Source organism: Arachis hypogaea, chromosome 5, assembly GCF_003086295.3.
Source record: "Arachis hypogaea cultivar Tifrunner chromosome 5, arahy.Tifrunner.gnm2.J5K5, whole genome shotgun sequence".
In the NCBI taxonomy this organism is placed as follows: domain Eukaryota; kingdom Viridiplantae; phylum Streptophyta; class Magnoliopsida; order Fabales; family Fabaceae; genus Arachis; species Arachis hypogaea.
Genome location: NC_092040.1, coordinates 64,403,746 through 64,475,834, shown reverse-complemented (window position 1 = coordinate 64,475,834; position 72,089 = coordinate 64,403,746). Strand labels below are relative to the sequence as shown.

General features: G+C 38.4%; 3 non-coding genes across 3 annotated transcripts; 1 reads left to right on the top strand and 2 right to left on the bottom strand.

The window, feature by feature from the left end:
• Positions 1-24,688: 24,688 nt before the first annotated feature.
• Positions 24,689-24,796, bottom strand: LOC112805016 (small nucleolar RNA R71). Its single transcript, XR_003203630.1, has one exon. It is a non-coding gene; the product is annotated as a small nucleolar RNA R71 (small nucleolar RNA).
• A 21,669-nt stretch (positions 24,797-46,465) lies between these two features.
• On the top strand, positions 46,466-46,569 carry LOC112804930 (small nucleolar RNA R71). The gene has a single exon (XR_003203545.1). It is a non-coding gene; the product is annotated as a small nucleolar RNA R71 (small nucleolar RNA).
• Positions 46,570-62,872: 16,303 nt separating this feature from the next.
• Positions 62,873-62,976, bottom strand: LOC112804378 (small nucleolar RNA R71). Its single transcript, XR_003202985.1, has one exon. It is a non-coding gene; the product is annotated as a small nucleolar RNA R71 (small nucleolar RNA).
• Positions 62,977-72,089: the final 9,113 nt, after the last annotated feature.

Sequence of the window (72,089 nt, the reverse complement as noted above, 5' to 3'; positions counted from 1 at the left end):
AATTTAAAGATTAGAGTAAGAAATCATCAATAACATCTTGAAGACCACTAAGACACATGAATGAATGCATGCAATCGACACCAAACTTAAAATGAGACACTAGACTCAAACAAGAAATTTTTGGATTTTATGATTTTTTTGATTTTTTTGTGTTTTTCGAAAATTAAGTGGAAAAAGATATCAAAATTCTTAATGAGAATTCCAGGAATCAGTGCAATGCTAGTCTAAAGCTTCAGTCTAAAGGAATTAGACATGGTCAGCCAAGCTTCAGCAGAACATTGCATTCAAGAGCTAAATTGATGAAGATCAATCAGCTTTGGTGATGATAAGAACATCACCTTGAAACACTAGAATTCATTTTTAAGAACTCTGAAGAAAAAAATACCTAATCTAAGCAACAAAATGAACCGTCAGTTGTCCAAACTCAACAATCCCCGGCAACGGTGCCAAAAACTTGGTGCGCGAAATTGTGAACAATACTTTTCACAACTCTCATAATCCCCGGACATGAACCCCAAAAACTTGGTGTTCAATACCATGGCATTACACAACTTCGCACAACTAACCAGCAAGTGCACTGGGTCCTCCAAGTAATAAACCTTACGCGAGTAAGGGTCGATCCCACGGAGATTGTTAGTATGAAGCAAGCTATGGTCATCTTGTAAATCTTAGTCAGGCAAACTCAAATGGATATGGTGATGAACGCATAAGAACATAAAGATAAAGATAGAGATACTTATGTAATTCATTGGTAGGAACTTCAGATAAGCGCATGAAGATGCCTTCCCTTCCGTCTCTCAGCTTTCCTACTGTCTTCATCCAATCCTTCTTACTCCTTTCCATGGCAAGCTTATGTAGGGTTTCACCGTTGTCAATGGCTACCTGCCATCCTCTCAGTGAAAATGTTCCTATGCTCTGTCACAGCATGGCTAATCATCTGCCAGTTCTCAGTCAGGCCGGAATAGAATCCAGCGATTCTTTTGCGTCTGTCACTAACACCCCGCCTGCTAGGAGTTTGAAGCACGTCACAGTCATTCAATCATTGAATCCTACTCAGAATAACATAGACAAGGTTAGACCTTCCGGATTCTCTTGAATGCCGCCATCAGTTCTAGCCTATACCACGAAGACTCTGATCTCACGGAATGGTTGGCTCGGTTGTCAGGCGAGCACTCGGTTGTCAAGCGATCAACCATGCATCGTGCAATCAGGAATCCAAGAGATATTCACCCAATCGAAGGTAGAACGGAGGTGGTTGTCAGTCACACGTTCATAGGTGAGAATGATGATGAGTGTCACGGATCATCACATTCATCAAGTTGAAGAACAAGTGATATCTTAGAACAAGAACAAGCGGAATTGAATGGAAGAACAATAGTAATTGCATTAATACTCGAGGTACAGCAGAGCTCCACACCTTAATCTATGGTGTGTAGAAGCTCCACCGTTGAAAATACATAAGAAGAAGGTCTAGGCATGGCCGAATGGCCAGCCTCCCAATGATCTAAGAACTAGATGTCCAAAGATGATCTAGAGATCTAAAGTGATCAAAAGATTAAAATACAATAGTAAAAGGTCCTACTTATAGAAAACTAGTAGCCTAAGGTTTACAGAAATGAGTAAATGACATAAAAATCCACTTCCAGGCCCACTTGGTGTGTGCTTGGGCTGAGCAATGAAGCATTTTCGTGCAGAGACTTCTCTTGGAGTTAAACGCCAGCTTTTATGCCAGTTTGGGCGTTTAACTCCCATTTTGGTGCCAGTTCCAGCGTTTAACGCTGGGATTTGTGAGGGTGACTTTGAACGCCGGTTTGGGCCATCAAATCTTGGGCAAAGTATGGACTATCATATATTGATGGAAAGCCCAGGATGTTTACTTTCCAACGCCGTTAAGAGCGCGCCAATTGGGCTTCTGTAGCTCCAGAAAATCCACTTCGAGTGCAGGGAGGTCAGAATCCAACAGCATCTGCAGTCCTTTTTAGTCTCTGAATCAGATTTTTGCTCAGGTCCCTCAATTTCAGCCAGAAAATACCTGAAATCACAGAAAAACACACAATCTCATAGTAAAGTCCAGAAAAGTGAATTTTAACTAAAAACTAATAAAAATATACTAAAAACTAACTAGATCATACTAAAAATAATGCCAAAAAGCGTACAAATTATCCGCTCATCAATTACTGTCAGCACTTTCAGGTGTCTGATCATCCCTTAGCGTATGAATGCCAGGATTGGGTGGAAAATGGGCGTTTAATGCCAACTTTTCCCCCTTTTCTAGCGTTTGAACGCCAGAACTGGGCAAGGAATGGGCGTTTAACGCCAGCTTTCCTTCCCTTTCTGGCGTTTGAATGCCAATAGCATTCCTCTCTGGGCTCTTACTGTCCTCAGAGGGATTTTTCACAGTGGTTTGGTTGTCCTCTGTCAATTGTTCCTTGTTTGGCTTTTTGCTCTTCTGAGCAGTGTTATTCAGTGTCTTCCCACTCCTCAGTTGAACTGCTTGACATTCCTCTGTTATCTATTTGGATATTTGCTGTTTTGCTTGCTTCAACTGCAGTTCTATGCTCTTGTTAGCAACTTTAGTTTCATGGAGCATCTCTTTAAAGTCTGCTAACTATTCTGTCATCAGGAGCAATTGTTGATTAAGCTCAATTATCTGTTCTTGAGGACTAGGGTCAGTGACTACTGCCATGACTTCCTCTTTTGGAGAGAACTCATTGCTAGAGTACAAATATTGGTTTCTAGCAACAGTGTCTATAAGTTCCTGAGCTTCTTCAATTGTCTTCCTCATGTGTATAGATCCACCAGCTGAGTGGTCTAAAGACATTTGAGCTTTTTCTGTAAGCCCATAGTAGAAGATGTCTAACTGTACCCATTCTGAGAACATTTCAGAGGGGCATTTTCTTAGCATACCTCTATACCTCTCCCAGGCATTATAAAGGGATTCATTATCCTCTTGTTTAAAGCCTTGGATGTCCAGCCTTAGCTGTGTCATCCTCTTTGGAGGGTAAAAGTGATTCAGGAATTTGTCTGATAACTGTTTCTATGTTTTTATGCTTGCTGTAGGTTGGTTATTCAACCACCTCTTAGCTTGATCTTTTACAGCAAATGAAAACAGTAATAGTCTGTAGACATCCTAATCTACCTCTTTATCATGTACTGTGTCAGCAATTTGTAAGAACTGTGCCAGAAACTCAGTAGGCTCTTCCTGTGGAAGACCGGAATACTGGCAATTTTGCTGCACTATGATAATGAGTTGAGGATTTAGCTCAAAGCCGCTTGCTTTGATGGGAGGTGTACATATGCTACTCCCATATGCAGCTGTAATGGGGTTAGCATATGACCCCAGAGTCCTTTTGGACTGATCAATCCCACTTAGATCCATAATGGATTGCAAATAGATATATATATATTTTTTTGAATTAAACGAAAAAAATAAAATAAAACAAAATAAAAGAAAATTAAGATAAAAATTCGAAAATCAAAAAGAAAATAAGATCAAAGCAAATTGAGAACTGAATCAATTAGTTAATTAAAAAGATTTTGAAAAGAGCAATCAAAAAGATATGATTGAAAAATTTTTATGAAAAAGATTTGATTTTTGAAAAGAGGAAAGAGAAAAACACAAAATGACACCAAACTTAAAACTTTTAGAAAATCAAACACTAATTTTCGAAAATTTTTAAGGGAAAAACACAAAGAGGACACCAAACTTAGAATTTTTATGAATCAAAAAGGGACTATGAACATGCAAATTCGAAAATTAAAAGAAAAACAAAAGCATGCAATTGACACCAAACTTAAAATATGAACTAGACTCAACTAAAAGACTCTAAACCAACAAAAATAAAACAGTCCTAATCTAAGCAACAAGATAAGCCGTCAGTTGTCCAAAATCGAACAATCCCCGGCAACGGCGCCAAAAACTTGGTGCACGAAATTGCAATCACACTTTTGCAACTCCGCACAACTAACCAGCAAGTGCACTGGGTCGTCCAAGTAATACCTTGCGTGAGCAAGGGTCGATCCCACGGAGATTGTCGGCTTGAAGCAAGCTATGGTTATCTTGTAAATCTTAGTCAGGATATCAGAAATTATCAGGATTGATTGTGAAAAACAAAAGAACATGAAATGATTACTTGTTTTGCAGTAATAGAGAATAGGTTGAGGTTTTGGAGATGCTCTATCTTCGGGATCTCTGCTTTCCTACTGTCTTCTTCATCAAACACGCAAGGCTCCTTCCATGGCAAGCTGTATGTAGGGTTTCACCGTTGTCAATGGCTACCTCCCATCCTCTCAGTGAAAATGTTCCTATGCTCTGTCACAGCATGGCTAATCATCTGTCGGTTCTCGGTCAGGTCGGAATAGAATCCAGTGATTCTTTTGCGTCTGTCACTAACGCCCCGCCTGCTAGGAGTTTGAAGCACGTCACAGTCATTCAATCATTGAATCCTACTCAGAATACCACAGACAAGGTTTAGACCTTCCGGATTCTCTTGAATGCCGCCATCAATTCTAGCTTATACCACGAAGATTCCGATTAAAGAATCCAAGAGATAACTACTTAATCTAAGGTAGAACGGAGGTGGTTGTCAGGCACGCGTTCATAGTTGAGAATGATGATGATTGTCACGGATCATCACATTCATCCGGGTTAAGAACAAGTATTATCTTAGAATGGAAGCAAGCATGATTGAATAAGAAACAGTAGTAATTGCATTAATCCATCAAGACACAGCAGAGCTCCTCACCCCCAACCATGGGGTTTAGAGACTCATGCCGTGGAAAGTACACAAAGAAAACGTGTAAAGTGTCATGAGGTACAGATACAATGTCAAAAGATCCTATTAATAGTAAACTAGTAACCTAAGGTATACAGAAATGAGTAAATGACGTAAAAATCCACTTCTGGGTGCAGGGAGGTCAGAATCCAACAGCATCTGCAGTCCTTTTCAGTCTCTGAATTAGATTTTTGCTCAGGACCCTCAATTTCAGTCAGAAAATACCTGAAATCACAGAAAAACACACAAACTCATAGTAAAGTCCAGAAAAGTGAATTTTAACTAAAAACTAATAAAAAATATACTAAAAACTAACTAAAATATACTAAAAACATACTAAAAATAATGCCAAAAAGCGTACAAATTATCCGCTCATCAGATGCCCTAAAAACGTAGTTTCTTGGAAACGAAGTTGTTTCGATGGTTACCTGAAACTATAGGTCGATCTCGGTCGAGATCTTCTGTGTTGGTCGGAGCCGACGTGTCCGGCCAGTGTATAGCGGCCGGAGCTGGTGTGTCCGACTTGTGGAACTGAGAATACTGTTGATCCTTTGTCACTGAAGGGTGGGGGTACCTGCAAGGGACTCCGATGCTTAAGTTAGCAAGGGTATTAAGCAGGTATTGAGTAGAATCAGAGTATGAGTTATACCTGGGTGCTCCAGTGTATTTATAATGGTGAGATGTGACCTTCTTTGGATAAGATAAGTTAGTTATCTTATCTTATCTTATCTTTTGTCGAGGTCAGCTTATCTTCCATGGAACCGTCCTTATCTCTATAGGCTTGGGCTGCCTTTGGATCGGGGTCGTATTCCTTGAGTTAGGCCCTTCTTTGGGCTTTCTTGTCGATTTGGCCGAGTTCTTTACGAAGAAGTCAGTCCGCTTGACCTAAAGAGGTCGGTCGCTTTGCTACTGAACATCCCGGCTCGGAAGCTCGACCCAGGGTATGAACAGCCACCAAGAGGAAAAAGGAAAAGTTTCTAACTGGAGCAACAAACAAGTCTGCCACACAATCTTTGGAGAAAAAGTATCAGTTGGAACCACCCATTCACTTGCACATCTCTGCATGCACCGAGGACGTTGCAATCTTTAAGTGTGGGGAGGTCGATACCGATCTCCGTGGGTTAGTCACTTTCTTCTCAACACCAATCTTTGTTTTTCTTTGTTAGTTCATTGTTACATTTGCATGTTTGATTGCATGTTTGTTTGCATGTTTGTTTGATTTTGTACATTTTACCATTACTTGGTTGAAATGATGAATTATTCTTTCAAGAAACTTCTTATAGCATTTCACTAATTTGAATAAAATTTTTACTTGTTTGAAGAAATTTTATATTGGAACATGGTTTAGAGCTCGAACATACAAAACCAATGAGATTTTGAGCCTAATTGATTGGTTGCATCTTATCAACCAATGTTTTAATTTTGGTGTGTGTTGTTCTCTCTAAAATTGTGATCTTTGTCTTGTTTAATTCTATATTTCCATTGTTTGATGTATACATGCACTTATATGATTGAGGCCTTTGTTCGCTATAGCTTACATACCCATATGGCCTTACCCTTTCATTATCCTTTGCAAACCAAAGTTGGGCCTATTTTACCCCTTTGTTCTTTACTTTAGCTCATCATTAACTCTAAGCAGAAAATAATAATGTCCCTAATTTGAATCCTTAGTTAGCTTAGACTAGTGAGAGTGCTCATGAATTAAGTGTGGGAAAATTGGGTTTAGAAATATTTGGTTTGGGAGTTGGTTATGTTGTTTTGTGAAAATGTGAAAAAATGTTGAACATATATATTCTTGCACTCAATACTTTAATCATATGCATTGAGAAAGAAAAAAAAAAGAAAAGAAAAGTAGAAAGAAAAAAAATAGAGAAAAAGAAAAGAAAGAGAGCAAATAAATAAAAAGGGGACAAAATGCCCCAAAGTAAATAGTGAAAGCAATGCATATGAGTTGTACTTAAATTTGGGATGCATGAATGTGTGGTAAACATAGTTAATAGGCAGTTAAATCCTGCATTGTAATTACATGGATTGTCTTAAGTTAGGTGGGAAGTTTAGGTTAATTAAGAATTCATATTTTAGTCCACTTGATCAAATACAATCCTACCTTGACCCTAACCCCATTACAACCCTTAAAAGACCTCTTTATACGTGTATCTATGCATTAATTCTTTGTTGATTGGTAGAAGAAGAGTAAGCCTTGGATAACAAGATTAGTAGAGAATTGAGAGAATCGAACCTTAAACACTTGAGCGACTAGAGTGTATACACTTCTAGTGAGGGTTCGATGCTCGATTCTTTGTTCCCGGCTTTCATGAGCGATCTTCTTCTTGCAAGTTATTTGTACTTCATTTTTAAGATTTGAATTAGTGGAATCTAGTTCATTTTAGTTCTTGAAGATTTATTTACTTTTAACCAAGTAGGTAGAAGCATTTCACATTTAGTTGCATTCATATAGATAGGTTGCATTTCATACATTCTACCATTCCTCTTCACTCTCTTATAGTCTCTCTTGAGCTTAGCATGAGGACATGCTAATGTTTAAGTGTGGGGAGATTTGATGCACCACTATTTCGTGGCATATCTTGTGCTTAATTAAGTGAATTTTATTCATTAATCTCACACTTATTCATTGAATTCGCATATTTTACATTTTCCTTCCCGATTTTGTGCTATGATTGAAAACATGTTTCTCTGGTCTTAATTTAGCTAATTTTAACCCTGTCTCATTACCATTCGATTTTTTGATATGTGTGTTAAGTGTTTTCAGAGAATACAAGGCAGGATGGCATAGAGGATGGAAAGGAAGCATGCAAAAGTGGAAGAAATACAAGAAGCTGAAGGAACTGCAAAGTTGTCAGCCCTGACCTCTTCACACTCAATCGATCATAACTTGAGCTACAGAAGTCCAAATGAGGCGGTTCAAGTTGCGTTAGAAAGCTAACGTTCGGCGCTTCGCAACGATATATAATTTCTCATAGTTGATCTGGCGTTGAGGGACGCGCACGCGCAAAGCACATGTACGCATGGATAGTGCGGAGACAAGCGACGCGTTCGCGCGCATGAGCCACGTGATGTACGTATTAGAAATCTCCCTCAGCAAATTTTTGTGCTGTTTTTGACCCAGTTCTTATCCCAGAAAACATGGATTAGAGGATGCAGAGTGGAGAAATCAGAGAGACACTTCTCATTCACATAATTTTAGGTTTTAGATGTAGTTTTCTAGAGAGAGGCTCTCTCCTCTCTCTAAGTTTTAGGATTCCTAGTTTTTTGCTTTTGAGTTGGATATTACAAAGAGTTACTACCTCCGTGAAGTTTTTATCAATCTAGTTTGTTTTCTATTTCCTTACTCTTTTATTTCCTATTTGATTCCATTATTTCTTGATTATTTTCAATTGAGTTTAATTGCCATGTCTTCTTTCTACTCCCTTCACATGAATGTGAATTTGGCATCCATGTCAATGGAGTAGGCTTTAACTTGACTTTGGAGTTGATTAATATTTGAGACCCTTGAGTTTGAATACTCAAGAGTTACTTGGTAATTGGAGGTTGTTGGACAGCTCTCTAGTTACTAACCCTAATCCTTCCCAAGGGAGAGGATTAGGACTTGTGAATAGAAATTGGCTTCCAACTTACTTGACCTTCTTTTATTTAGTAAAGGATAACTAAGTAGAACAAAAACCTATTACTAATTAATCTTGGGAAATCCAACAAGGATAGAACTTCAGATTAATCTTTTCCTAGTCAAGGCTTCCTATTTCAATTACATAAAACCTCTTGTTAATTTTTATTGCCTTAATTTATAATCTTTTATTTTTCTACTCTCCAACTCTAAAATCGCTCAGAAAACTCATAACCAATAATAAGAACACTTCCTTAAAATTCCTTGAGAGACGACCCGAGGTTTAAATACTTCGGTTATCAATTTTACTAGAGGTTTGTTACTTGTGACAACCAAACTTTTGTACGAAAGGGTTCTTTGTCGGTCTAGAAGCTATACTTTCAACGAGAACTTACTTGTGAATTTCTTTATCAGCAAAAATTTGTTCGTCAAAATGGCGCCGTTGCCGGGGAGTTGCAACAGTGTGCTAATTTATTGGTTGGAATTTATTTATTTGCATTTTACTTTATTTAATTACCATGAGCTATTTGTTTTTTTCATTGAATGACGCGTTCACTGCCTGATCCAAGCTTAGCCATATTTGATCCTAAAATCGAAAGAACTCTTTCGTGTATTAGGCAAGCTCGGCGTCGGTTAGCCTCTGAAGGTGGTGAAGTGGTCACTACCAATTCACTAGTCCTATCCGAGGACAAATCTGAAGCGTCATTTAAGGAGGAAACAAGCTCCTCTTCTACTGACTCTGTTGATTTACGCACAGATAACATGGCAGCACTCCACAGGGTCACTCTCCAGGAAGCAGGAGCTCCGAACTTTACACTGCCCCCTTTTCAAGCGCGTCATCCAAATCTGGGTGCAGATATTGAACTAAAGACTACACTAATCAATCTACTACAAAGTTCCATGGCTTACCTGCTCAAGAGCCCCTCAAGCACCTCAGAGATTGATGAGGGAAAAATGATTCCACACAAACTCACCGGCAAGTGTACCGGGTCGCATCAAGTAGTAATTACTCACAAGAGTGAGGTCGATCCCACAGGGATTGATGGATTGAGCAATTTTAGTTAGGTGATGAATTTAGTTAAGCGAATATTTGATGATTTGAGTGAATTTTGATTTACAGAAGCTAAATTGCAAGTAAAAGAAAAGGAGAAGGGAAATTGATAGAATCTTAATGTGCAAAAAAGGAAAATTGCAGAAACTTAGAGTGCAAGAAAGTAAAAGATCTGAAACTTAAATTGCAAGAAAAATAAATTGTAAAAACTTAAAGTGCAAGGAATGTAAATTGCTGAATCTAAATTGCTGAGAAATGTAAATTGCTTGAAGAATAAAGGGATTTGGGTACTGAGATTTAAATTCAACTAGAAAATGTAAACTAAAGCAACTCAGAGAGCTATGAGATGAAGAGATTCAACTCAGTAGCCAAACAGAAATGGAAAATTTACTTGAAGAAACGAATAAAAAGAGAAACTTAGCTCAATTATGAAATTCTAAAAGAGAAATTGAAGATCGAAGGAGAGCAATGAGATCAGAAAGTAGATCTAGATCTCAATTACTCCCTTGACCAATCAGAAAGAAAGTGCAGAAGAAATGAAAATGAAAACAGCAAAGGAAATTTAGATCCAACTCCTCAATTCTTAGAACTATATAAATGAAAAACGAAGATGACCCTCAGATAAAAAAATTAAATGGAGTTGCAGAAGAAAGAAAATGAAAAGAGAATGCAAACTAGATCCAATCCCAATTCCCAAATTCCAAATGAAAACTAAAAGTGAAAAACTAAAATGAGCTAAAGGTTCTTTACAAATCAAATTGACTCCTATTTATACACTTTCTATTTTGGTCTTCAAAGCTTGGAGTGGGCTTTTCCAATTTGGCCTTGAATGAATGGATCAGGGGTGGCATGGTTCAACTGAGTCAAGGTGTGTTGGAACCTTCCAGGGGAGCGTTCAGTTGGCTTAAGTGAACGCTACGTTTAATTTGCTATGCATGTGCTTCCCTCGTGCCAATTTTGGCTCCTTGGTGCATGCGTCTTCGAATACGTTCACTAAAGTGAACGTGGAGTTCACTAGTTCAAACGCTACCCTTGTTTCCTTGCTTCCTAGCCTTCACTTTGTGGATACTCAGTTCCCTATCCCAACGCTGGCTCTTGGTCCTTTGGTGCGCGCCTTGCTTCCCTTGGTGAAAGGCACAAAGAAGTTCACAAAAGAGAATGCTAAGTTCACTTCTTTGAACGCCAGCCTTGTGTTGCCTTTGATGCGCATTGCTTCTTTGCTTCCATAAGCCAAAAACGTTCATTGTTTTGAACGCTACGTTCAATTTAGTGAGCTGGGCTTCTTGTTGTGCTTTCTTGATGCACGCCCAGTGCTTCCGCATTTACTCCTTTGCACACCACGCTCACTTGGTTGAGCGCTCCCTTGGTTGAGCGCTGGCCTTGTGCTCCCTTGCTCCCAAGCCTGAGTGTCACGAAAAAGGTGGAGATAGTGAACGTAGCGTTCACTTTAATGAATGCTAGCTTTGTGTTGCGCCTTGGCTCATTCTCTTCATAGGCGTTCACTTGATGAATGCTACGCTCATTAATTGAACACTACCCTTTGTGTCTCCAAGCTTAGCGTTGCCTTAATGAATCGCCATGCTTTGGTAATGCAACGCTTTCCTGGTTCTTTCTTTTCTTCATCATTTCTTCACCTACAAGCAACCAAACCAACATGTCAAAGTATCACCAAATTCACAAGGTTTCTGCATCATTCATAAAATCAATTAATTCTAGCCTAAACCCTATGATTTTGTGTAAAATAAATGATGGTTGATTGATTTATCATAATCATGAAAATCCACTCCAATCACTTATTTATTGAGTAAGAAAGTGCATAGAACCTAATAAAACAAGTGACAAAATGCTTGTAAAACTAGCATAAAATGACTTGTCATCACAACACCAAACTTAAATCTTGCTTGTCCCCAAGCAAGAACTAAACATGAGAATAATTGAAATCAAACAGAGAAGCATACATGTCCTTATTTAGCAGATAATAAAACTTGGTTCATGGGGTTTTATGCAGACAGATGCAGCTCACTTATTCTTTGCTGATAGATAAGAAATGTCCCTTGAGGGTTCACTAGAGTTGCTGCTATATTACCTTATTCTTCTATCAATCCCTGTTAGCTTTTTCTTTCTTTCTTTTGATTAGGAAGCTTATTTCTCTATGATAGCTTGGTGTCAAGTGTTGCATCAGCTTTTGACTTAATTTTTCTCAACACTTCTTCACTACAGACACTTGGGTCACAAATCTTCTTATGAACATTGATGTCCAGCAACTCTTTGGGTTACTAAATGTCTTGTAGCTAGGTTGCTCTTGATAATGGACTTTCGGTTGGTAATTCTGGATTAGTTAATCCAAGTTACCAAGTTTTAAAAGACTCGTCAGAACCTAATTGTCCAAGCAGATCCTAGTACAATAAGCACCACAGGCATATGTCCTAAGGTTCAAGCTATTGGTGTCTAGCCTTATTGTTTGTTTCTTTGCCACTTCTTGATTTTGCTTTTCTTTTCTTTCTCACTTTTCTTCATTTTGCAGGGATGTTCATTAATGCAAGGTTTTATAACAGTAACTTAGTTCACACTACAAGAGATATTCTATTATGCAGCTTTTATTGTTGAGCTTGTCATCAAATCAAGCAATTACCACCACTAAACTTCATTCTAATTCCTACCACATTAGACAATCACTTTCTATTTCAAACATTTTCTCTTATTAATGCAAAAGGGAAACAAGTCATGATTTTAAAGCAGGTGAATGATAACAAGCACTATGCAGATGAACATTTCAACCAATGCATTTAACAAACATCAAAACTTGCACTATTTAAACAAAGTATCAAGGTAAACAACAGCTTCTCATTCAGAATATTTCAAAGCAGAGTGAATTTTGTGACAATACAACCTATCGAGAGTGTCTTGCAGCTTTCTTGTTGTCTTCACCATCTTTTACTCTTGCATTTCTCTTGGTGATGATTCTTTTAAAAGGCCGGGTGTCTTTTCTGCATAATTATTGGAAGTTGCTTGTTTTCCAAGCACTTAGGCAGATGGTTATCATGCATGCATTATGGTAGGTCCTTGGACTTACTTTGGTGAGGGGACATAAAACTTAGTCCCTTGCTACTGTCTGTGATACATCAGTTACGTGAAACCTTGTGCTTTTGCTAAAAGTAATAAACTAAAAACTAGAAAACAGACAATGGTTTAGTGATTCCATGATTGCTTGGAGCTAGTAGCCATTTATGCATATGGTTGAAATATGTTTTTAAATGAGTTTTTTGGTGGAACACCAAATTTAGAATCCTCCATTCACCCTTAACTTGTTTTGGTGTGCAACACCAAACTTAGCTCCTTGCAATGCAGATAAATATACTTAATTGATAGCACGAAATTGTGATCAATACGTTTCACAAATCAAATAATCCCCGGTAATGAATCCAAAAACTTGGTGTTCAATACCATGGCATAAACACAACTTCGCACAACTAACCAGCAAGTGTACTGGGTCGTCCAAGTAATAAACCTTACGTGAGTAAGGGTCGATCCCACAGAGATTGTTGGTATGAAGCAAGCTATGGTCACCTTGTAAATCTTAGTCAGGCAAACTCTAATGGATATGGGTGATATACGAATAAAACATAAAGATAAAGATAGAGATACTTATGTAATTCATTGGTGGGAATTTCAGATAAGCGTATGAAGATGCTTGGTCCCTTCCGTCTCGCTGCTTTCCTACTATCTTCATCCAATCCTTCTTACTCCTTTCCATGGCAAGCTTATGCAAGGGTTTCACCGTTGTCAGTGGCTACCTCCCATCCTCTCAGTGGAAATGTTCAACGCACCCTGTCACGGCACGGCTATCCATCTGTCGGTTCTCAATCAGGCCGGAATAGAATCTAGTGATTCTTTTGCGTCTGTCACTAACGCCCCACCCTCAGGAGTTTGAAGCTCGTCACAGTCATTCAATCATTGAATCCTACTCAGAATACCACAGACAAGGTTAGACCTTCCGGATTCTCTTGAATGCCGCCATCAGTTCTAGCCTATACCACGAAGACTCTGATCTCACGGAATGGCTGGCTCGTTTGTCAGGCGAGCGCTCGGTTGTCAGGCGATCAACCATGCATCGTGTATCAGGAATCCAAGAGATATCCACCAAATCTAAGGTAGAACGGAGGTGGTTGTCAGGCACACGTTCATAGGTGAGAATGATGATGAGTGTCACGGATCATCACATTCATCAAGTTGAAGAACAAGTGGTATCTTAGAACAAGAACAAGCGGAATTGAATAGAAGAACAATAATAATTGCATTAATACTCGAGGTACAGCAGAGCTCCACACCTTAATCTATGGTGTGTAGAAACTCCACCGTTGAAAATACATAAGAACAAGGTCTAGGCATGGCCGAATGGCCAGCCTCCCAAAGAGGGTTCAATCATAAAAACATGATCAAAAGATGTAAATACAATAGTAAAAGGTCCTACTTATAGAAAACTAGTAGCCTAGGGTTTATAGAGATGAGTAAATGACATAAAAATCCACTTCCGAGCCCACTTGGTGTGTGCTTGGGCTGAGCATTGAAGCATTTTCGTGTAGAGACTCTTCTTGGAGTTAAACGCCAGCTTTTGTGCCAGTTTGGGCGTTTAACTCCCACTTTGGTGCCAGTTCCGGCGTTTAACGCTGGAAATCTTGAGGGTGACTTTGAACGCCGGTTTGGGCCATCAAATCTTGGGCAAAGTATGGACTATCATATATTTCTGGAAAGCTCAGGATGTCTACTTTCCAACGCTGTTGAGAGCGCGCCAATTGGGCTTCTGTAGCTCCAGAAAATCCACTTCGAGTGCAGGGAGGTCAGAATCCAACAGCATCTGCAGTCCTTTTCAGTCTCTGAATCAGATTTTTGCTCAGGTCCCTCAATTTCAGCCAGAAAATACCTGAAATCACAGAAAAACACACAAACTCATAGTAAAGTCCAGAAAAGTGAATTTTAACTAAAAACTAATAAAAATATACTAAAAACTAACTAAATCATACTAAAAACAATGCCAAAAAGCGTACAAATTATCCGCTCATCATTAACCTTTTTATTAAAATAGTTAGGAAAGGAAAACTACCTCTAGTTGGGTTGCCTCCCAACAAGCACTCTTTTAGTGTCATTAGCTTGACATCCTTTATTCTTGCTCAACTTAATTCCTGAACCTCCTTTTCTTTGTTCCAATGGCCTCCCAAGTAATGCTTTGTCCTGTGACCGTTTGCTATGAAGGTGTTCTTTGTTGCTTCATCCATAAGTTTAAGGCTTCCATAAGGAAGAAGCTTTGTCAACAAGTAGGGAGCAGTCCATTTGGACTTGAGTTTGCCAGGGAAAACTTTGAGCCTGAAGTTATACAAGAGTACTTGCTGTCCTAGTTTGAACTCCTTCTTTGAGATCCTTTTGTCATGCCATCACTTAGCCTTTTCCTTATAAATCTTGGTACTTTCATAGGCTTCCAATCTAAACTCATCCAGCTCATTTAGTTGTAGTAGCCTCTTCTCTTCTGCTTCTTGAGAATCAAGGTTGAGGAGTTTAGTAGCCCAAAAGGCTTTACGCTCAAGCTCTACTGGGAGGTAACATGACTTGCCATATAATAACTAAAAAGGGGATTTTCCAATGGGAGTTTTGAATGCTATTTTGTGTACCCACAGAGTGTCATCCAATTTTTTTGCCTAGTCTTTCCTTGTGATCCCACTGTTTTCTCTAAAATTTTCTTCGGATCCCTGTTTGCCAATTCAGCCTGGCCATTAGTCTGAGGGTAATATGGTGTGGTCACTTTATGAATCACTCCATATCTATGGAGCAGCTTCTCCATCTGTTTGTTACAAAAATGGCTACCACCATCACTGATAAGACCTTTAGGCACTCCAAATCTAGTAAAAATGTGCTTCTTAAGGAATTGCAGGACAATTTGTGCATCACATGTGATAGTGGCTATGGCTTCCACCCATTTTGAAACATACTCTACTGCCACAAGTATGAACTTGAAGGAGTATGAAGGTGGAAAGAGCCCCATAAAGTCTATGCCCCAAAGATCAAAGAGTTCTACTTCCAGGATGTAATTCTCAGGCATCTCATTCCTTCTTGTCAATCCTCCAGCTCTCTGGATCCTTGAAGATGGTTGGCCAATAAAATCCACTTTGGAGTACTTTGGCAGCCGTTCTTTCTGGTCCGAAATGACCACCATAGGCTGAGCCATGACAATGCCACAATATGTCTCACATCTCATTTTTAGGAACACATTTTCTATTCATCCCATCTGGACACCTCTTGATAAGAATGGTTCATCCCACAAGAACTTCTTGGCTTCATTGAGTTGCACCAATTACAAGGCCACTTGCATCACATATGAGTTCAAAAGGTAATCCCCAATCCGGGGGTGTGATGATTGGTGTTGTTGTGAGTTTGGTCTTCAAAGTTTCAAAGGCATGCTTACAGTTTTCTTAAAAAACAAAAGGGTTGTCAACCACCAGAAAATTGCTCAATGGTTTAGCTATTTTAGAAAAATCCTTGATGAATCTTCTATAGAATCCAGCATGACCTAGGAAACTTCTAACAGCTTTCACATTAGCAGGCAAAGGAAGTTTCTCTATGACTTCTACTTTTGCCTTGTCAACTTCTATTCCTTTCCTTGAAACTTTGTGACCAAGAACATTTCCTTTAGGTACCATAAAATAGCATTTTCCCAATTTAGAACCAAATTAGTTTCTTGGCACCGTTTCAAGACTAAGGTTAGATGATGCAAGCAAGCATTAAAAGTGTCACCAAAAATAGAAAAATCATCCATGAAGACCTCTAAGAATTTTTCAACCATATCTGAGAAGATGGAGAGCATACACCTTTGAAAGGTGGCTGGAGCATTGCATAGCCCAAATGGCATCCTTCTATAGGCAAAAACTCCAAATGGACATGTGAAGGATGTCTTTTCTTGCTCCTTGGGGTCTACCACTATCTGATTATACCTAGAATATCCATCCAGGAAGCAGTAGTAGAAATGGCCGGCCAACCTTTCAAGCATTTGGTCAATGAAAGGAAGGGGGAAGTGGTCTTTTCTTGTGGCATCATTCAACCTTCTATAATCGATACACATCTTCAATCCCGTCATTATTCTTGTGGGAATGAGCTCATTCTTCTCATTGGTAATGACAGTCATCCCACCTTTCTTTGGCACCACGTGAACTGGGCTCACCCATGAGCTATCAGAAATAGGATAGATAATCCCAACATTCCAAAGCTTCATCACTTCCTTCTGGACAACCTCTTTCATTGTGGGGTTTAGTCTTCTCTGAGGTTGCACCACAGATTTAGAGTCTTCCTCTAAAAGTATCTTGTGCATACATATGGCAGGACTTATGCCCTTCAGATCATTAATGGTCCACCCTAGTGCATCTTTGTGAGTTCTCAATACAGCAAGGAGCCGTCCTTCTTCTTCTTCACTCAAGGTAGAGTTGATGATCGCAGAGAAATTATCCGTTGTACCAAGGAATGCATATTTAAGGTGTGGAGGCAAAGGTTTCAATTCTTGACTTGGCTTCTCCTTTGCCTTTCCTTCAGAAGAGACTTCATTCACTTGTTCCTGTAAGGCATCTTGAGCTGTTTCTATCTCTTCTCTTTGTTCCTCTTGACTGATTGCTTCAAATGCTTCTTCCACCAGACCTTCTATCATTTCCACTCTTATGTAGTTCTCTTGCTCAGGAGGATGTTGCATTGATTTGAACATATTGATGATCATTTTCTCATTGTGTACCCTGAAAATTATTTCTCCTTTTTCTACATCAATAATGGCCCTTGTTGTGGCAAGGAAGGGTCTTCCCAGGATAATTGAATTATTTCCTTCTTCTTCTGTGTCCAATATCACAAAGTCGGCAGGGAAGATGAACTCTCCAACCTTCACTAATAAGTTTTCTACAACTCCATTAGGAATCTTGATTGATCTATCTGCCATTACAAGTGACATCCTGGTGGGTTTAATTTCCTCTATGGCAAGCTTTTTCATCATTGAGAAAGGCATCAAATTGATGCTGGCACCCAAATCACAGAGAGCTTTCTCCAATGTCATTTTTGCCTATGGTGCATGATATGACAAAACTCCCTGGGTCTTTAAGCATTGGTGGAATACCCCGAATCACTGTACTGCATTCTTGAATGAGCATTATTGTTTCTTTTTCACCCCAGCATCTCTTTTTGTTGATGAGTTCTTTTGAGAATTTTGCATACAAGGGCATTTGTTCCAATGCTTCAGCAAGTGGAATATTAATCTCCAGCTTCTTAAACACTTCTAAGAACTTGGGAAACTGTTGGTCCTTGGTGCACGAAATTGTTATTACACTTTTCACAACTCTGCACAACTAACCAGCAAGTGCACTGGGTCATCCAAGTAATACCTTACGTGAGTAAGGGTCGATCCCACGGAGATTGTCGGCTTGAAGCAAGCTATGGTTATCTTATTTTTCTTAGTCAGAATATCAATAACAATTCTTAGTTTTATTTGTAAAAAGTAAAAGAACATGAAATAAATGGTACTTGTTATTCAGTAATGGAGAACAGGTTGAGGTTTTGGAGATGCTCTGCCCTCTGAATTTCTGCTTTCCTACTGCCTTCTTCTTCAAACACACATGGCTCCTTTTATGGAAAGCTTTATGTTGGTAGATCACCGTTGTCAATGGCTACCATCCGTCCTCTCAGTGAAAATAGTCCAGGTACGTTTCCGCACGGCTAATCATCTGTCGGATCTCACTTGTGTTGGAATAGGATACATCTATCCTTTTGCACACTGTCACTGCACCCAACATTTGTGAGTTTGAAGCTCGTCACAATCATCCCTTCCCAAATCCTACTCGAAATACCACAGACAAGATTTAGACTTTTCAGATCTCAGGAATGTTGCCAATTGATTCTAGCCTTTACCACAAAGATTCTGGTCTCACGGATTTGAATGCTCTATTGTCAGGAGAGGCAACCAAACTCGTGAATCAGGAGTCCAAGAGATACACACTCAAGCTGTCGCCCAATGACTACGTTGAGCTCTGATAGAAAGGAAGTGGTTGTCAAGCATGCGTTCATAGTTGTGAGAATGAGGATGAGTGTCACGAATCATCACATTCATCATATTGAAGTACGAGTGAATATCTTAGAACAGAGACAAGCGTGATTGAATGGAAACAGTAGTAATTGCATTAATTCATCGAGACATAGCAGAGCTCCTCACCCCTAACCATGGGATTTAGAGACTCATGCCGTCAAAGGTACAATAAGGTATGTAAAAAATTTCATGAGGTGCAAATTGAATCTCTAAAAGTAGCTTTTATACTAGAGTCGTAACCTAGGTTTACAGAAAAAATGAGTAATTAAGTGCAGATAGTGCAAAAATCCACTTCCAGGGCCCACTTGGTGAGTGTTTGGGCTGAGTTTTGAAGCTTTCACGTGCATAGGACGTCCTTGGAGTTAAACGCCAGCTTTGGTGCCAGTTTGGGCATTTAACTCCAGCTTTAGTGCCAGTTCTTGCGTTTTGCTCCAGAAAAAGGGTTATGGTGGGCGTTTAAACGCCAGTTTGGGCCATCAGATCTCGGGCAAAGTATGAACTATTATATATTGCTGGAAAGTCCAAGATGTCTACTTTCCAACCCAATTGAGAACGCGCCATTTAGGTTTTTGTAGCTCTAGAAAATTCATTTCGAGTGCAGGAGGGTCAGAACCCAACAGCATCTGCAGTCCTTTCTCAGCCTCTGAATTAGATTTTTGCTTAGGTCCCTCAATTTCAGCCAGAAAATACCTGAAATTACAGAAAAACACACAAATTTATAGTGAAATCCAGAAATGTGATTTTTGAATAAAATTAATAAAAAATATAACAAAAATGAATAAAACATGCTAAAAAATATATGAAAATACTACCAAAAAGCGTATAAAATATCTGCTCATCACAACACCAAACTTAAACAGTTGCTTGTCCTCAAGCAACTAAACAAATAAAATAGGTTAAAAAGAAGAGGGTATACAATAAATTCCAAAATATCAATGAAGCTTAGTTCAAATCAGATGAGTGGGACTAGAAGCTTTTTGCTTCTGAACAGTTTTGGCATCTCATTTTATCCTTTGAAGTTTAGAATGATTGGCAACTATAGGAACTCAAAATTAAGATAGTGTTATTGATTCTCCTAGTTTAGTATGTTGATCCTTGAACACAGCTACTTATAAGTCTTGGCCTTGACCCTAAGCACTTTGTTTTCCAGTATTACCACCGGATACATAAATGCCACAGCACATAACTGGGTGAACCTTTCCAGATTGTGACTCATGTTTGCTAGAGTCCCCAGTTAGAGGTGCCCAGAGTTCTTAAGCACACTCTTTTTACTTTGGATCATGACTTTAATCACTCAGTCTCAAGCTTTTCATTTGGACCTTCATGACACAAACACATGGGTAGGGACAGCTTGATTTAGCCGCTTAGGCCAGGATTTTGTTCCTTTGGGCCCTCCTATCCATTAATGCTCAAAGCCTTGGATCCTTTTTACCCTTGCTTTTTAGTTTAAAGGGCTATTGGCTTTTTCTGCTTGCTTTTTCTTTTTCTTTCTTTTTCCTTTTTTTTCGCAAGCTTTGTTTTTCACTGCTTTTTCTTGCTTCAAGAATCAATTTTATGATTTTTCAGATTATCAATAATATTTCTCTTTTTTCATTATTCTTTCAAGAGCCAACAATTTTAACATTCATAAACTTCACTATAAAAAATATGCACTGTTCAAGCATTCATTCAGAAAATAAAAAGTATTGCCACCACATCAGAATAATTAAACTATTTCAAGATAAAATTTGAAATTCATGTACTTCTTATGCTTCTAAAAAAATCTACTATTTTATTCATGTTTGATGATGATAAGAGGATTAAATTATAGCCAAATTGATAGAAGATAAAGTACTACTTATGTAATGTAAATTTTATAGCAGAAAATTAAAATGAAAATTAAAATGCAACTAATACTTATAAAAATAAACTACTCTAATACTAATGCTCATGTAACTATTAAAATAGGTCTCTAATAACAGAAGTTATCACAGAGTTAGAACTCAACAACCTTGATTTTGGGAGGTGGGTGCTCCTTCAATCTGTGGGATGCCTGGTGCTTCAAGGGATAGCTTCTGGCGCTTCAGCTCCTGTAGCTCACACCCTTGTTGCTCTTGTTCCTTGAGCAATTTGTAAAGCATGATGTTCTAATTCTGCTGCTCTTCTTTGAGTTGATCCATAACTTCTTGCAGCTTGGTGACAGATACTTCTAAGCGGGCCCAATAGTCAAATTGGGGAAGTTATGGAAGAAGCTCATGCGCCCTTTTCTTAATGGAGTTATCTTGAATTTGAGGTCCATCCATTACCTTTTTGGTGATTGGGGATTCAACTGGGATGATTGATGAGCGGATAATTTGTACGCTTTTTGGCATTGTTTTTAGTATATTTTTGGTATGATCTAGTTAGTTTTTAGTATATTTTTATTAGTTTTTAGTTAAAATTAACTTTTCTGGACTTTACTATGAGTTTGTGTGTTTTTCTGTGATTTCAGGTATTTTCTGGCTGAAATTGAGGGACCTGAGCAAAAATCTGATTCAGATACCAAAAAGGACTGTAGATGCTGTTGGATTCTGACCTCCCTGCACTCGAAGTGGATTTTCTGGAGCTACAGAAGCCCAATTGGCGCGTTCTCAACGGAGTTGGAAAGTAGACATCCTGGGCTTTTCAGCAATATATGATAGTCCATACTTTGCCCAAGATTTGATGGCCCAAACCGGCATTCAAAGTCACCCTCAGGAATTCCAGCGTTAAACGCCGGAACTGGCACCAAAATGGGAGTTAAACGCCCAAACTGGCACAAAAGCTGGCGTTTAACTCCAAAAAGAGTCTCTACACGAAAATGCTTCAATGCTCAGCCCAAGCACACACCAAGTGGACCCGGAAGTGGATTTTTATGTCATTTACTCATATCTGTACACCCTAGGCTACTAGTTCTCTATATATAGGACCTTTTACTATTGTATTTGAATTTTTGGACACCTAGTTCTTAGATCATTGGGAGGCTGGTCATTCGGCCATGCCTAGACCTTGTTCTTATGTATTTTCAACGGTGGAGTTTCTACACACCATAGATTAAGGTGTGGAGCTCTGCTGTACCTCGAGTATTAATGCAATTACTATTGTTCTTCTATTCAATTCCGCTTGTTCTTGTTCTAAGATATCACTTGTTCTTCAACTTGATGAATGTGATGATCCATGACACTCATCATCATTCTCACCTATGAACGTGTGATTGACAACCACCTCCGTTCTACCTTCGATTGGGTGAATATCTCTTGGATTCCTGATACACGATGCATGGTTGATCGCCTGACAACCGAGTGCTCGCCTGACAAACGAGCCAGCCATTCCGTGAGATCAGAGTCTTCGTGGTATAGGCTAGAACTGATGGCGGCATTCAAGAGAATCCGGAAGGTCTAACCTTGTCTGTGGTATTCTGAGTAGGATTCAATGATTGAATGACTATGACGTGCTTCAAACTCCTGAGGGCGGGGCGTTAGTGACAGACGCAAAAGAATCACTGGATTCTATTCTGGCCTGATCGAGAACCGACAGATGGATAGCCGTGCCGTGACAGGGTGCGTTGAACATTTCCACTGAGAGGATGGGAGGTAGCCACTAACAACGGTGAAACCCTTGCTTAAGCTTGCCATGGAAAGGAGTAAGAAGGATTGGATGAAGACAGTAGGAAAGCAGAGAGACGGAAGGGACAAGCATCTTCATACGTTTATCTGAAGTTCCTACCAATGAATTGCATAAGTATCTCTATCTTTGTCTTTATGTTTTATTCGTATATCACCTACATCCATTTGAGTTTGCCTGACTAAGATTTACAAGGTGACCATAGCTTGCTTCATACCAACAATCTCTGTGGGATCGACCCTTACTCGCGTAAGGTTTATTACTTGGACGACCCAGTACATTTGCTGGTTAGTTGTGCGAAATTGTGTTTATGCCATGGTATTGAATACCAAGTTTTTGGTTTCATCACCGGGGATTATTTGAGTTGTGAAAAGTATTGATCACAATTTCGTGCACCAAGTTTTTGGCGCCGTTGCCGGGGATTGTTGAGTATGGACAACTAACGGTTCATCTTGTTGCTTAGATTAGGTATTTTTTTTTTCAGAGTTCTTAAGAATGAATTCTAGAGTTTCATGATGATCTGTTGAAGTCTGGCTGGCTGTGAAGCCATGTCTAATTTCATTGGACCGAGGTTTCAACTTATCATCACAAGAGCTTGTTGATTTCTATCAATCTTGCTATTGGAGCAGTGATCTGCTAAGGCTTGGCTGGCCTTTGGCCATGTCTAGTGTTTTGGACCGAAGCTTTCTTTGAAAGCTTGGCTGGCTGTGAAGCCATGTCTAATTCCTGGACCGGAGTCTTAGACTAAACATTGCATGATTCCTGGAATTCTCATTAAGAATTTTGATACCTTTTTCCACTTAATTTTCGAAAAATCCAAAAAAATTTTACAAAATCATAAAATCCAAAAATAATTTTTGTTTGAGTCTAGTGTTTCATTTTAAGTTTGGTGTCAATTGCATGCATTCATTCATGTGTCTTAAGGACCTTCAAGTAATTCTTGATGATTTCTTACTCTGATCTTTGAATTCTCTTGACTTGAGTGTTTATGTGTCTCATATGCATTCTCATTAGTATCAGCAGTATACAAACTGCTAAGTTTGGTGTCTTGCATGCATTGTTATTTGATTTTAGTTGCATTTTGATTATTAAAAATCCAAAAATATTTTTAATTTGTGTCTTTTCAAGTCAATAATACAGAGAATTAAAGATTCAGAACATACAGCAGAGGAATTACACTGAAAAAGCTGGGCGTTCAAAACGCCCAGTGAAGAAGGACAGACTGGTGTTTAAACGCCTGCCAGGGTACCTGGTTGGGTGTTTAACGCCCAAAAAGGTAGTGTTTTGGGCGTTAAACGCCAGAATGTGCACCATTCTGGGCGTTTAACGCCAGGATGGCACAAGAGGGAAGATTCTGTTTTCGATGCAATTTTTTTTCAAGTTTTCAAAGTTTTTCAAAATCAAATCTTTTTCAAATCATATCTTTTCAATCATATGCTTTCAAAATCAATTTCTCTCCTTTTTCAAAGATACTTGCTATCAATTAATGATTTGATTCAACATTTCAAGTATGTTGCCTTTTCTGTTGAGAAAGGTTTAATGTTTGGATCATATCTTTTCTTGATAGCCAAGTCATTATTTTTTAAAATCGAATCTTTTTAAAATGTTTTTCAAATCATATCTTCTTAACCACATCTTTTCAAAATAGTTTTCAATCAAATCTTTTTGATTTCTAATTTCAAAATCTTTTTCAAAAAAACCACTTTACCTCTTTCTCACTCTTGGTTTTCGAAAATCAATTAGTGTTTTTCAAAATGTTTTCAAAATCTTTTCCTTAATTTTCGAAAATTACTTCCCTTCTTCTCACATCCTTCTATTTATGGACTAACACTATTCCTTAATGCAAAATTCGAACTCCATCTTCTTTGATAAGTTCGAATTTTCTCCCTTCTATTTTTCTTTTCCTCTGACACCTCAAGGAATCTCTATACTGTGACATAGAGGATTCCACATTTTCTTGTTCTCTTCTCTTTCATATGAGCAGGAGCAGAGACAAAGGCATTCTTGTTGAGGCTGATCCTGAACCTGAAAGAACCTTGAAGAGAAAGCTAAGAGAAGCTAAGGCACAATTCTCTGTAGAGGACCTAACCAAATTCTTCAAAGAAGAAGAACACATGGCAGCCGAAAACAACAACAATGCCAACAATGCAAGGAAGGTGCTGGGTGACTTTACTGCACCTACTCCCGACTTCTATGGGAGAAGCATCTCTATCCCTGCCATTGGAGCAAACAACTTTGAGCTTAAGCCTCAATTAGTTTCTCTAATGCAACAGAATTGCAAGTTCCATGGACTTCCATTGGAAGATCCTCATCAGTTTTTAGCTGAGTTCTTACAAATCTGTGACACTTTCAAGACTAATGGGGTTGACCCTGAGGTCTATAGACTTATGCTATTCCCTTTTGCTGTAAGAGACAGAGCTAGAAGATGGTTGGACTCTCAACCTAAAGAAAGCCTGGACTCTTGGGAAAAGCTAGTCAATGCCTTCTTGGCAAAGTTCTTTCCACCTCAAAAATTGAGTAAGCTTAGAGTGGAAGTCCAAACCTTCAGACAGAAGGAAGGAGAATCCCTCTATGAAGCTTGGGAAAGATACAAATAATTAATCAGAAAGTGTCCATCTGATATGCTTTCTGAATGGAGCATCATAGGTATTTTCTATGATGGTCTCTCTGAACTATCCAAAATGTCTTTGGATAGCTCTGCTGGAGGCTCTCTTCATCTGAAGAAGACGCCTACAGAAGCTCAAGAGCTGATTGAAATGGTTGCAAATAACCAATTCATGTACACTTCTGAAAGGAATCCTGTGAACAATGGGACTAGTCAGAAGAAAGGAGTTCTTGAGATTGACACTCTGAATGCCATATTGGCTCAGAACAAAATATTGACTCAACAAGTCAATATGATTTCTCAAAGTCTGTCTGGAACGCAAAATGCACCAAGCAGTACTAAGGAAGCTTCATCTGAAGAAGAAGCTTATGATCCTGAGAACCCTTCAATGGAAGAGGTGAATTACATGGGAGAACCCTATGGAAACACCTATAATCCTTCATGGAGAAATCATCCAAATCTCTCATGGAAGGATCAATAGAGACCTCAACAAGGTTTCAACAATAATAATGGTGGAAGAAACAGGTTTAGCAATAGCAAGCCTTTTCCATCATCTTCTCAGCAACAGACAGAGAGTTCTAAGCAGAATACCTCTGACTTAGCAACCATGGTCTCTGATCTAATCAAAACCACTCAAAGTTTCATGACTGAAACAAGGTCCTCCATTAGAAAATTGGAGGCACAAGTGGGTCAGCTGAGTAAGAAAATTACTGAACTCCCTCCTAGTACTCTTCCAAGCAATACAGAAGAAAATCCAAAAGGAGAGTGCAAAGCCATCAACATGGCCGAATTTTGGGAGGAAGGAGAGGCAGTGAACGCCACTGAGGAAGACCTCAATGGACGTCCACTGGCCTCCAATGAGTTCCCCAATGAGGAACCATGGGAATCTGAGGCTCAAAATGAGACCATAGAGATTCCATTGGACTTACTTCTGCCATTCATGAGCTCTGATGAGTATTCTTCCTCTGAAGAGGATGAGTATGTCACTGAAGAGCAAGTTGCTAAATACCATGGAGCAATCATGAAGCTAAATGACAAGTTATTTGGAAATGAGACTTGGGAGGATGAACCCCCTTTGCTCACCAAAGAACTGGATGACTTGTCTAGGCAGAAACTGCCTCAAAAGAGACAGGACACTGGGAAGTTTTCAATACCTTGTACCATAGGCACCATGACCTTCAAGAAGGCCTTGTGTGACTTAGGGTCAAGTGTAAACCTCATGCCTCTCTCTGTAATGGAGAAGCTAGGGATCTTTGAGGTGCAAGCTGCAAAAATCTCACTAGAGATGGCAGACAACTCAAGAAAACAAGCCTACGGACTTGTAGAGGATGTTTTGGTAAAAATTGAAGACCATTACATCCCTACTGATTTCATAGTCCTAGAGACTGGGAAGTGCATGGATGAATCCATCATCCTTGGCAGACCCTTCCTAGCCACAGCAAAGGCTGTGATTGATGTTGATAGAGGAGAGTTGATCATTCAAGTGAATGAAGAATCCTTGGTGTTTAAGGCTCAAGGATATCCCTCTGTCATCATGGAGAGGAAGCATGAAGAGCTTCCCTCAAAACAGAGCCAAACAGAGCCCCCACAGTCAAACTCTAAGTTTGGTGTTGGGAGGCCACAACCAACTTCTAAGTTTGGTGTTGAAACCCCACATTGAAATTCTAAGTTTGGTGTTGAGAGGTTCCAACATAGCTCTGAGCATTTCTGAGGCTCCATGAGAGTCCTCTGTCAAGCTAATGACATTAAAGAAGCGCTTGTTGGGAGGCAACCCAATGTTTTATAATTAACTATTTTCTTTTGTTATTTTATGTTTTTTTGTAGGTTGATGATCATGAGAAGTCACAAAATCAATGAAAAGAGCAAAAAACAGAATGAAAAACAGGAAGAAAAACAGCACACCCTGGAGGACGCACCTACTGGCGTTTAAACGCCAGTAAGGTTAGCAGATGGGCGTTTAACGCCCAGTCTGGCACCATTCTGAGCGTTTAACGCCAGAAAGGGGCACCAGACTGGCGTTAAACGCCAGAAAAGGGCAAGAAGCTGGCGTTAAACGCCAGAAATGGGCACCAGCCCGGCGTTTAACGCCAGAAATGGCTAAAAACGCAATTTTGCTTGCCATTTGGTGTAGGGATGACTTTTCCTTGACACCTCAGGATCTGTGGACCCCACAAGATCCCCACCTACCCCACCACTCTCTCTCTTCTTCCCCCATTCACCAATCACCTCAACACCTCTTCCTCAAACACCCTTCACCTATCAAATCCCATCTTTCTCTTCACCACTCACATCCATCCTTCATAAAACCCCACCTACCCCACCATTCAAATTCAAACCACTTTCCCACCCAAACCCACCCTCACTTGGCCGAAAATCACCCTTCCCTCTCTCCTATATAAACCCTCCTTCACTCCTTCATTTTCCCACAACCTCAACACCACTTCTCCCCCTTTTGGCCGAACACAAAGCCATTCCCTTCTTCCTCATTTCTTCTTCTTCTACTCTCTTCTTTCCTCTTTTGCTTGAGGACGAGCAAACCTTTTAAGTTTGGTGTGGTAAAAGCATTGCTTTTTGTTTTTCCATAACCATTTATGGCATCCAAGGTCGGAGAAACCTCTAGAAAGAGGAAAGGGAAGGCAAAAGCTTCCACCTCCGAGTCATGGGAGATGGAAAGATTCATCTCAAGGGTGCATCAAGACCACTTCTATGAAGTTGTGGCCTTGAAAAAGGTGATCCCCGAGGTCCCTTTTTCACTCAAAAAGAGTGAATATCCGGAGATCCGACATGAGATCCGAAGAAGAGGTTGGGAAGTTCTTACCAACCCTATTCAACAAGTCGGAATCTTAATGGTTCAAGAGTTCTATGCCAATGCATGGATCACCAAGAACCATGATCAAAGTGTGAACCCGGACCCAAAGAATTGGCTTACTATGGTTCGGGGGAAATACTTGGATTTTAGTCCGGAAAGTGTAAGGTTGGCATTCAATTTCCCCATGATGCAAGGAGATGAACATCCTTACACTAGAAGGGTCAACTTTGATCAAAGGTTGGACCAAGTCCTCACAATCATATGTGAAGAGGCGCCCAATGGAAGAGAGATTCAAGAGGGAAGCCGGTTCAATTGAGAAGGCATGACCTCAAGCCCGTGGCTAGGGGATGGTTGGAGTTTATTCAACGCTCAATCATTCCCACTAGCAACCGGTCCGAAGTTACCATAGACCGGGCTATCATGATTCATAGCATCATGATTGGAGAAGAAATAGAAGTTCATGAGGTTATATCCCAAGAACTTTATAAGGTGGCGGACAAGTCCTCTACCTTGGCAAGGTTAGCCTTCCCTCATCTCATTTGTCACCTCTGTTATTCAGTTGGAGTTGACATAGAGGGAGACATCCCTATTGATGAGGACAAGCCCATCACCAAGAAGAGGATGGAGCACACAAGAGACCCCACTCATCATGAGATCCCTGAGATGCCTCAAGGGATGCACTTTCCTCCACAAAACTATTGGGAGCAACTAAACACCTCCCTAGGAGAATTGAGTTCCAACATGGGACAACTAAGGGTGGAGCACCAAGAACACTCCATCATCCTGCATGAAATTAGAGAAGATCAAAGGATCATGAGAGAGGAGCAACAAAGACAAGGAAGAGACATTGAGGAGCTCAAGCACTCCATAGGATCTTCAAGAGGAAGAAAGAGCTGCCATCACTAAGGTGGACCCGTTCTTTAATCTCCTTGTTCTTTATTTTTTGTTTTTCGAATTTTAGTGCTTATGTTTATCTATGTTTGTGTCTTGTGATCATTAGTGTCCTAGTGTCTATGCCTTAAAGTTATGAATGTCCTATTAATCCATCACCTTTCTTGAAAAAAAAAACAAAAAAATCGTGCTTAATTGAAAAAGAAAAAGAATTGCATGAATTTTGAATTTTATAACAGTTTAATTATTTTGATGTGGTGGCAATATTTTTGTTTTCTGAATGTATGCTTAAACAGTGCATATGTCTTTTGAATTTGTGGTTCATGAATATTGGCTATTGAAAGAATGATGAAAAAGGAGACATGTTACTGAGGATCTGAAAAATCATTAAAATGATTCTTGAAGCAAGAAAAAGCAATAAAAAAAAAGAAAGAAAATTTCGAAAAAATAGAGAAAAGAAAGAAATAAAGTTGTGATCCAAGGCAAAAAGAGTGTGCTTAAGAACCCTGGACACCTCTAATTGGGGACTCTAGCAAAGCTGAGTCACAATCCGAAAAGGTTCACCGAATTATGTGTCTGTGGCATGTATGTATCCGGTGGTAATACTGGAAGACAGAGTGCTTTGGGCCACAGCCAAGACTCAATAAGTAGCTATGTTCAAGAATCATCATACTTAACTAGGAGAATCAATAACACTATCTGGATTCTGAGTTCTTAAAGAAGCCAATCATTCTGAATTTCAAAGGATAGAGGGAGATGCCAAAACTATTCAGAGGCAAAAAGCTAAAAGCCCCGCTCATCTAATTAATACTGATCTTCATAGATGTTTTTGGAATTCATTGCATATTCTCTTCTTTTTATCTTATTTGATTTTCAGTTGCTTGAGGACAAGCAACAATTTAAGTTTGGTGTTGTGATGAGCGGATAATTTGTACGCTTTTTGGCATTGTTTTTAGTATGTTTTTGGTATGATCTAGTTAGTTTTTAGTATATTTTTATTAGTTTTTAGTTAAAATTCACTTTTCTGGACTTTACTTTGAGTTTGTGTGTTTTTCTGTGATTTCAGGTATTTTCTGGCTGAAATTGAGGGACCTGAGCAAAAATCTGATTCAGAGACCAAAAGGACTGTAGATGCTGTTGGATTCTGATCTCCCTGCACTCGAAGTGGATTTTCTAGAGCTACAGATACCCAATTGGCGCGCTCTCAACGGCGTTGGAAAGTAGACATCCTGGGCTTTCCAGAAATATATGATAGTCCATACTTTGCCCAAGATTTGATGGCCCAAACCGGCGTTCAAAGTCACCCTCAGGAATTCCAGCGTTAAACGCCGGAACTGGCACCAAAATGGGAGTTAAACGCCCAAACTGGCACAAAAGCTGGCGTTTAACTCCAAGAAGAGTCTCTACACGAAAATGCTTCAATGCTCAGCCCAAGCACACACCAAGTGGACCCGGAAGTGGATTTTTATGTCATTTACTCATATATGTACACCCTAGGCTACTAGTTCTCTATATATAGGACCTTTTACTATTGTATTTGAATTTTTGGACACCTAGTTCTTAGATCATTGGGAGGCTGGCCATTCGGCCATGCCTAGACCTTGTTCTTATGTATTTTCAACGGTGGAGTTTCTACACACCATAGATTAAGGTGTGGAGCTCTGCTGTACCTCGAGTATTAATGCAATTACTATTGTTCTTCTATTCAATTCCGCTTGTTCTTGTTCTAAGATATCACTTGTTCTTCAACTTGATGAATGTGATGATCCGTGACACTCATCATCATTCTCACCTATGAACGTGTGACTGACAACCACCTCCGTTCTACCTTCGATTGGGTGAATATCTCTTGGATTCCTGATACACGATGCATGGTTGATCGCCTGACAACCGAGTGCTCGCCTGACAAACGAGCCAGCCATTCCGTGAGATCAGAGTCTTCGTGGTATAGGCTAGAACTGATGTCGGCATTCAAGAGAATCCGGAAGGTCTAACCTTGTCTGTGATATTCTGAGTAGGATTCAATGATTGAATGACTGTGACGTGCTTCAAACTCCTGAGGGCGGGGCGTTAGTGACAGACGCAAAAGAATCACTGGATTCTATTCCGGCCTGATCGAGAACCGACAGATGGATAGCCGTGCCGTGACAGGGTGCGTTGAACATTTCCACTGAGAGGATGGGAGGTAGCCACTGACAACGGTGAAACCCTTGCTTAACCTTGCCATGGAAAGGAGTAAGAAGGATTGGATGAAGACAGTAGGAAAGCAGAGAGACGAAAGGGACAAGCATCTTCATACGCTTATCTGAAGTTCCTGCCAATGAATTGCATAAGTATCTCTATCTTTGTCTTTATGTTTTATTCGTATATCACCTACATTCATTTGAGTTTGCCTGACTAAGATTTACAAGGTGACCATAGCTTGCTTCATACCAACAATCTCTGTGGGATCGACCCTTACTCACGTAAGGTATTACTTGGACGACCCAGTACACTTGCTGGTTAAGTTGAACGGAGTTGTGAACTTCTCTAACAGTGCCTGGAACCCTTTTATCACAATTTCGTCCACGAAGTTTTTGGTGCCGTTGCCGGGGATTGTTCGAGTATGGACAACTGACGGTTCATCTTGTTGCTCAGATTAGGTAATTTTCTTTTTATTTTCTTTTCAAAAAGTTTTCAAAAATTTTTCTTTTATTTTCGTTTTTCTAAAAGAATATTTTCGAAAAAATAAAATAAAAATACAAAAAAAATTAGAAAATCAAAAAAACCAAAAATATTTTGTATTTCTTATTTGAGTCTTGAGTCAATTTTTATGTTTGGTGTCAATTGCATGCTTTTAAAATTTTTTCTTGCATTTTTCGAAAATTCATGCATTCATGGTGTTCTTCATGATCTTCAAGTTGTTCTTGACAAGTCTTCTTGTTTGATCTTGATGTTTTCTTATTTTGTGTTGTTTGTTGTTTTTCATATGCATTTTTTGTTTGTTAGAGTCCATGCATTACAAATTTCTAAGTTTGGTGTCTTGCATGTTTTCTTTGCATCAAAAATTTTTCAAAAAATATGTTCTTGATGTTCATCATGATCTTCAAAGTGTTCTTGGTGTTCATCTTGACATTCATAGTGTTCTTGCATGCATTATGTGTTTGATCCAAAATTTTCATATTTTGGGTCATTTTTATGTTTTTCTCTCTCATCTTTAAAATTTCAAAAATCAAAAAATATCTTTTCCTTATTTCCCTCCAAATTTTCAAAATTTTGGGTTGACTTGGTCAAAAATTTTTAAAATTAGTTGTTTCTCACAAGTCAAGTCAAATTTTCAATTTTAAAAAAAATCTTATCTTTTTAAAATCTTTTTCAAAAATCATATCTTTTCAATTTTATCTTTGTTTTTCGAAAATTTTCAAAAATATTTTTTTAAATTATTTTCAAAATCTTTTTCTTATCTTTATATCATATTTTCAAAATTACACTAACAATTAATGTGATTGATTCAAAAATTTGAAGTTTGTTACTTTCTTGTTAAGAAAGGTTCAATCTTTAAGTTCTAGAATCTTATCTTGAAGTTTCTTGTTAGTGAAGTAAGTAATTTTAAATTTAAAAATTAAATCTTTTTATCTTTTATCTTATCTTTTTCAAAAATTTTATCTTTTTCAAAATTTGATTTCAAAATATCTTATCTAACCTCTTATCTTCTTATCTTTTCAAATTTGATTTTAATATCTTTTTCAACTAACTCTTTGACTTTTTGTTTGTTTCTTATCTTTTTCAAAACCACCTAACTACTTTTCCCTCTCTAATTTTCGAAAATATCTCATCTCTTTTTCAAAAATTCTTTTTGTTTTAAATTTTAATTTTAATCTTATCTTATTTCTAATTTTCGAAAATTACTAACCCTTTTTTTAAATTATTTTCTAATTTTCTATCCCTTCTCTCTTATTCTATTTAATTATTTAATTACTAACACTTCTCTTCACCTCTCTTCACCTAAATATCCGAACCCACTCTTCTTCATTCTTCTCCCCTTTCTTTTTTTACTAACATAAAGGAATCTCTATACTGTGACATAGAGGATTCCTCTTCTCTTCTTGTTTTCTTCTCTTTCATATGAGCAGGAACAAGGAAAAAGGCACTCTTGTTGAAATTGATCCAGAACCTGAAAGGACTCTGAAGAAAAAATTAAGAGAAGCTAAGTTACAACAATCTAAAGGTAACCTTTCAGAAATATTAGAACAAGAGAAGGAGATGGCAGCCGAAAATAATAATAATGCAAGGAGAATGCTTGGTGACTTCACAAAGCCAACGTCCAAATTTGATGGAAGAAGCATCTCCATTCCTGCCATTGGAGCCAATAATTTTGAAATGAAACCTCAGCTAGTTGCCTTAATGCAACAAAACTGCAAGTTTTATGGACTTCCATCTGAAGATCCTTACCAGTTTTTAACTGAGTTCTTGCAGATCTGTGAGACTGTAAAGACAAATGGAGTTGATCCTGAAGTCTACAGACTCATGCTTTTCCCTTTTGCTGTAAGAGACAGAGCTAGAATATGGTTGGATTCACAACCCAAGGATAGCCTGGACTCCTGGGATAAGCTGGTCACTGCCTTCTTGGATAAATTCTTTCCTCCTCAAAAGCTGAGCAAGCTGAGAGTGGATGTTCAGACCTTCAAACAAAAAGATGGTGAATCCCTCTATGAAGCTTGGGAAAGATACAAGTAGCTGACCAAAAGGTGTCCATCTGACATGTTTTCAGAATGGACCATATTAGATATATTCTATTATGGTCTATCTGAATTTTCGAAAATGTCATTGGACCATTCTGCAGGTGGATCTATTCACCTAAAGAAAACGCCTGAAGAGGCTCAAGAACTCATTGACATGGTTGCAAATAACCAATTCATGTACACTTCTGAGAGGAATTCCGTGAATAATGGGACGCCTCAGAGGAAGGGAGTTCTTGAAATTGATGCTCTGAATGCCATATTGGCTCAGAACAAAGTGTTGACTCAGCAAGTCAACATGATTTCTCAGAGTCTGAATGGATGGCAAAATGCATCCAACAGTACTAAAGAGGCAGCTTCTGAAGAAGCTTATGATCCTGAGAACCCTGCAATGGCAGAGGTCAATTACATGGGTGAACCTTATGGAAACACCTATAATTCATCATGGAGAAATCATCCAAATTTCTCATGGAAGGATCAGCAAAAGCCTCAACAAGGCTTTAACAATGGTGGACGCAATAGGCTAAGCAATAGCAAGCCTTTTTCACCATCTTCTCAGCAACAGATAGAGAATTCTGAACAAAACACTTCTAATTTAGCCAATCTAGTCTCTGATCTGTCAAAGGCCACTTTCAATTTCATGAGTGAAACAAGATCCTCCATCAGAAATCTGGAGGCACAAGTGGGCCACCTGAGTAAGAAAGTCATTGAAACTCCTCCCAGTATTCTCCCAAGCAATACAGAAGAGAATCCAAAAGGAGAGTGCAAGGCCATTGATATAATCAATATGGCCGAATGCACAAGGGAGGAGGAGGACGAAAATCCTATTGAGGAAGACCTCCTGGGACGTCCTTCAAGCAAGAAGGAGTTTCCTATTAAGGATCCAAAGGAATCTGAGGCTCATATAGAGACCATAGAGATTCCATTAAATCTCCTTCTGCCATTCATGAGCTCTGAAGACTATTCTTCCTCCGAAGAGGATGAAGATGTGACTGGAGAGCAAGTTGCTCAATACTTAGGAGCTATCATGAAGCTAAATGCCAAGTTGTTTGGTAATGAGACTTGGGAAAGTGAACCTCCCTTGCTCATTAATGAACTAGATACCTGGATTCAGCAAATTTTACCTCAAAAGAGACAAGATCCTGGCAAGTTCTTAATACATTGTACATAGGCACCATGACCTTTGAAAAGGCTCTATGTGATCTAGGGTCAGGGATAAATCTTATGCCACTCTCTGTAATGGAGAAGCTGGGGATCATTGAGGTACAACCTGCCTTGTTCTCATTACAATTGGCAGACAAGTCATTGAAAGAAGCTTATGGAATAGTGGAGGACGTATTAGTAAAGGTTGAAGGCCTTTACATCCCTGCTGATTTCATAATCTTAGTCACTAGGAAGGAAGAGGATGAATGCATCATCCTTGGAAGACCTTTCGTAGCCACAGCAGGAGCTGTGATAGATGTCAACAGAGGTGAATTAGTCCTTCAATTGAATGGGGACTACCTTGTGTTTAAGGCACATGGTCATCCCTCTGTGACAAAAGAGAGTAAGCATGAAGAGCTTCACTCAGTTCAGAGTCAAGAAGAGCCCCCACAGTCAAACTCTAAGTTTGGTGTTGGGAGGCCACAACCAAACTCTAAGTTTGGTGTTAGGACCCCATATCCAAACTCTAAGTTTGGTGTTGAGACTATACAACATTGACCTGATCACCTTTGTGGCTCCATGAGAGCCACTGTCAAGCTATTGACATTAAAGAAGCGCTTGTTGGGAGGCAACCCAATTTTATTTATCTAATTTTTATTTTATTGTTATTTTGTGTTTTATTAGGTACATTATCATGAGGAGTCACGAAAAAAATATAAAAATTAAAAACAGGATAAAAACAGCAGAAGAAAAAAATCACACCCTGGAGGAAGCACAGACTGGCGTTCAACGCCAGTAAGAAGCATCTGGGTGGCGTTCAATGCTATAACAGAGCATGAAACTGGCGCTGAATGCCAGAAACAAGCAACATTCTGGCACTGAACGCCAGGAATGTGCCTAGAGGAAAAGCTAGCGCTGAACGCCAGTAACAAGCATGAAGCTGGCGTTCAACGCTAGAAACATGTTACATGTAGGCGTTGAACGCCCAGAATGTGCACCACTCGGCGTTTAAATGCCAGAATGGTGTGCAAAGGCATTTTACATGCCTATTTGGTGCAGGGATGGAATTCCTTGACACCTCAGGATCTGTGGACCCCACAGGATCCCCACCTACTATATTCCCACCTTACCTCCTAATCCTATTTTACTCTTCCCTATGTCACACTTCCCAAAAACCCTTCACCAATCACCTCAATCTCTCTTCCCAATCACCTATTCACCACTCACTTCCACCCACTCTTCCCCATAAACCCCACCTACCTTCAAAATTCAAAAATATTTTCCCACCCAATCCCACCCTAAATGGCCGAACCTACCATCTCCCCTCACTCTCCTCCATTTTCTTCTTCTTCTTCTTCTTCTCTTCTTTCTTCTCTTGCTCGAGGGCGAGCAATATTCTAAGTTTGGTGTGGTAAAAGCATAAGCTTTTTGTTTTTCCATTACCATCAATGGCACCTAAGGCCGGAGAATCCTCTAGAAAAGGAAAAGGGAAGACAAAAGCTTCCACCTCCGAGTCATGGGAGATGGAAAGATTCATCTCCAAGAGCCATCAAGACCACTTCTATGATGTTGTGGCAAAGAAGAAGGTGATCCCTGAGGTCCCTTTCAAGCTCAAGAAAAATGAGTACCCGGAGATCCGACATGAAATCCAAAGAAGAGGTTGGGATGTCCTAACCAACCCCATGCAACAAGTCAGAATCTTAATGGTTCAAGAGTTCTATGCCAATGCATGGATCACTAGGAACCATGATCAAAGTATGAACCCGAGTCCAAAGAATTATCTCACAATGGTTCGGGGGAAATACTTAGATTTTAGTCCGGAAAATGTGAGGTTGGCGTTTCACTTGCCCATGATGCAAGGAGATGAATGCCCCTACACTAGAAAGGTCAACTTTAATCAAAGGTTGGACCAAGTCCTAATGGACATATGTGTGGAAGGAGCTTAATGGAAAAGAGACTCCAAAGGCAAGCCAGTTTAACTAAGAAGACTGGACCTCAAGCCTGTGGCTAGAGGATGGTTGGAGTTCATTCAACGCTCCATCATTCCCACTAGCAACCGATCTGAAGTTACTGTGGATCGGGCCATCATGATTCATAGCATCATGATTGGAGAAGAAGTAGAAGTTCATGAGGTCATCTCCAATGATATCTACAAAATAGCCGACAAGCCCTCCACCATGGCAAGGCTAGCTTTTCCTCACCTTATTTGCCATCTATGTTACTCAGTTGGAGTTATCATAGAAGGAGACATCTCCATTGAAGAGGATAAGCCCATCACCAAGAAGAGGATGGAGCAAGCAAGAGAGACCCTTCACGGTTCTCAAGAGATGCATGAGGAAGCTCATCATCAAGAAATCCTTGAGATGCCTCAAGGGATGCACTTTCCTCCCAACAACTATTGGGAACAACTCAACACTTCCATAGAAGATTTGAGCCACAATGTGGAACAATTAAGGGTGGAACATCATGAGCACTCCATCATTCTCCATGAAATAAGAGAAGATCAAAGAGCAATGAGGGAGGAGCAACAAAGGCAAGGAAGTGACATAGAAGAGCTTAAGGACATTGTTGGTCCTTCAAGAAGAAGACGCCACTAAGGTGGATTCATTCCTTGTTCTTATTTCTTTCTGCTTTTCGGTTTTTATGTTGTATGTTTATCTATGTTTTGTGTCTCTACTTCATGATCATTAGTATGTAGTAACCAAGTCTTAAAGCTATGAATAAATCCATTAATCCTTCACCTCTCTTAAATGAAAAATGTTTTAATTCAAAAGAATAAGAAGTACATGAATTTTGAATTTATCCTTGAATTTAGTTTAATTATATTGATGTGGTGACAATACTTTTTGTTTTCTGAATGAATGCTTGAACAGTGCATATTTTTGATCTTGTTGTTTATGAATGTTAAAACTGTTGGCTCTTGAATGAATGATGAACAAAGAGAAATGTTATTGATGATCTGAAAAGTCATGAAATTGATTCTTGAAGCAAGAAAAAGTAGTGAAAAAGCAAAAAGCTTGCGAAAAAAAAATAATTGGCGAAAAAAATAATAGAAAAAGAAAAAGCAAGCAGAAAAAGCCAATAGCCCTTAAAACCAAAAGGCAAGGGTAAAAAAAGAAAAGGGGATCCAAGGCTTTGAGCATCAATGGATAGGAGGGTCCAAGGAAATAAAATCCAGGCCTAAGCGGCTAAATCAAGCTGTCCCTAACCATGTGCTTGTGGCATGCAGGTCTAAGTGAAAGGCTTGAGACTGAGTGGTTAAAGTCGTGATCCAAAGCAAAGGAGTGTGCTTAAGAGCTCTGGACACCACTAATTGGGGACTCTAGCAAAGCTGAGTCACAATCTGAAAAGGTTCACCCAGTTATGTGTCCGTGGCATTTATGTATCCGGTGGTAATACTGGAAAACAAAATGCTTAGGGCCACGGCCAAGACTCATAAGTAGCTGTGTTCAAGAATCAACATACTTAACTAGGAAAGTCAAATAACACTATCCGAAATTCTAAGTTCCTAGAGAAGCCAATCATTCTAAACTTCAAAGAAAAAAGTGAGATGCCAAAACTGTTCAGAAGCAAAAAGCTACAAGTCTCGCTCATCTAATTAGAATTAATATTCATTGATATTTTGAAATTTATAGTATATTCTGTTCTTTTTGTCCTAATTGATTTTCAGTTGCTTGGGGACAAGCAACAATTTAAGTTTGGTGTTGTGATGAGCGGATAATTTATACGCTTTTTGGCATTGTTTTTAGGTAGTTTTTAGTAAGTTCAAGCTACTTTTAGGGATGTTTTCATTAGTTTTTATGTTAAATTCACATTTCTGGACTTTACTATGAGTTTGTGTGTTTTTCTATGATTTCAGGTAATTTCTGACTGAAATTGAGGGATTTGAGCAAAACTCTGAAAAAGGCTGACAAAAGGAATGCTGATGCTGTTGGAATCTGACCTCCCTGCACTCAAAATAAATTTTCTGGAGATACAGAAATCTAATTGGCGCGCTCTCAACGGCGTTGGAAAGTAGACATCCAGAGCTTTCCAGAAATATATAATAGTCTATACTTTATTTGGAAATTGATGACGTAACTTGGCGTTGAACTCCAAGTACATGCTGCTGTCTGGAGTTAAACGCCAGAAACACGTCATGATCCGGAGTTGAACGCCCAAAACACGCTATAACGTAGAGTTCAACTCCAAGAAAAGCCTCAGCTTGTGGATAGATCAAGCTCAGCCCAAGCATACACCAAGTGGGCCCCGGAAGTGGATTTATGCATCAATTACTTACTCATGTAAACCCTAGTAGCTAGTTAAGTATAAATAAGACTTTTTACTAATGTATTAGTCGTCTTTTGACCACGTTTCATCTTTGGTCTCAGTTTTGTTTTATTCTTCATCTTAAGAGGCTATTGATCATGTTTCAGGGGGCTGGCCTCTCGGCCACGCCTGACCCTTTCACTTATGTATTTTCAACAGTGGAGTTTCTGCACACCATAGATTAAGGGTGTGGAGCTCTGCTGTACCTCAAGTTTCAATACAATTATTATTACTTTCTATTCAATTCTCTTTTATTCTTTTTCCAAGATATACCTTGCACAATACTTTGATGAATGTGATGATCCGTGACACTCATCATCATTCTCACCTATGAACGCGCGTGATTGACAACCACTTCCGTTCTACTCTAGGCCGGGCGTATATCTCTTAGATTCCCCAACAGAATCTTTGTGGTATAAGCTAGATAGATGGCAGCATTCATGGGGATCCGGAAAGTCTAACCTTGTCTGTGGTATTCCGAATAGGATCCCGGGAATCCGGAAAGTCTAACCTTGTCTGTGGTATTCCGAGTAGGATTCCGGTATTGAATGACTGTGACGAGCTTCAAACTCCTGAAGGCTGGGCGTGATGACAAATGCAAAAGAATCAATGGATTCTACTCTAACTTGATTGAGAACCGACAGATGATTAGCCGTGCTGTGACAGAGCATTTGGACCATTTTCACTGAGAGGATGGGAAGTAGCTATCAACAAAGGTGATGCCTCCAAACGATTAGCCGTGCAGTGACAGCGCATAGGACCATTTTCCCGAGAGGATTGAAAGTAGCCATTGATGATGGTGATGCCCTACATACAGCTTGCCATGGAAAGGAGTAAGAAGGATTGGATGAATGTAATAAGAAAGTAGATATTCGAAAGGATTCTAGCATCTCCACACGCCTATCTGAAATTCCCACTATTGATTTACATAAGTATTTCTATCCTATTTTATTTTCTGCTTATTTATTATTTTCGAAATCATCATAAATCAATTAATCTGCCTAACTGAGATTTACAAGGTGACCATAGCTTGCTTCATACCAACAATCTCTGTGGGATCGACCCTTACTCACGTAAGGTATTACTTGGATGACCCAGTACACTTGCTGGTTAAGTTGAACGGAGTTGTGAACTTCTCTAACAGTGCCTGGAACTCTTTTATCACAATTTCGTCCACCACTAACTCAGCACTTTCTTCACAACCTCGCACAACTAACCAGCAAGTGCACTGGGTCATCCAAGTAATAAACCTTACGTGAGTAAAGGTCGATCCCACAGAGATTGTTGGTATGAAGCAAGCTATGGTCATCTTGTAAATCTCAGTCAGGTGGATAATAAATGGGTATGGAGTTTTCGAATAATAATAATAAATAAACTGAAAATAAAGATAGAAATACTTATGTAAATCATTGGTGGGAATTTCAGATAGGCGTATGAAGATGCTGTGCTCCTTTTGAATCTCTACTTTTCTACTGCCTTCATCCAATCCTTCTTACTCCTTTCCATGGCAAGCTATATGTAGGGCATCACCGTTGTCAATGGCTACATCCCATCCTCTAAGTGAAAAAGGTCCAAATGCTCTGTCACAGCACGGCTAATCATCTGTCGATTCTCAATCATGTCGGAATAGAATCCCTTGATTCTTTTGCGTTTGTCATCACGCCCAACAATCTCGAGTTTAAAGCTCGTCACAGTCATTCAATCCCGGAATCCTACTCGGAATACCACAGACAAGGTTTAGACTTTCCGGATTCTCATGGATGCCGCCATCAATTCTAGCTTATACCACGAAGACTCTGATCTCACGGAATGGAATCCTCGGTTGTTAGGCGAGAGCAATCATGCATCGTGCATCAGGAATCCAAGAGATACACACTCTAGCTTTCGCTTGTAGAACGAAAGTGGTTGTCAGGCATACGTTCATAGGGACGGATGATGATGAGTGTCACGGATCATCACATCCATCAGATTAAAGTACGAGTAGTATCCTAGAACAGAAATAAGATTGAATTTGAATAAAAGATAGTAGTAATTGCATTAAAACTCGAGGTACAGCAGAGCTCCACACCTTTAATCTATGGTGTGTAGAAACTCCACTGTTGAAAATACATAAGTGATGAAGGTTCAGGCATGGCCGAATGGCCAGCCCCCCAAAATGTGATCAATAGTCTCCTCAAATGAATAATGGAATAAAACTGAGACCAAAGATGTAACGTGGTCAAAAGGATGACTAATACAATAGTAAAATGTCCTATTTATACTAGACTAGCTACTAGGGTTTACAGAAGTAAGTAATTGATGCAGAAATCCACTTCCAGGGCCCACTTGGTGTGTGCTTGGGCTGAGCTTGAACTTTACACGTGCAGAGGCTTCTTTTGGAGTTGAACGCGAAGTTGTAACGTGTTTTTGGCGTTCAACTCTGGCTCGTGACGTGTTTCTAGCGTTTGACTCCAGAATGCTGCATAGAACTGGCGTTGAGCGCCAGTTTGCGTCATCTAATCCCGAATAAAGTATGAACTATTATATATTGCTGGAAAGCTCTGGATGTCTACTTTCCAATGCCGTTGAGAGCGCGCCATTTGGAGTTCTGTAGCTCTAGAAAAATCCATTTTGAGTGTAAGGAGGTCAGAATCCAACAACATCAGCAGTCCTTTATTAGCCTTTTAACAGAGTTTTGCTCAGGTCCCTCAATTTCAGCTAGAAAATACCTGAAATCATAGAAAAGCACACAAACTCATAGTAAAGTCTAGAAATGTGAATTTAGCATAAAAACTAATGAAAACATCCCTAAAAATAGCTAGATTATACTAAAAACTATATAAAAACAATGCCAAAATGAGTATAAATTATCCGCTCATCACAACACCAAACTTAAATTGTTGCTTGTCCCTAAGCAACTGAAAATCAAAGAGGATAAAAAGAAGAGAATATACTATAAATCCCAAAATATCAATGAATATTAGTTCTAATTAGATGAGCGGGACTTGTAGCTTTTTATTTCTGAACAGTTTTGGCATCTCACTTTTTCCTTTGAAGTTTTAGAATGATTGGCATCTATAGGAACTTAGAATTTCAGATAGTGTTATTGATTCTCCTAATTAAGATGTTGATTCTTGAACACAGCTACTTTTATGAGTCTTGGCCATGGCCCTAAGCACTTTGTTTTCCAATATTACCACCAGATATATAAATGCCACAGACACATAGCTGGGTGAACCTTTTCAAATTCTAATTCGGCTTTGCTAAAGTCCCCAGTTAGAGGTGTCCAGAGTTCTTAAGCACACTCTTTTAGCTTTGGATCACGACTTTAACCACTCATTCTCAAGTTTTTTCACTTGGACCTGCATGCCACAAGCACATGGTTAGGGACAGCTTGTATTAGCCACTTAGGCCTGGATTTTATTTCCTTGGGCCCTCCTATCCATTGATGCTCAAAGCCTTGGATCTTTTTTACCCTTGCCTTTTGGTTTTAAGGGCTATTGGCTTTTTCTGCTTGCTTTTTCTTTTTTTTCGCCATTTTTTCGCAAGCTTTTGCTTTTTTACTGCTTTTTCTTGCTTCAAGAATCAATTTTCATGATTTTTCAGATTGTCAATAACATTCTCTTTGTTCATCATTCTTTCAAGAGCCAAAAATTTTAACATTCATATACAACAAGATCAAAAATATGCACTGTTCAAGCATTCATTCAGAAAACAAAAAGTATTGTCACCACATCAATATAATTAAACTAAATTCAAGGATAATTTCAAAATTCATGTACTTCTTGTTCTTTTGAATTAGAAACATTTTTCATTTAAGAGAGATGAAGGATTTATGGAATTATTCATAGCATTAAGACATAGTTACTCAATACTAATGATCATGAGGTAGAGACACAAAACATAAACACACACATAGCATAAAAACTGAAAAAATAGAAAAAATAAGAACAAGGAATGAGTCCACCTTAGTGATGGTGGTGCTTTCTTCTTGAAGAACCAATGATGTCCTTGAGTTCTTCTATGTCTCTTCCTTGCCTTTGTTGCTCCTCCCTCATTGCTCTTTGTTCTTCTCTAATTTCATGGAGAATGATGGAGTGCTCTTGATGTTCCACCCTTAATTGATCCATATTTTAACTCAAGTCTTCTAGAGAGGTGTTGAGTTATTCCCAATAGTTGTTGGGAGGAAAGTGCATCCCTTGAGGCATTTCCGGGATTTCTTGGTGATGAGCTTCCTCATGCGTCTCTTGGGTTCCATGAGTGGGCTCTCTTGTTTGCTCCATCCTTTTCTTAGTGATGGGCTTGTCCTCCTCAATGGGGATGTCTCCTTCTATGATAACTCTGGCTGAGTAACATAGATGGCAAATAAGATGAGGAAAAGCTAGCCTTGCCAAGGTAGAGGACTTTTCGGCTATTTTGTAGAATTCAAGGGAGATGACTTCATGAACTTCTACTTCCTCTCCAATCATGATGCTATGAATCATGATGGCCCGATCCACAGTAACTTCAGATCGGTTGCTAGTGGGGATGATGGAGCGTTGGATGAACTCCAACCATCCTCTAGCCACAGGCTTGGGGTCCAGTCTTCTTAATTGAACCGGCTTGCCTTTGGAGTCTCTTTTCCATTGAGCTCCTTCCACACATATGTCCATAAGGACTTGGTCCAACCTTTGATTAAAGTTGACCATTCTAGTATTGGGGCATGCATTTTCTTGCACTGTAGAGAAGTTGAACGCCAACCTCACATTTTTCGGACTAAAATCTATGTATTTCCCCCGAACCATTGTAAGATAATTCTTCAGATTCGGGTTCATACTTTGGTCATCGTTCCTAGTGATCCATGCATTGGCATAGAACTCTTGAACCATTAAGATTCCAACTTGTTGAATGGGGTTGGAACTTCCCAACCTCTTCTTTGGATCTCATGTCAGATCTCCGGATACTCATGTTTCTTGAGCTTGAAATGGACCTCAGGGATCACCTTCTTCTTGGCTACAACATCATAGAAGTGGTCTTGATGGGCTTTGGAGATGAATCTCTCCATCTCCCATGACTCGGAGGTGGAAGCTTTTGTCCTCCCTTTCCTTTTTCTAGAGGTTTCTCCGGTGTTAGGTGCCATAGGTGGTTATGGAAAAATAAAAAGCTATGCTTTTACCACACCAAACTTAGAATATTGCTCGCCCTCGAGCAAAAGAAGAAAGAAAATAAGAAGAGGAAGAGAAAATATGGAGGAGAGTGGGGGGGAGGTGTATTCGGCCAAGGTGTAGGAGAGGGGGTTGGGTTGTGTGAAAAATGAAGAAGGATGGAGGGGTTTATATAGTGAGGGGAGAGGGGGTAGGTTCGGCTATTTAGGGTGGGTTTGGGTGGGAAAGAAATTTTGAATTTTGAAGGAATGTGGGGTTTATGGGAAAGAGTGGATGGATGTGAGTGGTGAAGGGGGGTAATTGGAAAGAGAAATTGAGGTGATTGGTAAAGGGTTTTTGGGGAAGAGTGTTTATGGGGAAGAGATTTTATGGGGAAGAGAGGATGAATGTGAAGAAGAGGAGAGAAGGTGAGTTAAGGTAGGTGGGGATCCTGTGGGGTCCACAAATCCTGTGGGGTCCACAGATCCTGTGGGATCCACAGATCCTGAGGTGTCAGGGATTTACATCCCTGCACCAATTAGGCATGTAAAACGCCTTTGCATACAATTCTGGCATTTAAATGCCGAAGTGATGCTTATGTTGGGCGTTCAACGCCCAATTGCAGCATGTTTCTGGCGTTGAACGCTAGTTCCATGCTTGTTTCTGGCGTTCAGCGCCAGCTCTCCTCAAGGTATGTTCTTGGCATTCAAACGCCAGGATGCTGCCTTTTTCTGGTGTTCAACACCAGATCCATGCTCTGTTCTGGCGTTGAACGCCAGCCAGATGCTCCTTACTGGCGTTTGAACGCCAGTAAGTCCTTCCTCCAGGGTGTGATTTTTCTTCTGCTATTTTTAATTCTGTTTTTAATTTTAGTATTTTTTTCGAGACTCCACATGATCATGAACCTAATAAAACATTAAAGAACAACAAAAGAAAAATAAAATTAGATAAATAAAAATTGGGTTGCCTCCCAATAAGCGCTTTTTTAATGTCACTAGCTTGACAGTGGGCTCTCATGGAGCCTCACACGTGATCAGGTCAATGTTGTAGACTCCTAACACCAAACTTAGAGTTTGGATGTGGGGATTCAACACCAAATTTAGACTTTGGCTATGGCCTCTCAACACCAAACTTAGAGTTTGATTATGGGGGCTTTGTTTGACTCTGTACTGAGAGAAGCTTTTCATGCTTACTCTCCATTGTTAAAGAAGAAGATCCTTGAGCCTTAAACAAAAGGTAGTCCCCATTCAATTGAAGGACTAATTCTCCTCTGTTAACATCTATCACAGCTCCTGCTGTGGCTAGGAAAGGTCTTCCAAGGATGATGCATTTATCCTCCTCCTTCCTAGTGTCTAAGATTATGAAATCAGCAGGGATGTAAAGGCCTTCAACCTTTACCAACACATCCTCTACCAATCCATAAGCTTGTCTTACTGACTTGTCTGCCATTTGTAATGAAAATATGGCAGGCTGTACTTCAATGATCCCCAGCTTCTCCATTACAGAGAGTGACATAAGATTTATGCCTGACCTCAGGTCACACAAAGCTTTTTCAAAGATCATGGTGCCTATGGTGCAGGGTATTACGAATTTACCAGGATCTTGTTTCTTTTGAGGTAAAGTTTGGTGAACCCATGTATCTAGTTCACCATTGAGCAAGGGAGGTTCACCTTCCCAAGTCTCATTACCAAACAACTTGGCATTCAGCTTCATGATAGCTCCTAGATATTGAGCAACTTGCTCTCTAGTTACATATTCATCCTCTTTAGAGGAAGAATAGTCTTCAGAGCTCATGAATGGCAGAAGGAGGTTTAATGGAATCTCTATGGTCTCTTTATGAGCCTCAGCTTTCCTTTAGGTCCTCAATAGGGGACTCCTTCTTGCCTGAGAGACATCCCATGAGGTCTTCCTCATTGGGATTCACGTCCTCTCCTTCCTCCCTAGGTTCGGCCATTTTGATTAAGTCAATGGCCTTGCACTCTCTTTTTGGATTTTCTTCAGTATTGCTTGGGAGAGTACTAGGAGGAATTTCAGTTACTTTCTTACTCAGCTGGCCCACTTGTGCCTCCAAATTTCTGATGGAGGACCTTGTCTCACTCATGAAACTTAAAGTGGCCTTAGACAGATCAGAGACTAAATTTGCTAAGTTAGAGGTACTCTGCTCAGAATTCTCTGTCTGTTGTTGAGAAGATGATGGATAAGGCTTGATATTGCTGAGCTTATTTCTTCCACCATTATTAAAGCCTTGTTGGGGCTTTTGTTGATTCTTCCATGAGAAATTTGGATGAATTCTCCATGATGAATTATAGGTGTTTCCATAAGGCTCACCCATGTAATTTACCTCTGCCATTGCAGGATTCTCAGGATCATAAGCTTCTACTTCAGAAGATGTCTCTTTAGTACTGTTGGATGCATTTTGCCATCCATTCAGACTTTGAGAAATCATGTTGATTTGCTGAGTCAACATTTTGTTCTGAGCCAATATGGCATTCAGAGCATCAATTTCAAGAACTCCCTTCCTTTGTGGCGTCCCATTATTCACAGAATTCCTCTCAGAAGTGTACATGAACTGGTTATTTGCAACCATGTCAATAAGTTCTTGAGTTTCTGTAGGCGTTTTCTTTAGGTGAATGGATCCACCTATAGAATGGTCTAGTGACATCTTAGAGAACTCAGATAGACCATAATAGAATATATCTATCATGGTGCTTTCTGAAAACATGTCAGAAGGACATCTTTTGGTCATCTGCTTGTATCTTTCCCAAGCTTCATAGAGGGATCCACCATCTTTTTGTTTGAAGGTCTGAATATCCACTCTAAGCTTGCTCAGCTTTTGAGGAGGAAAGAACTTAGCCAAGAAGGCCGTGACCAGCTTATCTCAGGAGTTCAGGCTATCTTTAGGTTGAGAGTCTAACCATGCTCTAGCTTTGTCTCTTATAGCAAAAGGGAAAATCATGAGCCTGTAGACTTCAGGATCTACTCCATTAGTCTTAACAGTCTCACAGATCTGCAAGAACTCAGTCAAGAACTGGAAGGGATCTTCTGATGGAAGTCCATGAAACTTGCAGTTCTGTTGCATTAGAGCAACTAATTGAGGTTTCAGGTCAAAATTGTTTACTCCAATGGCAGGAATTGAGATGCTTCTTCCATCAAACCTGGACGTAGGTGCAGTATAATCACCAAGCATCCTTTTTGCATTATTGTTGTTGGGTTCGGCTGCCATCTCCTTTTCTTGTTCAAAAATTTTAGCAAGGTTGTCTCTGGATTGTTGTAATTTAGCTTCTCTTAGTTTTCTCTTCAGAGTCCTTTCAGGTTCTGGATCAGCTTCAACAAAAATGCATTTTTCCTTGTTCTTGCTCATATGAGAAAGAAGAGAACAGAAAAGGAAGAGGAATCCTCTATGTCACAGTATAGAGATTCCTTTATGTTAGTAGAAGAAGAAGGGAATAAAGAAAGGAGAATCCAAACACAAGGGTGAGGATAGGGGCAGAGATTTGAGATGAAGAGAAGTGTTAGTAAATGAATAAATAAATAGAATAAGATGAGAGACAGAAGTTTTCAAAAATAATTTTGAAAATGAGTTAATGATTTTTGAAAATTAAGATAAGAAATAAAATTAAAATTAAAATTTAAAACAATTAATTAATTAAAAAGAACTTTTGAAAAAGAGGGAGGTATTTTCGAAAATTAGAGAGAGAAAAGTTGTTAGGTGGTTTTGAAAAAGATATGAAATAAACAAAAAGTCAAATAGTTAGTTGAAAAAGATTTGAAAGTCAATTTTGAAAAGATAAGAAGATAAGAAGATATTTTGAAATCAAATTTTTGAAAAAAAAGATAAAATTTTGAAAAAGATATGATAAAAAGATATGATTAAAAAGATATGGTTGGAAAAGATTTAATTTTTAAAATTAAAATTAATTATTTGACTAACAAGAAACTAAAAGATATGATTCTAGAATTTAAAGATTGAACCTTTCTTAACAAGAAAGTAACAAACTTCAAATTTTTGAATCAATCATATTAATTGTTAGCATAATTTTCGAAAATAAAGATAAAACTAAGAAAAAGATATTTGAAAAATATTTTAAAGGATTTTCGTAAATTAATAAGAAAAAATGAAAAAGATTTAATTTTTGAAAAAGTTTTGAAAAGATAAGATTTTTAAAATTTGAAATTTTGACTTGACTTACAAGAAACAATTAATTTAAAATTTTTTTTGACTAAGTCAACCCAAATTTTCGAAATTTTGAGAGAAAAAAGGGAAAAGATATATTTTTTATTTTTGAATTTTTTAATTATGAGAGAGAAAAACATAAAAAATGACTCACAACATGAAAATTATGAATCAAATCACATGATGCATGCAAAAACACTATGAATGTCAAGATGAACACCAAGAACACTTTAAAGATCATGATGAACATCAAGAACATATTTTTGAAAAATTTTTGATGCAAAGAAAACATGCAAGACACCAAACTTAGAAATTTGTAATGCTTAGACACCATGAATGCAAAAATGCACATGAAAAACATCAAAAGATACAAAACAAGAAAACATCAAGATCAAACAAGAAGATTTACCAAGAACAACTTGAAGATCATGAAGAACACATGCATGGATTTTCAAAAAATGCATAAATTTTTAGAAAAATGCAATTGACACCAAACTTAAAAGTTGACTCAAGACTCAAACAATAAACACAAAATATCTTTTATTTTTATGATTTTATTATTTTTTGTATTTTATTTTATATTTTTTCGAAAAACATATAGGAAAAAGAAAATAAGAAATTCAGAATTTTTTTTAAGAAGAATTCCAGGAATCTTTCAATGTTAGCCTAAAGTTCCGATCCAAGGGTTGGACATGGCTTAATAACCAGCCAGCTTTAGGATATAAATCAGACATACAACAGCTGATATTCCAATTAACTTGCCTCTATGCTGATGGTTGGAAGCCTCAATTCAAAAGAATTTTGGATATGGCTTTACAGCCAGCTAGGCTTCAACATGTTACCTTGAAACTCTAGAATTCATTCTTTAAAAATTTATAAAATTTTCGAAAACAAAAGGAAAAATTTTTGAAAATTTTTTCGAGAATAAAACAAAAGGAAAATTACCTAATCTGAGCAACAAGATGAACCGTTAGTTGTCCAAACTCGAACAATCCCCGGCAACGGCACCAAAAACTTGGTGCACGAAATTGTGATCTCTTATAATGGCATTCAACTTGGTGTGCACATTTACTAACTCAGCACTTTCTTCACAATCTCGCACAACTAACCAGCAAGTGCACTGGGTCGTCCAAGTAATAAACCTTTACGTGAGTAAGGGTCGATCCCACGGAGATTGTTCGTATGAAGCAAGCTATGGTCATCTTGTAAATCTCAATCAGGCGGATAATAAATGGGTATGGAGTTTTCGAATAATAATAACAAATAAACTGAAAATAAAGATAGAAATACTTATGTAAATCATTAGTTGGAATTTTAGATAGGCGTATGAAGATGCTGTGCTCCTTCTGAATCTCTCCTTTCCTACTGCCTTCATCCAATCCTTCTTACTCCTTTCCATGGCAAGCTGTATGTAGCGCATCACCGTTGTCAATGGCTACATCCCATCCTCCTAGTGAAAAAGGTCCAAATGCTCTGTCACGGCACGACTAATCATCTGTCGGTTCTCGATCATGTCGGAAGAGAATCCCTTGATTCTTTTGTGTTTGTCATCACGCCCAACAATCGCGAGTTTAAAGCTCGTCACGGTCATTCAATCCCGAAATCCTACTCGGAATACCACAGACAAGGTTTAGACTTTCTGGATTCTTATGAATGCCGCCATCAATTCTATCTTATACCACGAAGACTCTGATCTCACGGAATGGAAGGCTCGGTTGTCAGGCGAGAGCAACCATGCGTCGTGCATCAGGAATCCAAGAGATACACACTCTAGCTTTCGCTTGTAGAACGGAAGTGGTTGTCAGGCACGCGTTCATAGGGACGGATGATGATGAGTGTCACGGATCATCACATCCATCAGATTAAAGTACGAGTATTATCTTAGAACAGAAATAAGATTGAATTTGAATAAAAGATAGTAGTAATTACATCAAAACCCGAGGTACAACAGAGCTCCACACCCTTAATCTATGGTGTGTAGAAACTCTACCGTTGAAAATACATAAGTGATAAATGTTCAGGCATGGCCAAATGGCCAGCCCCCCAAAACGCGATCAATAGTCTCCTCAGATGAATAATGGAATAAAACCGAGACCAAAGATGTAACGTGGTCAAAAGACGTCTAATACAATAGTAAAATGTCCTTTTTATACTAGACTAGCTACTAGGGTTTACCAAAGTAAGTAATTGATGCAGAAATCCACTTCCAAGGCCCACTTGGTGTGTGCTTGGGCTGAGCTTGAACTTTACACACGCAGAGGCTTCTTTTGGAGTTAAATGCCAAGTTGTAATGTGTTTTTGGCGTTCAACTCTGGTTCGTGACGTGTTTCTGGCGTTTGACTCCAGAATGCAGCGTAGAACTGGCGTTGAGCGCCAGTTTGCGTCATCTAATCCCGAATAAAGTATGAACTATTATATATTTCTGGAAAGCTCTGAATGTCTACTATTTAACGCCATTGAGATCGTCCATTTGAAGTTCTGTAGCTCCAGAAAATCCATTTCAAGTGCAGGGAGGTCAGAATCCAATAACATCAGCAGTCCTTTATTAGCCTTTTATCAGAGTTTTGCTCAGGTCCCTCAATTTCAGCCAGAAAATACCTGAAATCACAGAAAAACACACAAACTCATAGTAAAGTCCAGAAATGTGAATTTAGCATAAAAACTAATGAAAAAATCCCTAAAAATAGCTAGATTATACTAAAAACAATCTAAAAATAATGCCAAAAAGCGTATAAATTATCCGCTCACCACCTCCTCTCTAGGCACGCATCTACGGATTATTTTGTCTGCACACCTTTTAAAGAGATATGGTTCATTATATAAGTAGTACATTGCATCAAAAACTAATTTTTTCGTTTGCTGTCTGCTGTACTTTTTGGGTATGAATCTCACAGCTTTATAGTTTGCAATGTCTGCGAACCATGGTGCTTCCTGAATAGCAAACAATTGCTCATCCAGAAAGGTTTTAGAGATCTCAGTAGGAAGGAGGGACGCTTCTGCTACTGGCTCTTTCCGGGACAGATGATCTGTTACTTGGTTCTCTGTCCCTATACTGCACCAATGGCATGGTCACTGGCATCACACATTAGTTCGAATGGTAATGTCCAGTCTGGTACAGAAATAACTGGTGCTATGACCAGCTTAGCCTTCAGAGTCTCAAACACCTGCAGACACTATGTGTCAAAGACAAATGGCGTGTCAGCAGCTAACAGATTACTTAGAGGTTTTGCAATTTTTGAAAAATCCTTTACAAACCTCCTATAGAATCCTGCATGCCCCAGAAAGCTTCTGATTGCCTTAACATTGGCAGGTGGTGGTAATTTTTCAATTACCTCTACCTTATCTTGATCCACCTCTATTCCTTTGTTCGAAATTTTGTGCCCAAGGACAATTCCTTCAGTCACCCTAAAGTGACATTTCTCCTAGTTTAAAACCAGGTTGGTCTCTTGGCATCTTTTCAGAACAAGTGCTAGATGGTCAAGACAGGAGCTGAATGATTCTCCAAATACTGAGAAGTCATCCATGAATACTTCCAGAAAATTTTCTACCATATCAGAGAAGATGGAGAGCATGCACCTCTGAAAGATTGCAGGTGCATTGCACAGACCAAAAGGCATCCTTCTGTAGGCAAATACTCCAGATGGGCATGTGAATGCTGTTTTTTCTTGGTCCTGTGGATCTACTGCAATTTGGTTGTAACCTGGATAGCCATCCAAAAAGCAGTAGTAATCATGACCTGAAGTCTCTCTAGCATTTGTTCTATGAATCGTAAAGGAAAATGATCATCTCTGGTGGCTGTATTGAGCCTTCTGTAGTCAATACACATGCACCACCCTGTAACTATTCTTGTAGGAACCAGTTCATTCTTTTTATTATGAACCACTATCATGCCTCCCTTCTTGGGGACAACTTGGACAGGGCTCACCCATGGGCTATTAGAAATAGGATAAATAATCCCAGCCTCTAGTAATTTAGTGAGCTCTTTCTGCACCACCTCCTTCATGTCTAGATTCAGCCACCTTTGTGGTTGAACCACTGGCTTGGAATCATCCTCCAAGAGGATCTTGTGCATGCATCTGGCTGGGCTAATGCCCTTAAGATCACTTATGGACCTGAATTAGTGCTTTCTCTTCCTGTGGCTCTAAAGTAGAGCTTATGATCACCAGAAAGATGTCATCTTCTCCCAGAAATGCATATTTCAGGGATGGTGGTAGTGGTTTGAGCTTGGGTTTAGGAGGCTTCTCCTCTTCCGGGGAAGTTTTCAGAGGTTCTTCTGTTTTCTCTGGTTCCTTCAAATCAGGCTGAACATCTTTAAAGATGTCCTTTAGCTCTGATTCGAGACTCTCAGTCATATTGACTTCCTCCACCAGGGAGTCAATAATATCAACCCTCATCCAGTCTTTTGATGTGTTTGGATGCTGCATAGCTTCAACAGCATTCAGCCTAAACTCATCTTCATTGACTCTCAGGGTCACCTCCCCTTTTGGATGTCAATGAGGGTTCGTCTAGTTGCTAGGAAAGGTCTTCCTAGAATGAGAGTTGCACTCTTGTGCTCTTCCATCTCTAGCACTACAAAGTCAGTGGGAAAGGCAAATGGCCTAACTGTGACAATCATGTCCTCAATTATGCTTGATGGATATTTAATGGAGCCATCAGCAAGTTGGAGACATATTCGGGTTGGTTTGACTTCTTCGGTCAAGCCAAGCTTTCTAATAGTGGATGCAGGTATTAGGTTGATACTTGCCCCAAGATCACATAGAGCTGTCTTGGTACAGGTACCTTCTAATGTGCATGGAATCATAAAACTTCCAAGATCTTTAAGCATCTCTGGTAAGCTCTATAAAATGACTGCAATGCATTCTTCAGTGAGGAAGACTTTTTCAGTTTCCCTCCAATCCTTCTTATGACCTAAGATCTCTTTCATGAACTTAGCATAAGAGGGTATTTGCTCACGTGCCTCTGCAAACGGGATCTTTATTTCAAGAGTCCTGAGATAGTTTGCAAAGTGGGCAAATTGTTTATCCTGTTCCGCTTGGGTGAGTTTCTGAGGATAAGGCATCTTGGCTTTGCATTCTTCAACCTTACTTGCTGCAGGTTTATTTCCTACAGAAGTGGTTGGAGAAGCCTGCTTAAAGGGGTTGTTATCAGCACTTGCAGGTGTCTGATCCCTTACTGGCATTGGAACGCCAGGGTTGGCAGCTGCATTGGCATTTAACGCCAGATTACTACCCTTTTCTAGCGTTTGAACGCCAGAATTGGCACCAGAATGGGTGTTTAACGCCAACTTCTGACCCTTTTCTGGCGTTTGAACACCATAATCGTTCCTCTCCAGGCTCTTATTGTCCTCAGAGGGATTTTGGGTAGTGGATTGATCATCCTCTGTCAGATGTTCCTTTCTTTACTTTCTGCTTCTTTGAGTTGAGACATTCAATGTCTTTCCACTTCTTAAATGAACAGCTTAGCACTCTTTCATTATTTGTTTAGATAACTACTGTCTTGTCTGATCCAATTGTGCTTCCATATTCTTGTTAGCATTTTTAGTATCTTGTAACATTTCTTTGAATTCTGCTAACTATTTTGTTAGAAGAAGTATTTGCTGATTGAGTTCAGTAACTTGTTCTGGAGGACTATGTTCAGTGGATACTACTTTAGCCTCTTCTTTCATAGAGGACTCATTACTTAAGTACAGATGCTGATTTCTAGCAACTGTATCTATGAGCTCTTGAGCCTCTTCAATTGTCTTTCTCATGTGTATAGATCCACCAGCTGAGTGGTCTAGAGATATCTGGGCCTTTTCTGTAAGCCCATAGTAGAAGAAGTCTGACTGCACCCATTCTGAAAACATTTCAGAGGGGTATTTCCTTAGCATCTCTCTGTACCTCTCCCAATCATCATAAAGAGATTCATTACCCTCTTGTTTAAAGCCTTGGATGTCCAACCTTAACTGTGTCATCCTTTTTGGAGGGAAATATTGATTCAGGAATTTGTCTGACAATTGTTTCCATGTTCTTATGCTAGCTTTAGGTTGGTTGTTTAACCACCTCTTAGTTTGATCTTTTACAGCAAATGAAAACAGTAACAATCTGTAGACATCCTAAGCTACTTCCTTATCACGTACTGTGTCAGCAATTTATAGGAATTATGCCAGAAACTCAGTAGGTTCTTCCTGTGGAAGACCGAAATACTGGTAATTTTACTGCACCATGATAATGAGCTGAGGATTTAACGCAAAACTACTAGCTCTGATGGAGGGTATACAGATACTACTTCCATATGAAGCAGTAGTGGGGTTAGCATATGACCCCAGAGTCCTTCTGGACTGTTCATTTTCACTTAGGTCCATGATAGAGAAAGGGAGATGATGTAGATTGTAAATAAAAATTTTATTCTTTTATTTATTTATTTTTTGAATACCAAAAATTAAAAGGAAAATAAAATAAAATAAATGAAAAAATAAATATAAGCTCAAAAAATTAGAAAAATAAATAAAAGAAAATTGAAATATAAAATAATTAATTAATTAAAAAGATTTGAAAAATTTTAGATATGATTTTCGAAAATTGAGGAGAGAGAAAGTGGTTAGGAAGTTTTGAAAAAGATATGTCTTAAAATTAAAGATACTTGTAAGAAAATAAAATAAAATAAAATAAAAGATTTGAAAAAGGTATGATTTTAAAATTTGAGATTAGAAAAGATAAGTAAGATTTTCAAAAAAGATATGATTTTTGAAAAAGATTTGAATTTTGAAATTTTAAAACTAAGATAAGATAAAATAACAATTTTAAAATAAAAATCTGAATTTTTAAAGGTAAATTTCGAAAATCCAATAAAAATAAAGAGAAAAATATTTTTGAATTTAATGAGGAAAGAGAAAAACACACAAAAGACACAGGACTTAAAATATTTTAGATCTCATGCTCCTTGTTTTCAAAAATTTGGAGGAAAAACACCAAGGAACACCAAACTTGAAAATTTAAGGATCAAAACACAAAGAAGACTCAAGAACACTTTGAAAACTCACAAGAACAATAAGAACAAAATTCAAAGACTGAAGAACATAAAAAGAACACCAAACTTAAGATTTTTAGAAAACTGAAATTAAATTTTTGAAAATTAAAGAAAAATAACAAGAGAACACCAAACTTAAAAGTTTGACACAAAATTTAATCAAAGAAAAATTATTTTTGAAAAAGTTTTGAAAGGAAGATACCAAAAAGTAAAAAATTACTGTAATCAATAAATATTGGAACTCAAAGAAGCACCAAGTTACCAAGAACATAAACACAACACTATAGCCAATTGAGTTAGAAATTTAATGTGTTTTTGAAAAGGTATTTGATATTTTTTTAATACTGATAATCTGAAAATGCACAAGAAAATTAAGGAAAGACACAAAACAGGATATATTAAAGATCAAACAAGAAAAATAAATAAGAACAACTTGAAGGTCAAGAGAGAACAATGAACACAAATTCAAAAATATGAAGAACAAATAAGAACATGCAATTGACACCAAACTTAAAACATGAAATAAAACTCAAAGAAAAATTAAGAATTAATAAAGAAAATAAAATTTTTGAAAAAGAAAATAAAAGACTCAAATTTGATGACTCTATACCAAAAAAATATAAATTATTCCTAATCTAAGCAACAAGATGAACCGTCAATTGTCCAAACTCAAACAATCCCCGGCAACGGCACCAAAAACTTGGTGCACGAAATTGTGATTCACACTTTTCACAACTCCGCACAACTAACCAGCAAGTGCACTGGGTCGTCCAAGTAATACCTTACGTGAGTAAGGGTCGATCCCACAGAGATTGCCGGCCTAAAGCAAGCTATGGTTATCTTATTATTCTTAGTCAGGATATCAATAACAATTCTTAGTTTTTTTTGTAAAAAGTGAAAGAACATGAAATAAATGGTACTTGTTATTCAGTAATGGAGAACAAGTTGAGGTTTTGGAGATGCTCTGCCCTCTGAATTTTTGCTTTTCTACTACCTTCTTCTTCAAATGCACATGGCTCCTTTTATGGCAAGCTTTGTGTTGGTGGATCACCGTTTTCAATGGCTACCGTCCGTCCTCTCAGTGAAAATGGTCCAGGTATGTTTGCGCATGACTAATCATCTGTCGGTTCTCGCTTGTGTTATAATAGGATACATCTATCCATTTGCACACTGTCATTGCGCCCAACATTCGTGACTTTGAAGCTCGTCACAGTCATCCCTTCCCAAATCCTACTCAGAATACCACAGACAAGATTTTGACTTTTCAGATCTCAGGAATGCTGCCAATTGATTCTAGCCTTTACCACGAAGATTCTGGTCTCACGGATTTGAATGCTCTGTTGTCAAGAAAGGCAACCAAACTCGTGAATCAGGAGTCCAAGAGATACACACTCAACTGTGCCCCAATGATTACGTTGATCTCAGATAGAATAGAAGTGGTTGTCAAGCATGCGTTCATAGTTGTGAGAATGAAGATGAGTGTCACGAATCATCACATTCATCATATAGAAGTACGAGTGAATATCTTAGAACAGAGACAAGCGTGATTGAATAGAAACAGTAATAATTTCATTAATTCATCGAGACATAGCAGAGCTCCTCACCCCCAACCATGGGGTTTAGAGACTCATGCCGTTAAAAGTACAATAAGGAATGTAAAAAATGTCATGAGGTGCAAATTGAATCTCTAAAAGTAGTTTTATTACTAGACTAGTAACCTAGGTTTACAGAAAAAATGAGTAACTAAGTGCAGATAGTGCAAAAATTCACTTCCGGAGCCCACTTGGTGAGTGCACTACAAGAAAATAGTCTATTACCACTCTTTTAAAGCATGGCAAAAAGCTGAAAAAAGCATGGCGATAGCTTTTCGCCACGCTTTTTGAGCTATCACCACGCTTTTGAAATGGTGGCCTCTACAAGGGTGGCGGATGCTCTGTCGCCACGCTTTTTCAAACCTATCGCCACGCTTTTTTTTGACACGCTTTTTATAAGTTGTCACATTTAAAAGCATGGCCATAGGTAGGAGATATGGCCACGCTTTTAATGCATGGCCGTATGTGAAAGATATGGCCACACTTTTAAAGCGTGGCCGTATGTGAAAAGCGTGGCCTTATATGAAAGATATGGCCACGCTTTTAAAGCATGGCAATAGAAGGAGATACAGCCACGCTTTGGAATCGTGGCAATAGAGGGAGATACGGCCACGCTTTTAAAACGTGGCAATAGAGGGAGATACGGCCACACTTTAGATAAAAGCGTGGCAATAACAACAGATGCAGCCATTAAATTACAAAGCTCACTATCATTGCTGTCATGTTGAGAAAGAAATTCTACTGAAGTTCACATATCAAATACCCAACACATTCAGAATTGTATCAAAGTTAATATTAATTATTAAGAGTTAAATCCAAAATAAACTGTCTTACACCAGTAATCAAATCATTCCATTTGTAGTATCTTTCTATTATCTACTGTACCATAACCAAAATAATCATTCTAAAGACATCAATTGAAACCTAAAAGGTTGTCAAGAACTATACAATGGCATAGGAAACTTGAACAATAGTAAACTAGTAACACAAGGTGTATTCCGAAGCGATCAAGAAGCATGAAATCAATCAGCCTAAGCATGTGCACCACGGATGCGGCGAATAAGCTGAATGTCTTTGGGCATTATGGTGACCTCTTGGCATGGATGGCACACAAGTTGGTGTCCTCAAACAAACCAACCAAGTAGGCTTCAGCAGCTTCGTGGAAAGCAAGGACAGCATGGTTTTGGAACCTCAAATCAGTCTGCAAACATAATAAATCAATCAATAAATAGGAATCATTACATATTTTATAGCCAAAAATAACCCAACGCACCAGGACTAAGATAAAAAGGGGTTAATTAGACTGGCTTGCCTTATGCTTCCTTATCACAGCAGGAATAGCTGGTGTTGACAATATACCTTTCCGTATTAGAAAGGTAAGTTGTCCTAAATTTCTATTAAGAGAGTCATGTTAATAATAATACACACTAGAGGATTGTGAACAATAAGGTGATGCACTAGTCCATCAAAGATTTTTTATCCTTATGATGATGTCATTTACTGCCATCTTGTGTTACAAAGTTCTTCATATTTGTTTTAGTAATATTCATTGAAAAATTCAAATGATAAAGATACTTTCTGTCCAATCAAAATTTTTCGAACACTATTATCGGCAGCAATTTTAATTATAATCTGAAGTAAATAAGAACAGCAACAGAAACAGAGACATGGTAAGCAATTTTCTTAACAAAATTAAATTTGATAGCTAAAATAATGCATTCAAAAGCTAGACCTGCGCAGCTTAAAATTAAATTAAATAGTTTTCTATTACAGATCCCACTGATGACAGGGCTTCCATTTGGTATTGCAGGATAGCACACTCTCTGCATATATCAGCAATTCAATTTGACTAAACACACAATATACATTGAACAATTCCAAAACCCTCGCCTATCAAAGAAAGAAAAAGTTAACCAAAACTCGAAACACACACATGGCACAACTGAAACAAAGTTCACACCAAACCCAAACCTCTTGTGCCTGCTTTATCTCATTTTATTCTAAATTACATTTACTCACAGCATTTATATCTTGTTTTACCCTATTTATTAATGCTCTATTGATAATAATGCTTTTCTACTGATCATGCATCCTGGAAATTCATTTTCCAAGGTTACACTTCCTTTAAAAACCTATACTTTTCTGTAAGGTAAATGTTTAGGGTCTATGGTAGGAAGAAAAAGAAGAAGGGAATGAGAGGAAGGGAAAGGGATTCTTCTAGTGACGTAGAGTGACATTATATTTTGACATCTCAAAACATCAAATGTTAGTTGGAACAGTATCATACTGATGAGCGGATAATTTATACGCTTTTTGGCATTATTTTTAGATAGTTTTTAGTATAATCTAGCTATTTTTAGGGGATGTTTTCATTAGTTTTTATGCTAAATTCACATTTCTGGATTTTACTATGAGTTTGTGTGTTTTTCTGTTATTTCAGAAATTTTCTGGTTGAAATTGAGGGACTTGAGCAAAACTCTGATAAAAGGCTAATAAAAGACTGCTGATGCTATTGGATTCTGACCTCCCTGCACTCGAAATGGATTTTCTGGAGCTACAGAACTTCAAATGGCGCGCTCTTAACGGCGTTGGAACGTAGACATCTAGAGCTTTTCAGCAATATATAATAGGCCATACTTTATTCGGGATTAGACGACGGAACCTGGTGCTCAATTCCGGTTCTACGCTGCATTCTGGAGTCAAACGCCAGAAACACATCACGAACCAGAGTTGAACGCCAAAAACACATTACAACTTGGCGTTCAACTCTAAAAGAAGCCTCTGCACGTGTAAAATTCAAGCTTAGCCCAAGCACACACCGAGTGGGCCCTGGAAGTAGATTTCTGGATCAATTACTTACTTATGTAAACCCTAGTAGCTAGTCTAGTATAAATAGGACATTTTAATATTGTATTAGTCGTCTTTTTGACCACGTTACATCTTTGGTCTCGGTTTTATTCCATTATTCATCTGAGGAGACTATTGATCACGTTTTGGGGGGCTGGCCATTCGACCATGCCTAAACCTTCATCACTTATGTATTTTCAACAGTAGAGTTTCTACACACCATAGATTAAGGGTGTGGAGCTCTGTTGTACCTCGAGTTTTAATGCAATTACTACTATCTTTTATTCAAATTCAATCTTATTTCTGTTCTAAGATACTACTCGTACTTTAATCTGATGGATGTGATGATCCGTGACACTCATCATCATCCGCCCCTATGAACGCGTGCCTGACAACCACTTCCGTTCTACAAGCGAAAGCTAGAGTGTGTATCTCTTGGATTCCTGATGCACGACGCATGGTTGCTGTCGCCTGACAACCGAGCCTTCCATTCCGTGAGATCAGAGTCTTCGTGGTATAAGCTAGAATTGATGGTGGCATTCATGAGAATCCGAAAAGTCTAAACCTTGTATGTGGTATTCCGAGTAGGATTCTGGGATTGAATGACTGTGACGAGCTTCAAACTCACGATTGTTGGGTGTGATGACAAATGCAAAAGAATTAGGAGATTCTATTCCAACATGATCGAGAACCGACAGATGATTAGCCGTGCCGTGACAGAGCATTTGGACCTTTTTTACTGAGAGGATGGTATGTAGCCATTGACAACGGTGATGCCCTACATACAGCATGCCATGGAAAGGAGTAAGAAGGATTGGATGAAGGCAGTAGGAAAACAGAGATTCAGAAGGAGCACAGCATCTTCATACGCCTATCTGAAATTCCCACCAATGATTTACATAAGTATTTCTATCTTTATTTTCAGTTTATTTATTATTATTATTCGAAAACTCCATACCCATTTATTATCCGCCTGACTGAGATTTACAAGATGACCGTAGCTTGCTTCATACCAACAATCTCCGTGGGATCGACCTTACTCACGTAAAGGTTTATTACTTGGACGACCTAGTGCACTTGCTGGTTAGTTGTGCGAGGTTGTGTAGAAAGTGCTGAGTTAGTAAATGCACACACCAAGTTGAATGCCATTATAAGAGATCACAATTTCGTGCACCACATTTTTGGCGCCGTTGCCGGGGTTTGTTCGAGTTTGGACAACTGACGGTTCATCTTGTTGCTCAGATTAGGTAATTTTCTTTTTTGTTTTATTTTCGAAAAAAATTTCAAAAATTTTTCCTTTTGTTTTCAAAAATTTTCTAAATTTGTAAAGAATGAATTCTAGAGTTTCATGGTAACATGTTGAAGCTTGGCTGGCTGTAAAGCCATATCCAAAATTCTTTTGGATTGAGGCTTCCAACCATCAGCATAGAGGCAAGTTAATTGGAATATCAGCTGTTGTATGTCTAATTTATATCCTAAAGCTGGCTGGCTATTAAGCCATGTCCAACCCTTGGATTGGAGCTTTAGGCTAACAATGAAAGATTCATGGAATTCTTCTTAAAAAAAATTTTGAATTTCTTATTTTCTTTTCCTATATGTTTTTTGAAAAAATATAAAATAAAATACAAAAAATAATAAAATCATAAAAATCAAAAATATTTTGTGTTTCTTGTTTGAGTCTTGAGTCAACTTTTAAGTTTGGTGTCAATTGCATTTTTCTAAAAATTTATGCATTTTTCGAAAATCCGTGCATGTGTTCTTCATGATCTTTAAGTTGTTCTTGGTAAATCTTCTTGTTTGATCTTGATGTTTTCTTGTTTTGTATCTTTTGATGTTTTTCATGTGCATTTTTGCATTCATAGTGTCTAAGCATTGCAAATTTCTAAGTTTGGTGTCTTGCATGTTTTCTTTGCATCAAAATTTTTTCAAAAATATGTTCTTGATGTTCATCATGATCTTTAAAGTGTTCTTGGTGTTCATCTTGACATTCATAGTGTTCTTGCATGCATCATGTGATTTGATTCATAATTTTCATGTTATGAGTCATTTTTTATGTTTTTCTCTCTCATAATTAAAAAATTCAAAAATCAAAAAAATATATCTTTTCCCTTTTTTTCTCTCAAAATCTCGAAAATTTGGGTTGACTTAGTCAAAAAAATGTTTTTAAATTAATTGTTTCTTGTAAGGCAAGTCAAATTTTCAAATTTTAAAAATTTTATATTTTCAAAACTTTTTCAAAAATTAAATCTTTTTCAATTTTTCTTATTAATTTACGAAAATCCTTTAAAATCTTTTTCAAAAATCTTTTTCTTAGTTTTATCTTTATTTTCGAAAATTATGCTAACAATTAATATGATTGATTCAAAAATTTAAAGTTTGTTACTTTCTTGTTAAGAAAGGTTCAATCTTTAAATTCTAGAACCATATCTTTTAGTTTCTTGTTAGTCTAGTAATTAATTTTAGTTTTAAAAATTAAATCTTTTCCAACCATATCTTTTTAATCATATCTTTTTCAAAATTTTATCTTTTTTTTTCGAAAATTTGATTTCAAAATTGACTTTCAAATCTTTTTCAACTAACTATTTGACTTTTTGTTTATTTCTTATCTTTTTCAAAACCACCTAATAACTTTTCTCTCTCTAATTTTCGAAAATACCTCCGTCTTGTTCAAAAAAATTTTTAATTAATTAATTATTTTAAATTTTAATTTTAATTCTATTTCTTATCTTAATTTTCGAAAATCATTAACTCCTTTTCAAAATTATTTTCGAAAACTTCTGTCTCTCGTCTTTTTCTATTTATTTATTCATTTACTAACACTTCTCTTCATCTCAAATCTCTGCCCCTATCCTCACCCTTGTGTTTGGATTCTCCTTTTTTTTATTCCCTTCTTCTTCTACAAACATAAAGGAATCTCTATACTGTGACATAGAGGATTCCTCTTCCTTTTTTGTTCTCTTTTTTCTCATATGAGCAGGAACAAGAAAAAAGGCATTCTTGTTGAAGCTGATCCAGAACCTGAAAGGACTCTGAAGAGAAAACTAAGAGAAGCTAAATTACAACAATCCAGAGACAACCTTGCTGAAATTTTTGAACAAGAAAAGGAGATGGCAGCCGAACCCAACAACAATAATGCAAGAAGGATGCTTGGTGATTATACTGCACCTACGTCCAAATTTGATGGAAGAAGCATCTCAATTCTTGCCATTGGAGCAAACAATTTTGAGTTAAAACCTCAATTAGTTGCTCTAATGCAATAGAACTGCAAGTTTCATGGTCTTTCATCAGAAGATCCCTACCAGTTCTTGACTGAGTTCTTGCAGATCTGTGAGACTATTAAGACTAATGGAGTAGATCCTGAAGTCTATAGGCTCATGCTTTTCCCTTTTGCTGTAAGAGATAGAGCTAGAACATGGTTGGACTCTCAACCTAAAGATAGCCTGGACTCATGGGATAAGCTGGTCACGGCCTTCTTGGCTAAGTTCTTTCCTCCTCAAAAGCTGAGCAAGCTTAGAGTGGATGTTCAAACCTTCAAACAAAAAGATGGTGAATCCCTCAATGAAGCTTGGGAAAGATACAAGCAGATGACTAAAAGATGTCCTTCTGACATGTTTTCAGAATAGACCATGATGGATATATTCTATTATGGTCTATCTGAGTTCTCTAAGATGTCACTGGACCATTTTGCAGGTGGATCCATTCACCTAAAGAAAACGCCTGCAGAAGCTCAAGAACTTATTGACATGGTTGCAAATAACCAGTTCATGTACACTTCTGAGAGGAATTCCGTGAATAATGGGACGCCACAAAGGAATGGAGTTCTTGAAATTGATGCTCTGAATGCCATATTGGCTCAGAACAAAATGTTGACTCGGCAAGTCAACATGATTTCTCAAAGTCTTAATGGATGGCAAAATGCATCCAACAGTACTAAAGAGACATCTTCTGAAGTAGAAGCTTATGATCCTGAGAATCCTGCAATGGCAGAGGTAAATTACATGGGTGAACCTTATAGAAACACCTATAATTCATCATGGAGAAATCATCCAAATTTCTCATGGAAGGATCAATAAAAGCCCTAACAAGGCTTTAATAATGGTGGAAGAAATAGGCTCAGCAATATCAAGCCTTATTCATCATCTTTTCAGCAACAGACAGAGAATTCTGAGCAGAGTACCTCTAACTTAGCAAATTTAGTATCTGATCTGTCTAAGGCATTTCATGAGTGAGACAAGGTTCTCCATCAGAAATTTGGAGGCACAAGTGGGCCAACTGAGTACGAAAGTAACTGAAACTCCTCCTAGTACTCTCCCAAGCAATACTGAAGAGAATCCAAAAAGAGAGTGCAAGGCCATTGACATAATCAAAATGGACGAACCTAGGGAGGAAGGAGAGGATTTGAATCCCAATGAGGAAGACCTCATGGGACGTCTCTCAGGCAAGAAAGAGTCCCCTATTGAGGACCTAAAGGAAGCTGAGGCTCATATAGAGACCATAGAGATTCCATTAAACCTTCTTCTGCCATTCATGAGCTCTGAAGACTATTCTTCCTCTGAAGAGGATGAAGATATAATTGGAGAGCAAGTTGCTCAATATCTAGGAGCTATCATGAAGCTGAATGCCAAGTTGTTTGGTAATGAGACTTGGGAAGGTGAACCTCCCTTGCTCATTGGTGAACTAGATACATGGGTTCAGCAAACTTTGCCTCAAAAGAAACAAGATCCTGGTAAATTCGTAATACCCTGCACCATAGGCACCAGATCTTTGAAAAATCTCTGTGTGACCTGGGGTCAGGCATAAATCTTATGTCACTCTCTGTAATGGAGAAGCTGGGGATCATTGAGGTATAGCCTGCCATATTTTTATTGCAAATGGCTGACAAGTCAGTAAGACAAGCTTATGGATTGGTAGAGGACGTGTTGGTAAAGGTTGAAGGCCTTTACATCCCTGCTGATTTCATAATCTTAGACACTAGGAAGGAGGAGGATAAATGCATCATCCTTGGAAGACCTTTCCTAGCCACAGCAAGAGCTGTGATAGATGTTAACAGAGGAGAATTAGTCCTTCAATTGAATGGGGACTACCTTGTGTTTAAGGCTCAAGGATCTTCTTCTTTAACAATGGAGAGTAAGCATGAAAAGCTTCTCTCAGTACAGAGTCAAACAAAACCCACACAATCAAACTCTAAGTTTGGTGTTGATAGGCCACAGCCAAACTCTAAGTTTGGTGTTGAATCCACACATCCAAACTCTAAGTTTGGTTTTGGGAGTCTACAACATTGACTTGATCACCTGTGAGGCTCCATGAGAGCCTACTGTCAAGTTAGTCACATTAAAGAAGCACTTATTGGGAGGCAACCCAATTTTTATTGATCTAATTTTATTTTTCTTTTATTGTTCTTTATTGTTTTATTAGGTTCATGATCATGTGGAGTCACGAAAAAAATACTAAAATTAAAAACAAAATAAAAAATAGCACAAGAAAAATCACACCCTGGAGGAAGGACTTACTGGCGTTCAAACGCCAGTAAGGAGCATCTGGCTGGCGTTCAATGCCAGAACAGAGCATGGATTTGGCGTTGAATGCCAGAAACAAGCAGCATCCTGGCGTTTGAACGCCAGGAACATACCCTGAGGAGAGCTGGCACTAAACGCCAAAAAACAAGCATGGAACTGGCGTTCAACGCCAGAAACATGCTGCAATTGGGCGTTGAACGCCCAACATAAGCATCACTTCGGCGTTTAAATGCCAGAATTATATGCAAAGGTGTTTTACATGCCTAATTGGTGCAGGGATGTAAATCATTGACACCTCAAGATCTGTGGACCCCACATGATCATCTCAGGATCTGTGGATCCCACAGGATCCCTACCTACCTCAACTCACCTTCTCTCCTCTTCTTCACATTCATCCTCTCTTCCCCATAAACTCTCTTCCCCATAAACACTCTTCCCCAAAAACCCTTCACCAATCACCTCAATCTCTCTTTCCAATTACCCCCTTCACCACTCACATCCATCCACTCTTTCCCATAAACCCCACATACCTTCAAAATTCAAAATTTCTTTCCCACCCAAACCCACCCTAAATAGCCGAACCTACCCCCTCTCCCCTCACTATATAAACCCCTCCATCTTTCTTTATTTTTCACACAACCCAACCCCCTCTTCTACACCTTGGCTGAATACACCTCCCCCCACTCTCCTCCATATTTCTCTTCCTCTTCTTATTTTTTTTCTTCTTTTGCTCGAGGGTGAGCAATATTCTAAGTTTGGTGTGGTAAAAGCATAGCTTTTTGTTTTTCCATAACCACCTATGGCACCTAAGACCGGAGAAACCGCTAGAAAAGGAAAAGGGAAGACAAAAGCTCCCACCTCCGAGTCATGGAAGATGGAGAGATTCATCTCCAAAGCCCATCAAGACCACTTCTATGATGTTGTGGCCAAGAAGAAGGTGATCCCTGAGGTCCCTTTCAAGCTCAAGAAAAATGAGTATCCAGAGATCCGACATGAGATCCAAAGAAGAGGTTAGGAAGTTCTGACCAACCCCATTCAACAAGTCAGAATCTTAATGGTTCAAGAGTTCTATGCCAATGCATGGATCACTAGGAACCATGACCAAAGTATGAACCCGAATCCGAAGAATTATCTTTCAATGGTTCCGGGGAAATACTTAGATTTTAGTCCAGAAAATGTGAGGTTGGCGTTCAACTTGCCTACAATGCAAGAAAATGCACGCCCCTACACTAGAAGGGTCAACTTTAATCAAATGTTAGACCAAGTCCTTATGGACATATGTGTGGAAGGAGCTCAATGGAAAAGAGACTCCAAAGGCAAGCCGGTTTAATTAAGAACACTGGACCTCAAGCCTGTGGATAGAAGATGGTTGGAGTTCATCCAACGCTCCATCATCCCCACTAGCAACCGATCTGAAGTTACGGTGGATTGGGCCATCATGATTCATAGCATCATGATTGGAGAGGAAGTAGAAGTTCATGAAGTCATCTCCCTTGAATTCTACAAAATAGCCGAAAAGCCCTTTACCTTGGCAAGGCTAGCTTTTCCTCATCCTATTTTCCATCTATGTTACTCAGCCGGAGTTATCATAGAAGGAGAGATCCCCATTGAGGAGGACAAGCCCATCACTAAGAAAAGGATGGAGCAAACAAGAGAGCGCACTCATGGAACCCAAGAGACGCCTGAGGAAGCTCATCACCAAGAAATCCCGGAGATGCCTCAAGGGATGCACTTTCCTCCCAACAACTATTGGGAACAACTCAACACCTCTCTAGAAGACTTGAGTTACAATATGGATCAATTAAGGGTGGAACATCAAGAGCACTCCATCATTCTCCATGAAATTAGAGAAGATCAAAGAGTAATGAGAGAGGAGCAACAAAGGCAAGGAAGAGACATAGAAGAACTCAAGGACATCATTGGTTCTTCAAGAAGAAAGCGCCACCATCACTAAGGTGGACTCATTCCTTGTTCTTATTTTTCTGTTTTTTTGGTTTTTATGCTATGTGTGTGTTTTTGTTTTGTGTCTCTACCTCATGATCATTAGTATTGAGTAACAATGTCTTAAGGATATGAATAATTCCATAAATCCTTCACCTCTCTTAAATGAAAAATGTTTCTAATTCAAAAGAACAAGAAGTACATGAATTTCGAAATTATCCTTGAATTTAGTTTAATTATATTGATGTGGTGACAATACTTTTTGTTTTCTGAATGAATGCTTGAACAGTGCATAATATTGATCTTGTTGTCCATGAATGTTAAAATTGTTGGCTCTTGAAAGAATGATGAACAAAGAGAATGTTATTGACAATCTGAAAAATCATGAAAATTGATTCTTGAAGCAAGAAAAAGCAGTGAAAAAGCAAAAGCTTGCGAAAAAAAATGGCGAAAAAAAAAGAAAAAGCAAGCAGAAAAAGCTAATAGCCCTTAAAACCAAAAGGCAAGGGTAAAAAGGATCAAAGGCTTTGAGCATCAATGGATAGGAGGGCCGAAGGAAATAAAATCCAGGCCTAAGCGGCTAATTCAAGCTGTCCCTAACCATGTGCTTGTGGCATGCAGGTCCAAGTGAAAAAACTTGAGACTAAGTGGTTAAAGTCATGATCCAAAGCTAAAAGAGTGTGCTTTAGAACTCTGGACACCTCTAACTGGGGACTTTAGCAAAGCTGAGTCACAATCTGAAAAGGTTCACCCAACTATGTGTCTGTGGCATTTATGTATCTGGTGGTAATATTGGAAAACAAAGTGCTTAGGGCCACGCCAAGACTCATAAAAGTAGTTGTGTTAAAGAATCAACATAGTTAACTAGGAGAATCAATAACACTATCTGAAATTCTAAGTTCCTATAGATGCCAATCATTCTAAAACTTCAAAGGAAAAAGTGAGATGCCAAAACTGTTCAGAAACAAAAAGCTACAAGTCCCGCTCATCTAATTAGAACTAATATTCATTGATATTTAGGGATTTATAGTATATTCTCTTCTTTTTATCCTATTTGATTTTCAGTTTCTTGGGGACAAGCAACAATTTAAGTTTGGTGTTGTGATGAGCGGATAATTTATACGCTTTTTGGCATTATTTTTAGATAGTTTTTAGTATAATCTAGCTATTTTTAGGGATGTTTTCATTAGTTTTTATGCTAAATTCACATTTCTGGACTTTACTATGAGTTTGTGTGTTTTTCTGTGATTTCAGGTATTTTCTAGCTGAAATTGAGGGACCTGAGCAAAACTTTGATAAACGGCTAATAAAGGACTGCTGATGTTGTTGGATTCTGACCTCCTTGCACTCGAAATAGATTTTCTGGAGCTACAGAAATCCAAATGGCGCGCTCTCAATAGCTTTGGAAAGTAGACATCCAGAGCTTTCCAGAAATATATAATAGTCCATACTTTATTCGGGATTAGATGACAAAAACTGGCACTCAACACCAGTTCTACGCTGCATTCTGGAGTCAAATGCTAGAAACACGTCACGAACCAGAGTTGAACACCAAAAACACATTACAACTTCGCGTTCAACTCCAAAAGAAGCCTCTGCACGTGTAAAGTTCAAGCTCAGCCCAAGCACACACCAAGTGGGCCCTGGAAGTAGATTTCTGCATCAATTACTTGCTTCCGTTACATCTTTGGTCTCGGTTTTATTCCATTATTCATCTGAGGAGACTATTGATCACGTTTTGGGGGGCTGGCTGACGAGCGGATATTTTATACGCTTTTTGGGGGTAATTTCATGTAGACTTTAGTATGTTTTAATTAGTTTTTAATAGAATTTTATTAGTTTTTAAGCAAAAATTATATTTCTGGACTTTACTATGAGTTTGTGTATTTTTCTGTGATTTCAGGTAATTTCTGGCTGAAACTGAGGGAGCTGAGCAAAAATCTGGTTTAGGCTGAAAAAGGACTGCTGATGCTGTTGGATTCTGACCTCCCTGTACTCGAAATAGATTTTCTAGAGCTACAGGAGTCCAATTGGCACATTCTCAACGGCGTTGGAAAGTAGACATCCAGGGCTTTCCAGCAATATATAATAGTCCATACTTTACGCGATGATAGATGACGTAAACTGGCATTCAACGCCAGTATCATGCTGTTGTCTAGCGTCCAGCGCCAGAAACAGGTTACAAGTTGGAGTTCAACGCCCAAAACACGTCACAACCTGGCGTTCAACTCCAGAAACAGTCCAAGCACGTGAGAAGCTTTAGTCTCAGCCCCAGTACACACCAAGTGGGCCCCAGAAGTGGATTTATGCACCAATTATCTTAGTTCACTTTATTTCTGTAAACCTAGGTTACTAGTCTACTATTTAAACAACTTTTAGAGGATTACCTTGTACCTCATGACATTTTCAGATCTGAATTTTATATACTTTGACGGCATGAGTTTCTAAACTCCATTGTTGGGGTGAGGAGCTCTGCAACGTCTCAATGAATTAATGCAATTGTTTCTATTTCATTCAAACGTGTGTGTGTTCCTATCTAAGATGTTCATTCGCGCTTAATTGTGAATGAGGTGATGATCCGTGACACTCATCACCTTCCTCAATCCATGAACGTGTGCTTGACAAACACCTCCGTTCTACATCAGATTGAATGAGCATCTATTAGCTTCCTTAATCAGAATCTTCGTGGTATAAGCTAGAACTGATGGCGGCCACTCTTGAGGATCCGAAAAGTCTAAACCTTGTCTGTGGTATTCCGAGTAGGATTCAATGTTTGAATGGCTGTGACGAGCTTCAAACTCGCGATTGCTGGGCGTGATGACAAACGCAAAAGGATCAATGGATCCTATTCCAACATGATCGAGAACCAACAGCTGATTAGCCGTGCTGTGACAGAGCATCTGGACCGTTTTCACTGAGAGGAAGGGAAGTAGCCATTGACAATGGTGACACCCTACATACAGCTTGCCATGGATGGAACTTTACAAACAATTGAGTTGAATATTACATTGCAGAAATTCAGAGGACAAAGCATCTCCAAAACGCCAACATATTCTCCATTAATAAAGTAACAATTCCTTATTCCAAATACTTTTACTTCTTACAATTAAATCCAAATAACCTTATTGGTATCCTGACTAAGATTAATAAAATACACATAGCTTGCTTCAAACCAATAATCTCCGTGGGATCGACCCTTACTCGCGTAAGGTATTACTTGGACGACCCAGTGCACTTGCTGGTTAGTTGTACGGATTGCAAATTCGTGCACTAAGTTTTTGGCGCTGTTGCCGGGGATTGTTTGAGTTTGAACAACTAAAGGTTTATTTTATTTCTTAGATTACGAATAATTTATTTTTGTTGTTATAGAGTAATTAAATTCTGATAGGATAATTTCTTTTTTACAAAAAATTTTTTTTTTTCAAAAATATTATTTTTCTTTATCAATTTTAATCTTTTTCGTGAGTCTAGTGTCTTGTTATAAGTTTGGTGTCAATTGCATATTTTATATATTTTTTTAAAATTTTCGTATTAGTGTTCTTTGTTCTTCCCTGATCTTCAAGTTGTTCTTGTTTATTTTTCTTGTTTGATCTTTAATTTTTCTTATTCTGTGTCTCTTCTTGTTTCACTTGTGTTCTTTTCAAAGCATTAATCTTCCAAAAGGAATATACATATTTAGAACAAGTGTTACATTTACTCCCAATTGGCTAGAGCGTTGGTCTATGTTCTTGGCAATTGGGCATCTTCTTTTTAAAATCTTTTTTTCAAAAATAATTTTCTTGATTTAATCTTGTGCCAAACTTTAAGTTTGGTGTTTTCTTGTTAAGTTTTCTTTAATTTTCGAAAATTTTTCTTGGTTTTCTAAAAATTTTAAGTTTGGTGTTCTTTCTTTTGTTCTTGGTGTTCTTGTGAATCTTCAAGGTGTTCTTGAGTCTTTCTTGTGTTTTGATCTTAAAATTTTTAAGTTTGGTGTTCCTTGGTATTTTCCCTCCAAAAATTTTCGAAAATAAGGAGCATTAGATCTAAAAATTTTAAGTCTTGTGTCTTTTGTGTGTTTTTCTCTTTCATCATAAAATTCAAAATTCAAAAAAATATCTTTTCTAACTCATTTTAAACTGCATTTTCGAGAATTTTATATAAAAATTCAGATTTCAATTTCAAAATATTTTCAATTTCTTTTATTTATTTCGTTTTTATTTTATTTTATAAATCAAATTTTTATAAAATAAATAACATCAACATACATATCATCTCCTTTATTCCATCATGGAACTAAGTGGAAATGAACAGTCCAGGAGGACTCTGGGGTCATATGCTAACCCCACTATTGCTTCATATGGGAGTAGTATATGTATACCCTCCATTGGAGTTAGTAGCTTTGAGTTGAATCCTCAGCTCATTATCATGGTGCAGCAAAACTGCCAGTATTCCGGTCTTCCACAAGAAGAACCTACAGAGTTTCTGGCACAATTTTTACAAATTGCTGACACAGTACATGATAAGGAAGTAGATCAGGATGTCTACAAATTATTACTATTTCCATTTGCTGTAAAAGATCAAGCTAAGAGGTGGTTAAATAACCAGCCTAAGAACAGCATAAAAACATGGAAACAGCTGTCAGAAAAATTCCTGAATCACTATTTCCCTCCAAAACGGATGACACAGCTAAGGCTAAGCATCCAAGGCTTCAAACAAGGAGATAATTAATCCCTTTATGATGCTTGGGAGAGATACATAGAGATGCTAAGAAAATGTCCCTCTGAAATGTTTTCAAAGTGGGTGCAACTAGACATCTTCTACTATGGGCTTACAGAAAAAGCTTAGATTTCTCTAGACCACTCAGCTGGTGGATCTATACATATGAGAAAAATAATTGAAGAAGCTCAAGAGCTTAATGATACAGTTGCCAGAAATCAGCATATGTACCTAAGCAGTGAATCCCCCATGAAAGAAGAAGCTAAAACAGTAATTGCTGAACTCAGTCCTGTGGATCAAGCTAATGAATTCAATCAGCAATTAGACTTTCTAACCCAGCAACTAGCCGAATTCAAGGAAATACTACAAGAAACAAGAATGGCTAACAGGAATATGGAAGTACAGTTAAAGCAAACAGAAAAGCAACTGTCAAAACAAATAGCAGAAGAATGCCAAGCAGTTCAATTAAGAAGTGGGAAAACATTAAATACTTCACTTCAAAGTAGCAGAAAGCCAAGAAATGAACAAATGGCTACTCAAAATCCCTCTGAGGACAATCAGAGCCCAGAGA